Source organism: Diceros bicornis, chromosome 25, assembly GCF_020826845.1.
Source record: "Diceros bicornis minor isolate mBicDic1 chromosome 25, mDicBic1.mat.cur, whole genome shotgun sequence".
NCBI lineage: Eukaryota > Metazoa > Chordata > Mammalia > Perissodactyla > Rhinocerotidae > Diceros > Diceros bicornis.
In genome coordinates, this window is record NC_080764.1 from 13,321,562 (window position 1) to 13,393,650 (window position 72,089).

Below are 72,089 nucleotides of genomic sequence, written 5' to 3' on the forward strand. Positions count from 1 at the left end.
AGCGGATATTACAGACCCATGGAATCCAGCTCCCCTCCAAGGAATCTTGCTTCCTTGAGTGGAGAAAAGTCCATGGGTGCATATGTGAGTGGGCAAGGTGTTGTTAGAAAATATATCTGTTTAAGGTTAGAGTTCACTCTGATTATTCCAGTTTAACATATGTCATCATCCCTACTTTCCTTAGAGAACTTAGTGTCATCAACCACTGAGGTTTCTCCTACACTGACAGTTGTCGCCCCAGGAGTCAGGCTTATTTCTTACTGGCACTGGATCCAACTGCTTCCCTCATCTTTAAGTTGGTTGTGCCAGAAACCAATTCATTATTGGGTTTAGCAGTTACTAACTACTATAAAGTGACTTCTGCTTTCTTAAAATTAAAAACAATCAATGTAATAAGTACAGATGGTTAAAACAAATCAAGTAGTACAGAGAGCTCTGCTCACCCTCATCCCAATTAAAAGCAATTGCTTTTGATTTTTAGCTTCTTCTTTTGGTAGTTAATCAGTATCTTTAAATAATATTATTATATTGGGAGATGGAATAGTGTGAGAGTGTGTGCTCCGGAGACAAGATGACTGGGCTTGAATTCTGGCTCTGGCATTAGCTTGGTGCTTTCGGTAAACTACTTAACCTCTCTGAGCTTCAGTTTGCTTTCTTACAGAGTCGTTGTCAGAACTAAAAATGAGTTAAGGCAAACCAAGCATTCAGACGGGTGCCTGGTGCAAAGCATGGGGTTGTCAATCACAATGGCTAACAAATATTAGCTATTGCGTTTTTCTTCTTTTTTTTCAATTTTTAAAATTTGATATTGTTAATTTGCTTCCTACCAGGGTAGATAAGGATTACACTTATTTTTATGCTCTTTCTTCTACCTCCTCTCCACCCTCTCCTAATATCAGTTTATCACTAATTTTATATCCTCTATTAGAAACTCTTATAGTTGTAAGTAATTCACTTACACCTTTATTTCTCATGCCCTCAACTGCAACCGTATTTCTTGACTCCTCACTTTGTAAAATGAGGATATTAATCCTCCTTCTCCTCCCTCAGTGCTTCACCTCCCAACTTCTACCATTGTACTTGAATTTATATATTGATTGGCAACAAGTATATTTAATTCTCATATTTAAATGCTCTATTTTGTTCTAAAAGTTAAAAATCAAACAAGAGTGTTTACATTTTTGTGATATTTTAAATATTGTTTACTGTAGAGCTAACCTGAACAATACAGTTGCGATGTTTTCTTGCACAGCTTTAGTTTTTCCTGATGTTTCTAATTGCCTTTGTGTTTACTCCTGTCACTGTTTGCCTTCAACATTTTCTCAATTTCTTTCAAACTGTACAACTTGTGAGGTATTACATCAAGTCCCCTTTCCCTACAGAACTCTCCACTTATTCCATTTTGGACTGGTTGCTCGCTAGGCCTGCTGCATGCCTAGCTGTAATGCTCAGATTCCTTTCTTTTTGGGTTGATTTTCCTAATTCCTTGATCCTACATGTTTCTCTCTCTCAGTTAGCCTCCACCCTACCCTATAAACACACATATACACTTTTTTTTTTTTTTTGCTACAATTCATTCTAAAGTAACTTTCTAACTAATGATTGTGGTTGGTAACTTTTCTATTCCCCATTTAGCTCCATTTCTTCTGTCATCTTTTTGTTTCATGTTCTGGAAGCCTTCCTTGACTTTCTTTACCAACTTTTCTTTAGAGTTCTTTATTTTGTCATTTTGTCAACCACCTTTTAATTCCCAAGGTCTCTTTTTTCGTTCTATAATATTTCCCCCTTTCAGTGCATCTTGTTCTCATTTTATGAATAAAATACCTTTCTAATCTCCCTAAGGACATGGGTTCAAGTTTTAACTAATTATTTCCTATTTTGAAAATTATCCATTTCTTTTGGTGTCATTTTTTGTTTATCCTAGTCACTCTCTTCCACGTTGTTGTCTTTCTCGTATATCTGATCCTAGATTGCCCAATCACACTTAAGAGAGAGGAAGGTTGATGGCAGGTTTCCCTGTAGAGTGATTAGATGAGGACCCGTAAACCCTGAAATACAGACATGTTTTTTCTGGAGTCTCTCAATTCTGATTTTTTCTTCTCTGGTGTAGACCTAATGCTGCTGTAAATATACGATGGGATGTGAGGTGGGTGAACTTATCCTCTGCTTTCTCCCTCAGCCTCCCTCTCATCCTCAGTCTCCCTCTCTGAGGCTCTACCTGGCAGACCATTCTTCTTGCCTACATGCCCTCTCTCTGTTTCTCTGATAGCAGCTCCCTCCTCTCCTCTTTATTCAGCTATCACTCCTCCATCCAGTTTGTCTTCAAACATCTGTTGAGTCTCTTGTCTCCTGTTGACCCCTTTCCCATTTCTCATTGGCAGCAGAGTGAGGAGAGGCAGTGTCTGGGTTCTTGAGTCCTGGAGGTGGATTTGAACCTCGACTCCAGTCTACCACGAACAAGATTTCTGAACTTGGCCAAGTCACATAACATCTGTGCTTCAGTTTCCTTATCTGTTAATTGGGATACAAATTGTACACACCTCAACAGTTATTAGAAGAATACAAATTATTATTTGTAAAGTCTTAGAGCAATTCCTGGTGCAGAGCAAATACCACAATGTAAGCCATTCTTGTCATTAGCTATTATTACCTTTGCTATCATTTCAGTCTGGTCTTAGAGGGGCTAGTTGATAAATGCTCTTTTGCCTTCTTACAATAGTATCTAAACGTAATCAACATTTGCTTTCTTTCTTCATATCCCAAAGCAAGATAATCACAAGCAGAACTGAAAGAAATTCTCTCTATATAAATATCTATTTTTTTAAAAGACCACTAAGAACTGGTAAGACTGAAAGGATGGACAACCTCATATACTGTTAGTGTGCATTGGTATAATTTGTTTGCAAACAGTGGGGTTCCAGGTATGAAGAAATGTTTATATGTTGATGCCCTCTGACCCAGTCATTCTACTTCTAGAAATACCTTAAGGAAACAAACTCAAATGCAGGCAAAGTTTTATGAGAGGAGATCGTTCTTTGAACTATTATTTACACAGCGAATTAGAAGCAACCTAAGGTCTCCAACTAAGGAGGACAGCAGACAGGCCTGGGCACCATCAGGAGGGCTCACAGTCCACAGCAGGGCTGCAGGGACGGGGCCAGGGCCCAGGAGGACTCCAGGACCTTATGGGGTGAAGGATCTTGCAGAAGCAAGGAGGCTACAGGCTTTGGAAAGTTGCAGAACCAGGAAATTTATCAAGACAGAGACTGGTGCACAGGGTGCAAGCCTTCGTTTTGGAATGAGATGGGTTATTTACAATACCTATGAGTAAGTATTTTTGTCTATTAAATGGAATAGAGCATAGTTGTCATGAATGTGGGATTAAGATCAGAAAGACTTGGGTTCAGCCCTGGCTCTAGCACTACTGTGAAAACCTGGGCTAACCTGAGTTGAGGTGAAAACCTAAACTCTGTGATGGTTTCATCCACTTTAAAATGGGAGCCACAGTAGCACTCCCCTCATGGAGTGTGCACGAGTATTCAATGAGGGAATACATGAGGAGCACTGCACATCATGGGCACTCGATCAATATTAGCTATTATCAGTTAGTAAGCACAAATGTTCCCAAGCTCAAGTAATTTCGAGAACATTCCTTTCCATCTTTTCTTCTGTGTTTGGTTTATTGCTTCTATAACTTCTCAGACGGCTGTCTCCTTGTCTGATTATCTTCTCCTTGTGCCCCCAAAGGACAGCAGGACTCTGACTTGTCTCGGGAAAGGGCTGAAGTGAGGTGAGTAACTTTCCTTTAATAGCAGCCTGCAGAGCCAGGAGACAGAGAAACACATTGGGTTAAGTCCATTTTGGAATTTGTGGTCATCCCAGAAGGAACTGCTGGAGACCTGGCCCCTTGCAGCTCCATCTTGCCACAGTAGGCTCACATTGGACCCCACATTTTGTTTTCTCTCTCCCAAGGGTGAAGCAACACCTCCTCCCAGCCTGGATGCAGATGGGCGAGCCATCAGGGAAAATTCTAGGATCCTGCTGCTGACACCATAACCTCAGATATCCGCAGGGTCAGCCCAGGTACTCAACTTCCTCTTCTCTGCTGGTTTCTACTCATGACCTAGAATTGAGGTTGTCGCCTCCAGGTTGAGTTAACCCACAGGAGAATCAAGATGGGGATTCATGAGCGTCCTTGAGCCCCTCCAGGGGGACTTTCCCCTGGGGGTCGTGGAGGTCTCCTTCCAGGTCTTCTCCTCAGGGTGCATGACCCAGGTGCCCACTTTGTCCCTCCCATGCTGTCCATCAAATGACTCAGAGTGACACAAAGACAGCCCACAGGCTGTGGGGACAGCAGAGGGGGGAGGAGAGATGGGGTCCTGAGTGGGGACGGGGAGAGGAGGTGACCAGCAACCCTGGAGGCTTCTCCTGCCTTCCCGCCATGGCCAGCCTCTCGCCCCACTCCAGCCGACCTTGGGGTGCTACCAAGGGTGGCTGTTCCCTCTGGCTTACCCTGCTGACTCTCACCAACTGATTTGTGAGGGACAATGGACCACTGAACTGGACCCCAGTCTGGCCTTTGCCAACTCCCATCTGTGTGAGCTGGTGTGCCTTACCTAACCTCATCTGTTAAATGAAAATATTTCCTTGTGTTGTTATGAGGATTAAATATAATGTGTGTACGTGGCCTGGGCCAGTGCCTGACACACAGTCGGGCCTCACAAAGGGTTGTTGCTGTCCCGTGTTCCTGGAACCTCTTAGTTCAGGGTAGAAACCTACCCCCTCTGCCAGCAACACCTCCCCTTGTAGCGGTGTCAGGGCGCCTGCCCTTCGCTCCCAATTATAAGCACCTGCTTACCAGATGTGACTGCCTTGGGCAGGTACTGATTATATTGATCTCTAATACCCCTGCAGAGACCCAGCTCTCAGTTATTCCACACACGGCTTTTCCTCTGTGTGTGCAGAGAGAGAGAGAGAGAGATCTCTGGTGTCTCCTCCTCTTCTCATAGGGACACCTGTCTTATCAGATTAAAGCCCCACACCTATGACCTCGTTTCACCTTAATCACCTCCTTAAAGGCCCTATCTTCAAATACAGTTATGTTGCGGGGATCCAGGCTTCAACGCATGAATTTTGGGAGGACACAGTTCAGTCCATAAGACCAGGTGACTCCATCAAAAGTACCCCAAGTGACAGCTGCTCATGAGAATAGCATTAAGCCACCTTATGCACAATACCATTTATGCTCTACCACAATTTCTTCTAATCTTATTCTTTATTCCTTAGAAAAACGAAATCTAGAGAGCTCAAGCTTTATTGAGGATACAGTTTGGTATTTCTGGAACACAGTGAGCAATGAGGAACTTCAGCTCCTGCTGACTGATGATGAGGCCTGGGAGACATTTGTGGCTGAGGCTGATTTGTCCAGGTAACCTCCATGGGGTGCCCCAGGAATGTCACCCAGATCTCCCCCCAGGGCTAGTTTCCTTCTGGCAGGCACACCTCCTCCAGGCAGTCTCCTGTAGTTGAGGTTGAGTATGTCCCTTCTCCACAATCCATGGGGAATAGTTCTTCCATGTCATTTGCTGGCAGTGAATGCCCCCCCGGTTGAGAAGAGATAAAATCTGCAGGGGGCAGGTTATGTGATCTTGAGCAGGTTACTTAACTACTCTCTGCTTTAGTTTCTTCATCTGTTCAATTTGATTGTGAGGAAAATAAGATAATGCGTGTAAAGTGCTTAGCATAATGGCTGACACACAGTAGGTGCTCAATTAATGTTAACTTTTAAAAAGATTGCTGAGAAGAGACAGGGGCCAAGGGTCTTCTTCCTGGAGATGAGAGCCAAGCAGGGCTTCCTTTGCCTCAGAAAAATCCTGAGACAATGAGTTTGTGTCCCTGAGGATTCTGGCTCGAGCCCTTTCTCTCCCTATCTAAGGAACTGTACAAACACTTCAGGATCCTGCTGGCCCATAAGGCGGGGAGGCTGGAGTGGAGGTGGACTGAGCTGGATTGGATCCTGACTCTCTCTCTGCCCAGCTCTGGGGCTCTGGACTTACGTCTTGGTGTCTCAGATTTGTCGTCTGTTCAGTGGGAGCAACAATTCAATCTGATAGAATTGTGTTGAAGGCCTCAGAGTGAACTCCAGGGTCAAAGGTGGGGGACCAAGTGCAGTTATCCTGTCCAAAGGCCCAGGGTGGCCTGGACCAGGGTCAGAGCTGGGGGTCAGCGTGGAACCCAGGTGGGATCAGGTTGGAGAACTAGTAGGAAGGCTTAGGCAGCAAGGCGGGACTAGAGTGAGGTGATTGAGGTGCCTGGGGCACAAACTCAAGGAGGCCATGGACGTAGCAGGGGTCCCGTGAGTGGGAGAGGGGACATTTGTTCCCTCCTTGATGTGATCCCCTCACTGCTGGGCACAGAGGGCCATGGGTGATTGTTTCCTCCACACTCTACCTGGGAGCTGGGAGGTTCTCAGCTGCCACTTGGAACTCTCTTCTACTTCATATAGAGCAGCCCCTGACAGTGTGAAGGCAGTGTGGCTTAGTGACAACTCCCAACGTTGGAATGGGTGGCTGCCAATTTTTTGTAATTTGAGGGACTCTGAGGAGACTCACAAGTCCCCACCAAGGAGAAAAGGTTTTTCTCTGCTAGTTTGTCCAAATGCAGGTCTTTTCAGGTTTAATGAGTCACACAGATGGTTCTTAAAGTCTCTTGAGTCTTTAAGAGATTCCATGAAGTTGCACATGGCCTTGGTGTGCATGCACGTGAAGCTGTCACCAGCTAAGGTGTGAGCGAGGCTGGTGACACCTGAGAGGGTGGGGTCCTGGATGGTGGGTCAGGGAGGGGCCTGGAGAGTCTGAGGGAAACCAAGGTTTACAGCAGATCTCCTGCTTCCCACTCGATTGGGGCAGTGGCTGGACCCAGCGACCTTGGCTGAGAGGGTCAAAGGGCATCACGCTTGGAAAAGAGTAGATGCCAGGCAAAATTATCAGTAAGGCCCTTTCTAGCTCTGAGTTTTTAGAGTTTTCTTAATTCTAAGTAGGCAGAGTTAGCCAAACTGAAAGTTTGAAGGCACAGTCCCCAAGACGGCCCTTAGTTTTGAGACCTACTGCAAATTTCGGGGCTTCCAAAAACCACCCTCAGAATTGAAAATTCCCTAGAAGGACTCACAGAGCTCACTGAAAGCTCCTATACTCACATTACACTTTATTACAGGGGAGGGACACAGGTTACAGTCAGCCAAAGGGAGAGAGGCATAGAGCAGAGTCTGGGACAGTTTCACACTTGGAGCTCCATTGTCCTCAGGACACACGACTCTCCTGTATTCAGTATGTGACAGTGTGCATGGAGCATTGCCAGCCAGGGAAGCTCACTCTGTTAAAGAAAACATGTTATCCCGATGTTTGTTAAAATGGTAAGGAAGACTTTCCTCAGGACTGTTGCAGTAGATGTCAAGACTATTGCAATAAAGGAGAGAGAGAATGGGCTCAACTCTGAATTCAGCAGAGATGCTTGGAGATTTATAGCCAATGAGCAGAATGAGTGGGTTGATGGATGGGAAATTACTAAGAGGAGACATCAAGGGTAGGGGTATTCTTGGTAAAGGCAGGTCAAGGAGTTACACGTCAAAGGTAAGAGGTGAGGAATGTGATCAGATATCAAAGGTGATCACATGTCAAGACCTGGGAGATTCTTGCTAAACTGACTTAGCAGAACTCTTGCTAATCCTGGGTGACACAGCCTGGCAAGGACAGGATATGGATGGCCAAGGTGAGGCCTAGTTGAGAAAAGGGCTCAGAAGAGCCTGACTAAAATTTGGTCATGAAGAGGGTCTTTGTTGACCCGAGACTCAGTGTACAGAGTTTATATTGGGACTCAATCACATGCTACCTGCATGGCTGACCTCTAGCCTCCAGCCCATCTTGGAGGTCAAACTAATACCTTTAGTTTCCAGCTCCTCCAGAGGTCAGAACCACATGACCCAAAGCCCCCATCATACATCTTGTCAGAATGTCCAGTGGCCAAAGGCCCAGAGCATCTTAATATGACTTTTATTTATTTATTCCCTGACTAAATAAGTATTATGGAGCATCTACAATGTACAAAACATGTTTTTAATGTTGAAAGAAAAATTCTTTATATTTGTAAAATTCTTTTTCATTTGATTTATAGTAAAAGCTCTGTGATTTATGCAGGAGAGGTCTTATCAAGCCCATTTTACAGATAAGCCAACTGCCTTTCTTAATCACTTGACCTTCATTCTTACAGGGATGAGGCAGATACACTACATGAAGGTCTGAACACAGACCAACTGAATTGGAAGTTTTTGAAAGAGTTTCCTCAGGTGAAATGGGAGCTTGAGGAGAGCATAGGAAAGCTCCAAGTGCTTGCAGACAAGATTGACAAGGTACAGGGACTGCACCATCTCCAACGTGATGGCCAGCTCCACTGGTGCTGTGTCTGGCATCCTGAGCATCCTTGGCCTGGCTCTGGCACCCGTGACAGCAGGGGTCAGTCTGGCACTCTCAGCAACTGGGATAGGGCTGGGAGCAGAAGCTGCTGTGACCAGTGTGTCCACCAGCATCGTGGACTCCTCAAACGGGTTGTCAGCAAAAGTCAAAGCCAGTTGCCTGGTGTCAATTGATATTGACAAAAGGGAGATAGTCGAGGAAGCTCTACATCACATTACACCCTGTGTTGTTTCCTCAACAAAGAATTTCACTCCAGACCTGGAAATTATTGGGAAGGACATCTGTGCTATCAAGCTGAAGAAATGCAAACCTCTGTTAGCAGCCCCTGTCAAGTGCCCCATGACTGTTGGGACAATCTCAGTCTGAAGCAGCAAGCTTCTGAAGAAAGCTTTTGGAGGTACTACTCTGGCAATGACCAAAGGAGTCCAGATCACAGGTGGGGCCACTGCAGGTGTCTCCCTTCTGATGGATGTGGTTAGCCTTGTGAAGGAATCAAAGCATTTGCATGAGGGGCCTAAGACAGAGTTGGCTGAAAAGCTGAGGCAGCAGGCTCAGGAGCTGGAGAGGAAATTAGAGAAGCTCACCCAGACCTATGAGATGCTGCTGTGGGGCCTCACTCTGTGACCGCCCCAGAGCAGTGCAGGGAGGAGAGACATGTGTGGCACAAAAAACATTGAGGTATCTTATTAGAGAGAAAGAGAGGGTGAGATAAAGTTTATGGGACTGAGTATTAAGGAGTCTGGCATTTCTGTAGCTGAACACAGCGAGGGAGGGATTAATGCAGATGGCAGGGGCTCAAAGAGAAGGAAGAGATGTGGAACCTGGAATAAGGGAGGAGAGCGGATTGGGAGTGAGGGGATGGGGAGAAACGATTTATTTTGGACTAAAGAAGACATTGGGGGTGTGAATAAAGAGAGAGGCATGGAGGAACAAGCAATGAGAAGGCTAGGAATACTACAGAGTTGAAAACAGGAGATAGCTAAAAAGTTAGGATTGTTGGAATATGGAGAAGTAACACGGCTCCCATATTGACCCTCTCCATGCTTCAATGTCCCAGCAAGAATAGAGTCTTCCCCTGGTGTGATGTTTAGACCTACATTTTCATTATCAACTCACCTTGGTCCTCCAGCAGGTCCATCTTAGTTAGGCAGTGACTTCTTGATGATGACAATGATGATGTTGGTGGTGGTGGTGATGATGGCAGCTGTGGTGGTGATGAGAGCAGAGTAGGTGGAACATTTAGGAAGCCACTGGTGCTCTTTGGGCCAAGAGTGCACTGAGAGATCAAGAAAGTTCCAATGAAATTGTGAATGCTGTGTTTTAACAGTGGTTGATTTGAAAGAGAAAAGAAAAGTGAAATCAGATGCCAGCATCAGGTCAAGGAGCCTTGCAGTGTGTTGAGATCAACCAGCTTGGAGTCAAGAGACCCAGCCTCTCTGAGCCTGTGTTCTCATCAGTTGCAAGGGTTGCTGGACAAGATAATATTTCAGATCTGTCTGCTCTCCCTGTCTTATGTTCTATCAAGTGGTTCAATAAATATGGGCTGATACACTGAGCCTTTGTTGTGTTGATTGATGGGCTCACCCGGGCTCTGGATGCTTGACTCCTTTCCCCATGAGCCTGTCTTCCAGGATCTCAGGGAGCAAGTCCTCCATTGCTCCTCCTGCTCACTCACTGGACTCCGGCTCCCCCATCTCGTCATTTCCCTCAGACCTTAGTGCCCCATAGGCCCCACAATAACACCTGGAGGAAGCTTGTGCATGTTTGTCTTGGGCTGAGCACAGGCACATTCCTTATCCAGTGGCTGGGACCGAGGATTGACATGTGGCACATGAGGCTGATTAGGATCAGAAGGGCCTGTGTGCAGGTGTGAGAGAGGGTCAGTGATAAACGGAGGGACAGAGAGAGACAGCCAGACAGCAAACAGCCTCACCCAAGCTACCTTTACATTTCACCTAGACACCTGTAAGAGCTTCCAGAAAGGTCTTCTTGTGTTTACTCTTGTGGTTCTGCTCCTGCCTGTCCTTCCCACCCCACCCCCATTCTCCACAATGAGCCAGAATGACCCTTAAGGATATAGATCTTATCAAGCACTTGCTTCCAACTCTTCAATGGGTTGCCATTCCTCAATAGCCTAAAGGCCCCATGCAGCCTAAAGTAGACTTGGGTCCCCTGAAGGCAGAGCCAGAGGCAAGGCTCTCTCAAAGAGGGGTTATCCCCGGGAGCAGGACTGAGGGACCTGGAGAAGGGAAGCAGAGAAGGAGGGACAATCAATACAAAGACATGTTCTTGATATGGTCACCCATGTGGGCAGTTGAGTCTGCTAGGACATTCTGAGGAGCCTTCATGGAATGGCCTCAGAATCATCCTCTCTGAGGAGGAAAGAGAAAAGCATTTGACAATTGCTCCCATCCCTCGTGGGCTTGCTCCAGTGGGCATTAATTCTCTGTATTTCCATGTGTGGCACATGTAAGTTTCAAACAGGTTCCCATGACTGGAGCCCAGGGCAGGAAGCAAGAGACAAGGGACATGTGAAATTGTCCCAGAAAGTCTCCTAAATCACTTACAAGTGCATCCAGTGCCTTATATGTCCTTCTGTATACTCCACCCTGCAGAAGACTTTTTTCATCCCTCTAACTCTCTATCAACCAATGTTTCCCTGAGGCCTTCCATCGATTCTTCCATTTCTTCCTGAGGAAGTCAACAAAGTCATGGCCACCCACTTGCCTGGTCATCTGAACAATTTGTTTCTCTTCTTTGTCACTTCTTCCTCAGTTCTGGGATAATTCACTTTCTTGCATAGATTTCACTTAGGCACTGAGTGTTTCAGGCACTGAGTAATTGAGTTGTTCAGTAATCCACCAATCCTTTTCTCCCTGAACACTTATAGTGGAATTCCATTTTGCTAAATGTGCATTTGATACCACTCCACTGTAATACTTGTAGCAATTGAGATTCCTTTGATTATAAGCAACAGAAACTGAGTCTGGCTAACGTAGGAGGATCCATTGGAAGAGAGCTAGGGTGGTACAGATATTGGAAAGAAGCACAAAAACTACACACGTCAGAAAGGACAGGAACCAGGGAGGGTCCAACTTTAGAAACTTATAGTCTGCCCTTCGAGCCCTGCCATCAGATAGCTTAGGTCCAAACACCTGGAATCCTGGTGTCTCTGATTAAAGTTTCCAAATTCTAGGAGACAGAATAGCTTGGGTTGGGCGACTATATCCTTGGACCAATCAGTCAGTCCAAGAGATAAGGAAGAGGAATGGGTTATAGGGACACAAACCTTTGGGGGAGTCTCTCGTGAAGAACCCACCTAATTTTGTGCCTGCTATGTGCAATCAACTCCTTGGCTACCAGACACACACATGCAGTCTTCTTCTCAGACAAATAAACATGACTCTCCTTAACCTGTTATGGATCCAATGATCCTGTATACAGTAGCAAGTGCACTCACCCCTTGGTTGAGACAAACACAAATAATCTCTACCTACTGCATCTTGAAGTTATGTCATGGAGTGAGGGCCTCAGATGTCAATGTTTCTCTTGCTCCGTTGGGCTCCTCTCTCAATGTTTTGTATGTATATACTTGTATTTACATACATATGTAGATATTTGTAGAGAACAAAGAGGTACAATATAGACTACAACCACCGTTGACCATTGCTGTCACTAACACAAGCCTTTAAGTGGTTATTCCACTCAATGTTCCTCTTACCTATGGAAAATTCATTCTTGTGGAGCCTGAATCTCTTGGTGGTCCTGCCTGGGGAATGTTGTGAAATATTCTATTAACCTTTGCTACTTGTTTTGGTAGTACAAGAAGGAATCCTAGGGGATCGCTTGAGTTCTACTCATATTCCTCCTGCCCTGCTGTGTAGCGACAATATGAATTTCTCTTGATAATCAAGATCAACTACCACATCTAACCCAGTGACCTCATCGTTATCCACACATGGAGGAGTATGAGGAATCAGGTATGGCCACTCCAATGAAACCATTTGTGTCTGCTCTGAGGGAGATATTCCCCTCTTAGATACTGACGCCTCTAGACCAGAAGGTCCTAGGGTCATGGGTATTGAAAGGAAATTTTTGAAAGTGGTTTATTATGTGTATCAATGAGAGCTATCACCCTCGTCTTAACTTCTTAATTCCCAGATCCATAAATTATGGCTGTAGGAGAAAATGCACTAAATACTGGGTATGGATTTGAAGCATAAGATCCTATGAGGCAGCACCTAACCTCTCAAGTTATTTTCTCCATTTGGGCCATTTCAATGATATCTAAGGTCATCACTTCTCGAGGCTGAGATTCATTAGGCTCCAAGTCAACCTTGATGAGGGACAGTCCGTATTGTGTGGTTAGACATAGCCTCTCTATCAGCCACTTTGTCACAGAACCCTTTTTGAAAACACCAGGCTTACCGGGAAAGGCAGAAGACTTGCAGCGAAAGAGTGTCTTCATCGATTATTAAGTCTCTCTGCCAGTGGAGAACTTCCAGTGAGTATTCACACGAGACAGGAGGATTTTCCAGCTCTGGACTCACTCTGAGAGCTCCAGCCATATACCTTTTCCCTAAGTATCTTTGTCACCCAGCCTCCAGATTTATTCTTCCTAAAATTTTGATCTTCCAGACAAATATAATGGATATATTGCACGTATAACGTGCAAATACTATATATAGTGTATTTTCTAGAATTCTATGTAAACGGAATAATATAGTATATATAGTACATACTGTCCTTTTTCCCAGCGTAATGCTTTTGAGATTCATTCACATTGTTGTGTGGTGTATCAGTAGTCTAGTTTTTTAAATTGCTGAGAGATCTGTACGGATATGCCACATTTTAGATATTTGGGTTGTTGCTAATGTGAAGCAATTGTGAATAATCTGCTCTGTAGTAGTCTTGTATGGACATATGTTTTCATTTTTCTTAAATGCTGGGAGTGAAATGGCTGGCAAAGGATGATGGGTGAACACTCTTCTTTGAAGAAACTGCCTAATAGTTTTCAAAGTAGTTGTACATTTACATTCTCATCAGTAGTTTATGAGAGTTCTGGTTGTTCCATATCCTCAGGATTCTCGGAATTGTCAGTTTTTTTAATTTTAGCCTTTCCAATGGGAGTGTAGTTCTGTCTCATTGGTGTTTTAATTTGCATTTCTCTGATGATAATGATGTAGTCATCTTTACTGGCCATTCATATATCTTCTTTCGTGAAGTGTCTGTTTACATCTACTGCCCACTTAAAAAATTGAATTGTATTTTTTATTGAGTTGTCTGAATTAATATATTCTGGATATAAGTCCTTCATCAAATATATGTATTGCGAATATTTTCTCCAATCTGGGGTTTGTATTTTGCCTGTCTTAATAATGTTTTTTGACAAATGAAAGTTTTCAATTTTGGTAAAGTACAATTTATTGACTTTTTTCTCTTTTATGGTTCATGCTTTTTAAGTCTTATCTAAGAAATCACTGCCTAGCCCCAAAGTTACAATTATTTTCTCCCATGTTATCTTCTACAAGTTTTAAATTTAAGCTTTTGCATTTAGCTTTTTGATTTTCATTTCAAGATCATTTGCTTTTCTGTATAAAGTTTAGAGTCAGCTTTCCAATTTGTACAAACATGTCTACTGGAACTTTGATTGATATTGTACTGAACCTATAGATCAATTTAGGGAAAATGGACATTGTAGCAGTATTGAGTCTTGTAGTCCATGAACATGTTATATCTCTACATTTATTAGGGTCTTGTTTAAATTCTCTCAGCAATATTCTGTGGTTTTCAGTGAAGAGCTCTTGCATGACTGTTGTTAAGCTTATGTCTAAGTATTTTATGGGTTTTGGCATTATTACAAATGAAACTATTTCTTTAATTTCGCTTTCTAATTTCTTTGATGCTAGTATATAAAAATACAATTAATTTTTCTATATTAACCTTTTCAATCATCTAATATTGCTAAATTTACTTATTAGTTCTCGTAGTAGTTTTGTAAAGTCTCTAGGATTTTCTCTGTAGATAATAATGTCATCTGAAAATATAGACAGTGATTCTTTTTCCTTTCCAACTTTACGCCAGTTATTTCTTTGACTTGCATTGTCGCAAGGGCTAGGGGTTCCAGGATCATGCTGAATAGAAGGGACTGAATGGGCATCCTGGCCTTGTTCCCAATCCTAGGCGGAAACATTCAATATTTCACCCTCAGCTATGATATTGGCTGTAGGATTGTTGTAGATGTCCTTTATCAGATTGAGGAAGTTTCCTGCTATTCCTATGTTGCAGAGAATTTTTATAAGGAATTGACGGTTAATTTTGTCAAATTTGTTTTCTTCTACTATTGAAATGATCATAGGACTTTTACACCTTTGTTCTGTTGTTATGATCATTTAAACTGATTCAAAGCAATTACTTAAACTAAGCTTGCATTCCTGAGATAAACTCTCCTTCGTCATGGTGTATTCTTCTTTTTTTGTATGTATGCACATATGTATTTATGCATATACATATTTCTGCATTCAAATTGCTACTATTTTTTAAAGATTTTGTGTCTACGTTGATGAGAGATATTGTCTGAATTTTTTAAAAATGTCTATTCAGGTTTTGAAATTAGAGTTTTGCTGGCCTCATAAAATGAATTGAGAACTATTCTCTCCTCCTCTGTTTTCTCAGAGTTTGTGTGTGATTGTTGTTATTTCTTCTTTAAATGTTTGATAGAATTCCCCAGTGAAACCCTGTGGGCCTGGAGTTTTCTTGGTAGAAAGTTTTTGATAAATAATTCAATTCTTCTAGTAAATACAGAGCTGTTAATATTTTCTATTTCAAATTGTGTCCGTGTTGATAAGTTGTATTTCTCAGAGAATTTGTGCAGTGCATCTGCCAGATTTGTTGGCATAAAGTTGTTCACTATAGTCTCTTGTTATCCTTTTAATATCTGTAGGATCTGTAATGACAAACCTTCTCTCATTCTCGATGTTGGTAGTTTGTGTTTTCTTTCTCTTTTTTTCCTGATCAGTCTAGCTAGAAGGTCACTAAGTTTCATTATCTTTTCAAGGAACTAGCTTTTGGCTTTGTTAATTTTTTCTATGGTTGGTCTATTTTCTCTTCACTGATTTCTGCTCCCATATTCATCATTTCCTTCCTTCTGCTTCCTTTGAGTTTAATTTGCTCTCTTTTTCTCTAGCTCTTGACATAACTTTCTAGACTTTGATTTAGAATCTTATATCATTGATTTTCGACTTTTCTTATTCTCTAATATAAATACTTAAAGCTGTTATATTAGTTTCCTGTTGCCTCTGTAACAAATTACCACAAACTTAGTGGCTTAACACAACACATATTTATTCTCTTACTGTTCTGGAGGTCAGAAGTCGGAAATCAGTTTTGCTGGTTCAAGTCACGATGTCAGCAGGAGTGGTTCTTTCTGGAGGCTCTAGCCATGAATCTTTTTCTTGCCTTTTCTAGCTTCGCGAGGACTCCTGCCTTCTTTGGCTGGTGACCCCTTCCTTGCATCACTCCAATATCTGGCTTTCATATAATATCGCCTACTTTCTCTTCTGTAGTCAAATCTCTCTGCCCCCTTTTATAAGGACACTTGTGATTAGATTTAGAGCCCATTCAGATAATCCAAGATAATCTCCCATTCAGGATCCTTAACTTAATCACATCTGCAAAGTCCATTTTGTCATATAAGCTAATCGTCACAGGTTCTGGGGATTAGGACATGGACATATTTGGGGGGGCCATTACTCAGCCTATCACAGTCATAAATATTCCTCTAAGCAGGGAATCTGACCAATATTTATATATTGTGTTTTCATTTTTGTTCAGTTTGATGTATGTTATTTTAAATTTCCCTTGAGAATTCTTCTTTGACTTATGGATCATTTAGAAGTATATCTTTTCACTGCCAAAAATTTGGGATTCTCCTAGATATCTTATTTTGATTGATTTTGAATATAACTCAATTGTTGTCAGAGAGCATATTCTGCATGATTTCAATCCTTTAAATTTATTGAGACTTGTTTAATGGCCCAGCAAATGGTCTACTTTGGTGACCATACCATGTGCTCCTGAAAATAGTGTGTGTACAGATGTTGGTGTGTGTAGGGTTCTACAAATATCAGTTAGTTCAAGATAATTAGCAGTCTTGTTCAGATTCTCTATGACTTTACTGAGTTTTTATTAATGTATCAATTGTTAAGAAGAAATATGTTAAATTTTCCAACTATGAGTTTGGAATATTCTATTTGTATTTCTCCTTTTCTTTGTATCTATTTTTGCATCATGTATTTTGAGGTTCTTTTATAGATGCATACACATTTTTTATTATTATGTCTTCCTAATGAATTGACTCTTTCATCATTATGAAATTTTGCTTGTTATCTTTGGTATATACTTTGTCTTGAAGCATTTTTTCTGATGTTAAGATAGCCATCCCTGCTTCCTTATGCTGCTTGCATGGAGTATATTTTTCCATCCATTTACTTTCAATCTATCTGTGTCTTTATATTTAATGTTTACATATGTTTATACAATCTTTAAATGTCTCTAATAGACAGTATATAGTCACATGTGGTTTCTCATCTATTCTGATAATCTCTGCCTTTTAATTGGAGTGTTTAGTCCATTAACCTTTAGTGTAGTTATTGATATGGTTGGATTTAGTCTACCATTTTACTGTTTGTTTTCTGTTTTTCCACACATCTGTTCCGCTTTTCCTGCCTCCTTTAGGTTACTTGAATACTTTTTAGAATTTTATTTTAATTATCTATTGACTTTTTAGCCATATCTCTTTGCATTATTTTTTTAGTGGTGTTGTAGAGCTTACCATATACATCCTTAACTTTCTACAGTTTACTTAGAGTAACTATTTTACCACTTCATGTAAAACATGGAATCTTGCTGCTGAATAGCCCCATTTACCACCTCCTCTAGCCCTCATGTTATTATTGTCACATGTATGTACATTATAAACCCTCCAAGAAAGTACTTTAATTTTTGCTTTAAACAGTCACATGTATTTTAAAGAAATTAAGAAACAACAACCTTTCCAATATTTACCATTTCTGATGGTTTGCATTGGTCTCTGGATATTTGACTCTCTCTTGTTATCATTTCTCTTTTGCTGAGGAATTTGCTTTGCCGTTGCTTCTAGTATGTTTCTGCAGGCAATGAATTCTTTTAGCTTTCCTTTATCTAGAAATGTCTTCATTCTGCTTTCATTTTTGAAGGATATCTTTTCTGGATATAGAATTTTGGGTTGACAGTATTTTCTTTCAGCCCTTGAAAGATGTTTTTCCAGTGTCTTCTGGTCTCCACACTTTCTGAAAAGAAGTTCTCTGTTGCTTGTATCATTGTTCCTCATATGAAATACATTATTTTTCCTTAGCTACTTTCAAAACTTTTTCTTTGTCTTTGGTTTTCAGCAGTTTTCCTATCATGGGCCTAGGTGGGATTGTCTTATATTTACTGTGTTGAGGTTCACATTCTTTTTGAATGTGTAAATTTATCTCTTTCACCAAATTTGGCAAGTTTTCAGCCATTATTTCCTCAAATATTTTTTCCCTACTCCATTCTCTTTTTTCCTCCTGGGATTCCAATTCTCCAATTACCCATTACCTCTAGATCTTTTGATATTTTCCCACAGGTCCATGAGACTCTATTTATTTTTTAAAACTTTTTTCCGTTGTTTCCTTATACTGGATAATTTCTAAAAATCTGGGTTTAAGTTCACTTTTCCTCTGTCATCTCCATTCTGCTACTAAATACAAACATTCCTGTTTTTTAATTTCTGTTTTTCTGCATTTCAGTTCTAAAATTTTCTCTTGCTTCTTTTTTGTATTTTCTGTTTCTCTGCTGGAATTCCTACCTTTTCATACAAGGGCGTTTTCCCTTACCTCATCATGCGTAGGTATAATAACTACCTGTAAGTTTTCCTTTATTAATTCCAACATCTGCATCATTTTAGCGTTGGCCTCCGTAGATTGACTTTCCTTTGGAGAATGGGTTATCTTTTCCTTGATCTTTCTCTGTCAAGTAATTTTTTATTATATCCTGGACATTATAAATGTTACATTGAAGAGACTATGGATTCTGTTATATTCCTCCAAGGAAAGCTTGCTTTTCTTTTCATTAGCAGGCAATTAACTTAGTTAGACTTAAATTGCAAATCTGCCTTATCTGTGATGAGAAACAGCTAACATCTCATTTCAGACTGCTTTTGGTCTGCTTAATGCATGTAGGGAACAGGATCAGTCAGACACTGGAGTATATATTATGAACAGAATTTGGAGTTTCCCTTCTGTCGCTTTCTCCTTTAACACTTTGATTGGTGGCATTAGAGACCTCTTCATCCCTAATTCTGCCTAATTGCTTATTTTTCCAAATACTTCCAAATCTGGCATCCCTACTATGGTTGTGAACACCAAAGCCACAAATTTCTATCTTCATTTTCTGGCTGTGGTCCCCTTGGGGTGAGGGAGGACTTAGGTGAAATGCTCAAAGATGCCCCATCATGGGATTAAAAACATACATAAAAAGTGAGAGAGATCACATCTGGTGATATGTCACAGTATCACCCTTCTACGTGAGCATTTAGAGAGAAAGAAGATGAGGCAGGGGTCTGGTCAATGAACTTTGCTCCATGGTGATATGATAAAAAGGCTTCAGTCTCTTATTTAGTTTTTAAAATTACCACAGTGGAAATAGGTCTAGAAGGATGAACTCCAAAAAGTTACACTGATTCTATATTTTTTGAAAATAATTTTTCTAAAGTGACCAGGTAATATTTTATTTTACATTTTTTTCCAAAACATGCTGTCTCTTTTGTGGATTGCTAACTGTGCAGGAGACTATTAATTGTCCCCAGATTATCACTCTTTCCCCTTTTCTAAAAATTTTTTTTCTTACTGTGATAAAGTATACATAAGATAAAATGGATCATGTTAATCATTTTTATCATCCTTGTTTTTGATCATAGAGGCTGCCGAGTTTTCGCTGGGCACATGGCTGCCCAGCCTCCCTTGGAGCTCCACATGGCCTCATTACTAAATTCTGGCTAATGGAAGGGTGAGGGGAATGATGCGTGCAACTTCTAGGTCATGTCCTTAAAGAGAAAATTCTGGAGGTCCATGTCCTCTTTTGTCCTTCTTTTGGACTGGAATGTGTGGATGAGAGCCAGCTTCCACATGGAAAAAAACAACTCCCTGGGGATGGCAGAGCAATAACTGGACTTCTGGTCAACCTTTGGAAGCAAAGCCACCTAACTCCCAAACTGCCTGCCAACTTGGACTTAATGTCTGAAATAAATAAATCTGCTATATTGTTTGAGTCAATATTTAATATTTTGTTACTTTTTGTTATAGCAATGCAGCATCAATATCCTAACTAATGCAATGACTATCTCTAGGCTTCCTCTCCTTCCTTTGCTTCTAGCCTCCTCATTCTTTCACTCTGTCTCTCTGTTCAGCCCCTTTGGGTTGACTATTGCTTGGATGGTCTGTGGCTTTGACATTGACTTCACCCAGGATCCTACCTTGGAGCCCCCACCCCTCCAGGAGATCCCTACACCGTGGCCCATGATTGAGTGACCGCTACAGGTTTCTAAGACTCAGTTCTGAACAAGCCCAGTCCAGCTCTTGCACCAGACAACCTCAAGGACTGCCACCCCCCCAACCCTCTGCCTACCTATTAACACTCCCACTTCACAGGTGGAATAGATGGAAGGAAATGAGAGTAAAGAGGCCATAGGTCCAGGTCAAGGGGTGAGGAGGAATTGGGACTAACTGTTAATAGGTAAGGGTTTGTTTTGGGGGTTGATAGTAATGTTCTGGAGCTAGGTGGTGGTGATGCTTGCACGACACAGTGAATATACTAAATGCCACTTTAAAATGGTGAATTTTATGTTTTGTGATGTACATCTCATGTTTTTAAAATGTTATTGAAAAAAAATAAAGCCATGGCAGGAGACAAGGAAAGAGTTTCAGACAGTACAACCTGAAAAGGGACAGGCAGAGGGTGATGGGGAGCCAGACGGAGGAAGGACAGGGCAAAGGGGAGGAAGCCGTGCCCAAGTGTCTTCCTGCAGAAAGCAAAGTGACATGTAGCAGGTATCATGCCTGGAGCTGCTGGTTCCTGGAGGTGAACCACATTTGTGGGGTCTGGAGGTCATCTTGGTACAGTTGGGAGGTGCCTCCAAGATCCTTTCCTTCTTTATGAGTCTAGGATTACTCAGCCACAAAAGGGAACAGACTGTTGATACATGCAGCAACCTGGATGGATCTCACGGGCAATATGCTGAGAGAATTTTTAAAGAGGCCAGTCTTAAAGAGTTACATACTGTATGATCTCATTTATAAAATATTCTCAAAATGCCAAAATTATAGAGATGGGAACAGATCAGTGGTTGCTGGGGGTTAGGGAGGTCATGGGAAGGTGTGACCCTAAATGGTTAGCACTAGGGAATTCCTTTTCGGTGACAGGGCAGTCTGTATGTTGATTGTCGGGATGGTTCGATGAGTTTGTACATGTGATAAAATGTCATAAAACTGTCATAAAGACATAAAAATGAGTGCGTGCAAAAACTGGTGAAATCCGAGTAAAGTCTGTAGTGTAGTTAGTTGTGCCAATGTCAGTTTCCTGGTTTTGATAATGACTATAGTCATGTAAGATGTAACCATTGGGAGAATACCAGGTGAAGGGTACACAGGACTTTTCTGGAGTATTTTTTTGCAACTGTACTATTTGGTCTTGTGACTCTATAACACTTCTTTTAAAAAGTCTATGATTCAAGAGCTGAATGGTGGTGGTGAGGATGGGAGAGTAAAAGAAGCAAAGACATGGCTAGCTCTGTGATCCTGGGAGAATGTACATGAGGAATATAAGAACAGGAGCACACTAGATGGTGCATTAAGAAGATGGAAGGACATAACACAGACACTGAGATTGCTCAGCACCTGACATACACAGTGAGTGCTCAGAAAACACTGATTCTTATCTGTTGAGCACCTGCTCTTGGCCAAGCACAGTCCCTACCTTGTGTCCTCTCTGTAACACTGTCAGGTTTGTACTCTTTCTACAAGCAAGGAAACTGAGTCACACAGCAAAAGCTGGGGGAGGGGAATTCAAGCAGGGCTGCATGATGCCAAATATTCCCCAGGACATGGAAGAGAGGGAGGCCTGGATGAAGCAGTGTTTGGGTCTTCAGCACTCTGTGACAGAGGCATCTCAGGGCAGCTTTTTGGACCCCTGGAGGAGGGGAGCTGTTTCAGGACCCTACTGACATCTGGCACCCATTACAGGCGGTCATCGTGGGCCCAGCCAGACCCAGCCGCCTATGGCCACGAGGGACTCAGGCTGCGAGGCTCACGTCATGGGCCAGGTGAGATTTGGGTAACCAATTCTTGTCATGTTTGAAGTTTGGTGATTCGTGTCGAGCCAAAAGGGAGAATTTAGGGAAGAAAATTACATGTTTAGAATACTCGAGGGTTTTAATGATTTCTCTTCCTCCGGGGAAATGGCATGATCCAGAAAACAAAATGAAAGAAAATTCAGAGACACTGGCCCAGCTTCCCCACTTTTTGGGCAAGTCATTTCACCCCATCTGAACCCTAGTTTTCTGTTTGGTGAAACAAGGATAATGAATGTTTTCATCACGGGACTGTAGTTGTAACCTATGTGATTTATGTGTGTGAAGATACTTTGGAACACGTAAGGGGCTCAGGTGCTGTTATCTTTTTCACAAAGTTTGGCCTTTTTAAAGATTTCGTTTTTAAATTTTTATTGTGATAAAATGTACATAACATGAAATTTACCATCTTAACCATTTTTACATGTACAGTTCAGTGGTATTGAGTACATTCATAACATTGTGCAACCCTCACGACCATCCATCTCCGTGGCTCTTTTCATCTTGCAAAACTGAATTCTGCACCCAATTAAACACTAACTCTGCATTCCCCCTCCCCACAGCCCCTGGTAACTACCGTTCTACTTTCTGTCTCTATGATTCTGACTACTCTAAGCGCCTCATACATGTGGATCATACAGCTTTTGCCTTTTTTGTGATTGGTTTATTTCACTTAGCATTATGTCTTCAAGGCTCATCCATGTTGTACCTTATGTCAGAATTTCTTTCTTTTTTAATGCTGAATAATAGTCCGTTGTGTATATATATCACATTTTTCTTCTCCATTTATCCATTGGAGGGACACCTGGGTCGCTCCTACCTTTGGGCTGTTGTGAATAATCCTGCTATGAATATGGGTGTACAAGTGTTTCCTCTAGACACTGCTTTCAATTCTTTAGGGTATATACCCAGAGGTGGAATTGCTGAATCATATGGTAATTTTATATTTAATTTTTTGAGGAACTGTCATACTGTTTTCCATAGTGAATAGATGCTATTGTTTTTAAGGCCATACTTTTTAGCACAACAGTGACATCACACAAGAATCTCCTTGGTGTCCTGATGAGAGGAGGTTAGAGGTTGGTGGTGTCCCTGGCACATGCCCAAGAGACGTCCGGTGGTGTGGCTCTCACAGCCCCCTCTTCACCACCACCTGCCGCTCCTCACCCCTCCTGTTCTGGGATCTGCTGAATGTGAGGCGGCTTCCTCTCTCTGGGCTGAAGCTTATTTGCAACATCCTTAGTATTTAGCAGAGTGCCTTTCAACGTAAAATCAATAGTCTAAATCAAGTACTTAGTTGCCTGTTTTAAACTGGACTCCAAAATCTAACTCTGAGAATGTGTCCAATTCTCCCAAACATTATATGTACAGGTTTCCCCCACTATCTGAAAGTACACTGTTCCTATAAAATCTTTCATAAGCCAAAATGGCTTAGAGGGGAGTATTCCCTGCCTTCAGAAAGTTTGCATTATGCCACTTCACTGGATTTTCACTTTTAACAAAAAAAGCAGTTACCATATGTCATTTGTATGTCATTCATAACAGTGAAGTGGCATAACGCAGACTTTCCAAAGGTAGGGGACACCTGTACATCAAAATTAAACACATATTTGTCTTGACTTGGACATAAAATATTAAGATTATGAGGTTGATTTTGTCACCTTTATACTTAGTTCTAAACCTTCCTAAGTTGACAGTGGTTACTCTCTCAAAGCACAGTTTTACCACCTGAGGAAACACAAATAGAGTTGTCCACTGGATGATGCTAGCAGCCTGGCAATGAGTGGTTGAGACCAGTGGCTCTCATTTCCACGTCCCCTGAGGTCAGCAGGTGCTGTCTGCGTGGAGTGCAATTGCCCTGTGCTCTGCAGTCCTAGGACGTCTGTCTCCTCTAACCACTCTGATGACTTCAGAAGTCCCCATTGACACATGTTCAGTTTGAAGCTCTCTACCCACTCCCACTGTCCCTGTAAAAAGGGAAGACAACAAGCAGGTGGGGTCCCTATTCTTGAACTTATCATGTGCAGCATGTCTGAGCCAAGCACACCTCCCCATGGGATGGAAAGAGACTGGGTGGGGCATGGGCAGGTGGGGGGGGTGGCCCTGTGCCTCTGGCTGCTGACTCTTCCAGCCTGCACCAGGTGATGCTGGTGGCATCTGACAGACACCTTCCTGAGCAATTTTTGGGTTACTTTCCCATTGAGTGGGTGTTGCCTTCACAGTGGGCTGAAATTGCTTCTTGACTGAAGATTTTGGCCAAGACCCCAACTCTGGAGCTGTAGTCATCCTGAGTGACCTTTCTTGTGATATTGGGGGTCACCATTTTACACTCACTGGGTCTTTAGCATCTCCAAATGGGGGTCAGCTCCTGTCCCTGGAGCTGCCACCCTGGACGTTCCACCATGAGACTGTGCTCAACGAGTCCACGAATGTCCTTCTGGAGTCCATTCTGCATGCCTGACAGAGGATCCTTGTGAGAACAGGACCAGAGCTCGTGCGGATATTTGAGTTCTGCATCTCACTGTGGTTTTGTCTGTCTGTAGTGCAAAGTCATGTGAGCGAAAGGGAGAGGAATCAAGAGGAAGGGAGATTACTGAAAAATGAGACAAAATAGCATTAAACAAGGAGAAGTGGACAAAAAACAACTTTAAACAAGTGTTTGAGTCGTGGCTCCTCCCCTGAGTTGCTGAATGGAAGCCACTGCCTCTCCCCTCACCTCAGCTTCCCCATTGGCAAAATCAGATCATGTTCCTGGCCCACTTTACGGGCTTATTATAAGACCACACTCTAGTGTGTGATTTTTGTGTCACAATACCCAGCAGTCTTCTGTCCCTCCTCTAAAGCTGGCAGGAGGTGGCCATGATGCCCCATGGACATCTGTCTGGGAGGAAACAGGCCCCGATGGAAGGGTCAGGTTGGCCTCTGTGGTCCAGGCCCCTCCCAGCCCCTTCTGCCTGGGGCAAAGCAGGAAAGTCCAACAGCAGTGCAGCTGCATGACTTACAAGTGTTAGACCTTTTCCTCTCAGTTTCCTTATCTGTAAAATGGAGTTGATAGCTCCTAGAGCTGATGGGAGAATGAAATAAGCAACACATGGAAGCTGCCAGCACAGTGCTGGCTCACACTCAGCCCTCCATCGGTGGTGGCTGCTCTGCTCAGGAACCAAGCAGGAAACAGGACTCACTTTGTTTTCAGACTTTTCTGAGTTGTCATGACACTTGCCTCCCTATAAAAGTGTCCGTTCAGAGAGAAAAAGATCTATAACCGAGGAGAAATAAACCAGCAAACAAAACAGCAGCATTCTCCCATCTCCCTCCCATGAAGTTCTGCGTCCATCCAAATGGCATTGACCACCAAGGATGGGCCTCCTTAGGCGAGTCACCAGGAGCCAAAGGCACTGGTGCTGTCCCTGCCATCAGGGACAAGTCCAGAGAGAGACCTGATCAAAAGGGTGTTTGATCAGGTTCAGACCGAACACAGTAGCTGAGCAGTGGGCTTAGTCCCCTCTCCCAGTTTCCATGGGATCAGAGCAGGAGACAGTGGACTCTGCCAGGGAGGATGCTGGAAGGCTTGTCAGAGGAGGAAGCAGCCAGCCCTGGTGGTCTACTGGTTAAGATTCAGCACCTACTGCCGTGGCCCAGGTTCGTGTCCTGTCAGGGAACCACACTACCCATCTCTGGGTTTTCTTACTGTGGTAGTTGCTTGTTGCTGTGATGCTGAAAGCTATGGCACTGGAATTTCAATTAAGAGCAGGGTCATCCATGGTGGACAGGTTTCAGCAGGGCTTCCAGACTAGGCAAAGTAGGAGTAAGGACCTGACCATCCACTTCTGAACAAATTGGCCAAGACAACCCTATGAATAGCAGCAGAGCATCATCTGATGTAGGGCCGAAGGTAGGAGGATGGGGCAAAAAGACCGGCCAGGGTTCTGCTCTGCTACACACCGGGTCACTAGGAGTCGGGATCCAGTTGAAGCCAATAACGGCAACAAAAAATAAGCAGATCCTCCTGGCAGAAGGACCTATGTAAGCAAAAGTCTAGAAGCCGCACAACATGGCATTCAACAGCACCAATACCCCAAGTACGCAATGAGCATCTGGTGTGTGCCAATTGCTGGTGACACAAAGCTGCATAAAGCAGGCACTCTGGTGGAACAAAGGAGGAGGGCTGGGGACAAGCTCACCAGTGGGGGGAGTAATTTGCTGAGGGTCCCACAGTCTGCCATGGCAGGTCTTCCTTCCAGAAGCCCAAGACAGGAGGGCTGAGCCTAGAATGACCTGAAATGTCAGATCTGGGGTTACTCCTTTAAGGGAGTCAGCCAGGAGGGCAGGAATAGCAGGGTGGTGCCTAGCAATATGTTTCTTTGATCATGAGCTGCTCAGAGGAGTGACTTGCACTTTCCCTTTTGGGTCCCCAAGTATATCTGCACTTGGAGGATGTGTCTGGTTATTGCACAGACACACAGCTGACGACTGGATCTGCACAGCTGAGAACAACTGGATCTTGTTCACACTCAGCCAGAGAAGGATTCCTTGGTAAGCTGGGGAAGGTTGGACCCCGCTCCCCCCACCCCCTGCCCATCTCCCATCCACACAACAACTCTCTAAGAGAAGGGTTGTTGTCACCATTTTATAGATGAGGGAAAATCAAAGCACAGAAAGTTTGGGTCATGGGCCCAAGGTCAGAGGTTAAGCAGTGGCAGAGCCCGGATTTGAACCCAGGTTTGTCTGACTGCTTCCTCCATCCCCCTGTGCCCCTAAACAGTGGAGAGGGAGGAGAAACTGCTCAGATGAGTTCACACAGGTCCCCCGACTCAGCTCGGGTTCTGGACTCTCTGAGACATGAGCAGGTGACCCCAGAAAGAGGTGGATGTGGGGGTGCTCGTCCCTTTGGGAAATTTGGAGGAAGCAGAGGAGGTGGAGGAGGGCAGGTGAGTCGGAGCCTCTCGTGCTTGTGGCCTGGCCGCCCTGAGCTGCCCCCAGAGTGCTGCTGCTGAGGCTGAGGGGGCCGAGGATTATGAGATACGGGGGATCAGGGTTGTTTCACCCCCCGCCCCTGTTTCTGAGTGCCTGCTCAGTGCCAGGCCCTGTGGGGAAACTGAGGCCACACCAGATGTAGGGAGTGAGAGGGACACATTGCAGAATATGTCTAGTTGTGTAATCTTAAAATGAAAAACCAAACTGTAGGCGTGTGAGTGTAACTGTAGAGTGTGAGCCCTGATCACTGTGTCTGTACAGGCCGATTCAAACCTGGAAACTTATGAACTATTAACATCACATTTCACCCCTTAAATACCAGCATCAGAAGGCCTGGTGTTGACCTCCGCTCTGCCTACCAAGAGCTGGGCAAGTCACTTCCCCAGGAATGATTTGTTCATATCTCTTATCCATATTTTAAAAATTGGCTTCAGACTTTTCCTGTTGATTTGTGGGATCTCTTGTGTATTGTGCATCATCTCCTTTTGTCTGCCATAAGTATTGCAAATAGTGTCTCCTGGTCTCTCATTGTATTCTGACTTGGTTTATGGTGCTTTTTGCAATTTTAATTTTTTTTAAATTATTTTATTGAGGTCATATTGGCTTATAACATTGTGTAAATTTCAGGATACATTATTTTATGTCAGTTTCTGTATAGACTGCTCACGTTTACCACCAATAGTCTAGTTTTAATCCATCCCCATATATATGTGCCCCCTTATGCTCCCCCCACCCACTGCCTTCCCCTCTGGTAACCACTAATCTCTTCTCCTTATCCATTTGTTTGTTTATCTTCCACATATGAGTGAAATTATATGGTGTTTGTCTTCTCTTTTTTTCTTATTTCGCATAGCATAATACCCTCAAGGTCCATTTGTGTTGTCAGAAATGGCTTTTTTTAATGGCTGAGTAGTTTTTTAATGGCCGAGTGTGTAGTATATATACACACACCACATCTTCTTTACCCATTCGTGTATTGATGGGCACTTGTGTTGCTTCCACGTCATGGCGATCATGAATAATGCTGCAATGAACAGAGGGGTGCAGAAATCTCTTTGAATTGTTTATTTCATGTTCTTTGGACAAATACCCAGCAATGGGATAGGTGGATCATATGAAATTTCTATTTTTAATTTTTTTATAAATCTCCATACTGTTTTCCATAGTGGCTTCACAAGTTTGCATTCCTACCAGCAGTGTATGAGGGTTCCCTTCTCTCCACATCCTCTCAACATTTATTTATTGTGTTGGTAATTACAGCCATTCTAACTGGTGTTAGGGGATATTTCATTGTAGTTTTGATTTGTATTTCCCTAATAATTAGTGATGTTGAACATCTTTTCGTGTGCTTGTTGGCCATCTGTATTTCCTCTTTGGAAAGATGTCTATTCATATCCTCCGCCCTTTTTTGGATCTGGTCGTTTGTTTTTTTGTTGTTGAGTTGTATGAATTCTTTGTATATTTTGGAAATTAACCCCTTGTCTGATATACGATTTGCAAAATATTTTCTCCCAGTTGGTGGGTTGTCTTTTCATTTTGTTCCTGGTTTCCTTCGCCTTGCAGGAGCTTTACAGTCTGATGTAGTCCCATTTGTTTATTTTTTCTTTTGTTTCCCTTGCCTGAGTAGACATGGTATTCAAAATGATACTGCTAATTCTGACGTCAAAGTGTGTGCTGCCTGTATTTTATTTTAGGAGTTTTATGGTTTCAGGTCTTATATTCTAAGCCTTTAACCCATTTGAGTTAATTTTTGTGTATGGTGTAAGATAAGGGTCTACTTTCATTCTTTTGCATGTGGCTGGCCAGTTTTCCAACACCATTTATTGAAGAGACTTTCCTTTTTCCACTGTATATTCTTGGTTCCTTTGTTAGCTGTCCATAGATGTATGGTTTATTTCTGGGCTCTCAATTGTCTTTCAGTGATCTGTGTGTCTGTTTTTCTGCCAGTAGTGTGCTGTTTGGATTACCACAGCTTTGTAGTATATTTTGAAGTCAGAGATTGTGACACCTCCAGGTTTCTTCCTTTTCCTCAGGATTGCTTTGGTGCAATTTTTAATTTTTAAGAGGTCAAATAGACCAAACTTTCCCTTTATGGCTTCTAGGATTTTGTTTAGAAAGTATCTTGAGTAGAAAGGTTTCCTCAGCTCAACATTATTTTTAACATTTCTTCCAGTACATTTGTAGTTTTTCCCTTCTGGTTTACATTTAGATACTTTTGGGATTTATTTACTTATATTTTGGTAGAAGCTTTTTCTTTGTCCTCCTTCTTCTCCTCCTCCCCCTTGTCCTCCTCCTCCTCTTCCTCCTTTTCCTTTTAATACAGGACATATTTAATGGGTACCTACTGCACTGGGAAAGAAACCACACTTTTTTTTGTGCCTTCAAAGGAGCCTCCAGAGTGGTAGGGAAATGACTCTCCCTCATCCCCCCAAAGCTCCCGCAGCAGCTCTTGAACAGGATGGGAGGAGGCTGCAGGGAGCTGGGCGGGATGTCCAGACCTGGGCCCGGTCCCCTGGGGGAGGGGAGGCTTTGGACTGTCCTGCTCAAGGCTTGGGCATGATTCAGATTGTAGCTGGGACCCATGCTTTACTTCAGTTCTCTCTTCCTCTTTCTTCTCATGTAAAAATGTTATGACTGGAGTAGGAGCCATGAAGAAATAAATGGAAACTCAGAAATCTGATAGAACTGTCGAAAGTACATTAAATCAGGGAGGTAAATTGCATGAAAACTGAGTCTTGGTCTTATTTCTTCTCTGTCAGAAAGAGCTTCTCATCAAGATAAACAAGAAAAACAGATGGAAGTACTCAGCTGTGAGTGAAATTGGGGCTGTGCTGTGTCATGGAGAGGCTGGTTGTTTCATGTCTGAGTAATGGCGCCTACCTCAGATTTTAGCCAGGATGTGTCCAGGAGGTGGAGGGAACCCCTGGAGGCACTGGGACAGGAGGTGCAGCGAGAATAGACAGGGCTCCTGCTGGGGTGCTCAGAGTCCAATGGAGGAGACAGACAGCTGGAGAACCTTAACACAAATAGAACTACAACCAGGAAAGTGGAACATTCCAGGGAACCTGGAGAGTCACTGGGGGAGCCAACAGGAGGAGGTAGCTTTGGAGCTGGGCCTCTAAGGACAGGTCAACTTTCACCTGGTGCGGAAGGTGGGGAAGGCACGCCAGGGGGAGGGAGCAGCCTGAGCAGAGGCCTGGAGGCTGGGTGTAGTCAGAGACAAGGAAGCTGGGAGTCCTCGAGGTGCCTGGACCAAGGCGATGTGGAGGCAGGGAGAGGGGAGGAAGATAGGAGTTCAGGGCAGTCAGCCAGGCCCTCCTGACTGCTCTGGGCTAAGGAGTTTGAACTTGATCCTGTCTTAACTCCTCCTTTCCTGTCCCTGCAGCCACTTGGAGTAGATGCTTTGGTGAGAATCTCTGTCCTGCTGTGTCCTGAGCACTCAGCAGAGCTGATGGGGATGGAGGGCTCCCTGTGTGGGCCATGCATTTGGGCCGGGGCAGGCTGCCTCCAGGGTCCTCCCTTCCCCTACTAACAGCCTTTCCGGGAATTGAACCGTCAGCGACTAGCCAAGGAGGACACCTTGTGTACTAATCAAGCAGCCAGGAACAGTGTCAGCATCAACACCCAGCTGAGGCCCAAGACTAGGGTGAGGGCCAGGCAAGGACGGCGGAGAAGGATGGGAAGGATGAGATGGAGGGTGCAGACCCATTTACAAATGTTTGGTGTCCTCCAGGATCCAGCTCTTTCTGCCTGCACACTCCTCCTTTGGCTCTCTGTGTCAGCTCTTGGGCCTCGTGTTTCAGGATTTCCATAGGCTGCCCTGGGTCACAGGGTCATGCAGCATTTGAAGCAGGAGAAGGAGGAAGGGGCCAGCTAGCTCTCCTCTTACACTTTCCCTTATAGCTGGAAGCCCCCAAGACCCTCTCAGCTGACTTCCCCTTGTGTCTTGTTGGCCAGGACTGAGTCATACAGTCACCCCTCACGGCAGAGGTGCCCAGAAAACACATACCTGATGTTAGGCGAAATATGAGAGGCAGCCGGGTTGAGGCGGAGGCCAGTGGCTCTGGAGGAGGGTGGAATTGCAGTGGAGCTGGTGGGCAAAAAAGCATCAAAGGCCATGGGAACCACTGTGTTGTTAAGATCAAGTTTGAGAGCAAAGATCAGCAGCCAGAAATGGCTCAGTGCTGTGGAATGACTGAGCAACAGTGCGTGGAAAGAGAAAGGAACCTGCTTGGGGCCGTCCCCACCCTTCCTGAGCCTGCCTTCGTTACCTGCCAGCTGCCTCTGTTTATTCTTTCCTCCTTCCACAGTAGAAGCAGTATATACCCGCATCCATCCTGTCAGTGCCCTCCAGCCTTAGGCCACCAGGGACACTCCTATAGTGAATAAGTTGGGTTTTTTACTTAGTGAGGAAGACCCACGAGCATCTCAGTAGGAGGGTGTTAGGAAGAACCGATTCTAGGATTTGGGCTTTGGTTGGGTGATTTAGGGGAGGCTCTGAGGAAACGGGGCCCACTCTAGATTGGGTGCTGCAGAAAGTGGGGGCAAATATATCAATGGAAGTCTCAATCTAGTCTATGTAGAGGGGAGATCAGAATGAGCACAAAGCTATAATTGATAAAGAAACAGTCATCTTTTTCGGCCAAGGGAAGGAGGGTTTGGTGTTTTGTGGGTGGCACAGAGACGTTGTTTTTGTCTCTGCTTAGACAAAATTATGAAGTGCCCTTGCTCTGTCTCATGGTGTCATGGTGTCAGAGTGGCCCTGTCTGAGGCTGGTGTCTGTGAGATCATTTATGTCCAATAGGAGAAGAGCACTGCCTAGTGGTGAGTGCCAGGTCAGCTTCCAGATGTCAGGGGCTGTTGTTTTTTTCTCTCTCAGTCCCTTATAAACAGTCACATAAATACATAGAAAGAAAATGCCCATATATATTAAGACTCCCCTTCTTATTAAAATCAATTAACAATTAAACATTCCCCACTATACTAACTCCTCTTTGTATTACAATTTCCTTCTTTGTTTGTTGTCCACCAAAGCCCCAGTTAACACTTGTGTATAGTTGTGAGTTCTTCTGTCGGAGGAATGGTGTGGTTCCTTGCTCAGGAACTGAATCTGTGCCACCAAATTGAATGCGCAGAACTTTAACAGCTAGGCCATCAGGGCTGCCTCCACAACTTCCTTTTTTAACCCTTTATATTTACCATCTTTTGTACACTTTGTCTCAACTCTTCTCATTTGAACATTATTACGAACTCATAGCCTTTTGTAAACTCAACTTGGCCCAATTAAACATGATCATATAATCATTATCAATTATTATTATGATTCTATGTAATTTCTTAGGACTTACCAGTGGAAACTGCTCTGAACATCTTTGAAAGCATCCTTGTCTCTGGAATAGCAGATATTGCAGACCTGTGGAATTAAGCTCCCATCCAAACAGTCTTGCTTCCTTTGAGTGGAGAAAAGCTCATGGGTGCATATGTGAGTGGGCAAAGTGTTGCTGGAAAATAAATCTGATTAAGGTTAGAGTTCACTCAGATTATTCTAGTTCAACATGTGTCATCATCCCTACTTTCCTTAGAGAACTTAGTGTCATCAACCACTCAGGTTTCTCCTACACTGACAGTTGTCACCCCAGGAGTCAGGCTTATTTCTTACTGGCACTGGATCCAACTGCTTCTGTCATCTTTCAGGTGGTCGTGCCAGAAACCAACCCATTATTGTGTTTAGCAGTTACTAACTACTATAAAGGGACTTCTGCTTTCTTAAAATTAAAACAAAAATCAAAATATTAAGTGCATATCGTTAAAACAAATCAATTAGCACAGAGGACTCTGCTGACCCGCTTCCCAATTAAAAGCAATTGCTTTTAATTTTTGGTTTCTTCTTTAGGTGGTTAATCAGTCATCTTTAAATAATATTCTTACATTGGGAGATAGAATAGTGTGAGAGTGTGTACTCTGGAGAGAGGAAGCCTGGATTAGAATTCTGGCTCTGGCACTAGCTGACTGCTTTGGATAAATTACTTAACTTCTCTGAGCTTCCATTTCCATTCTTACAGAGTCATTGTGAGAACTAAAAATGAGTTAATATAACCAAGCACTTAGAACGGTGCCTGGTGCAAAGCAAGTGGTCATCAACCACAGCTAATAATTATTAGCTATCGCATTTTTCTTTTTCTTGATTTTTAAAATTGGATATTATTAATTTACTTCCTAGCAGGATAGAGAAGGATTACACTTAATTTTATACTTTTTCTTATATCCCCTCTCCACCTTCTCCTAATATCATTTTATCACTTATTTTTTATCCTCTATTAGAAACCTTTGTAGTTGTAAGTAATTCACTTACACCTTTATTTCTCATGCCCTCAACTGCAGCCAGTATTTCTTGACTCCTCACTTTGTAAAATGAGGATATTAATCCTCCTTCTCCTCCCTCAGTGCTTCACCTCCCAACTTCTTCCGTTGTACTTTAATTCATATATTGGTTGGCAACAGGTATATTTAGTTCTCATATTTAAATGCTCTGTTTTGTTCCAAAAGTTAAAAATCAAACAAGCATGTTTACATTTTTGTGATATTTTAAACATTCTTACTGTAGAGCTAACATGTAGAGTACAGCTGCTCATGGTTTCTTGATCAGCTTTAGTTTCTCCTGATGTTTCTAATTGTCTTTGTTTTTACCCCTCTCACTGTTTGTCTTCAACATTTCCTCAATTTCTTTCAAACTGTACATCGTGTGAGGTGCTATATCAAGTCCCCTTTCCCCACAGAACTCTCCACTTCTTAGTCCATTTTGGGCTGGTTGCTCGCTAGGGCTGCTGCCTGCCCAGCTGTAATCCGCGGATTCCCTTCTCTCGGGTTTGATTTTCCTGATTCCTGGAATCTCTCTCTCCGTTATCCTTCATCCTACCCCATAAACACACATACACCGCCCCCCCTTTTTTTTTTCCCTGCAGCTCATTATCAAGGAACTTTCTAAGAAATGATTGTGGATGGTAACTTTTCTATTCCCCATTTAGCTCTGTTTCTTCTATTATGTTTTTGTTTTATTTTCTGCAAGCCTTCCTTGACTTTTTTTCCAAACCTTTCTTTAGAGTTCTGTATTTTGTCATTTTGCCTACCACCTTTTAATTCCTAACATCTCTTTTATTTTTTCTATTATTTTACTCCCCTTGCAGTGCGTCTTGTTCTCGTTTTATGAATAAAATACCTTTCTAATCTCCCTAAGGACATGGGTTCAAGTTTTAAAAAATTATTTTCTATTTTCAAAATTATCCATTTCTTTTGGTGCCATTTTTTTTTTATGTCAGTCACCCTTTCCATGTTATTGTCTTGCTTATATATCTGATCCTAGAGTGTCCATTCGTATTTAAGAGGGAGGGAGGTTGTTGGCAGGTTTCCCGGTAGAATAATTGCAAGAGGATCCCTAAATGCTGAAATACAGAAATATTTTTTCCGGAGTCTTTCAGTTCTGATTTTTCCCCTCTAGTGTCGACCTAAGCCTGCTGTGAACATAGGATGGGATGTGGGGATGGTGAACTTATCCCCTGCTTTCCCTCTCTACCTCCCTCTCATCCTGAGTCGACCTCGCTGCGGCTCTGCCTGGCAGACCATTCTTCTTGACCACACGCCCTCTCTCTGTCTCTCTGATAGCAGCTCCCTCCTCTCCTCCTTATTCAGCTATCACTCCTCCATCCAATCAGTCTTCAAAAACTGTTGAATCTCCTGTCTCCTGTTGACCCCATTCCCATTTTTCATTGGCGGCAGTGTGAGGAGAGGCAATGTGTGGTTTCTTGTGTTCAGCTGGCAGATTTGAACCTTGACTCCAGTCTACCACGAACAAGATTTCTCAATTTGGGCAAGTCAAATAACATCAGTTTCATTATCTGTAAATGGGGATACAAATGGTACGCACCTCAATGGTTATGAGAAGAGTACGAGTTATTATTTGTAAAGTCTTAGAGCAATTCCTGGTGCAGAGCAAAGACCACAAATGTAAGCCACTCTTGTCATTAGCTATTATTATACCTACAAGTACCTTACTATTGTTTCAGTCTGGTCTCAGGGGGGCTAGTTGATAAATGCTCTTTTGGCTTCTTTTTTTTTTTTTTTTATGAGGAAGGTCAGCCCTGTGCTAACATCTGCCAATCCTCCTCATTTTTCGCTGAGGAAGACTGGCCCTGGGCTGACATCCGTGCCCATCTTCCTCCACTTTACACGGGCCGCCGCCACAGCATGGCTTGCCAAGCAGTGCGTCAGTGCGCACCCGGGATCCGAACCCGCGAAACCCGGGCCGCCGCAGCGGAGTGCGCGCACTTAACCACTTGCGCCTCTGGGCGGGCCCCTCTTTTGGCTTCTTAAAATAGTGCCTAAACATAATCAGCATTTGCTTTCTTTCTTCCTCCCCCAAAGTAAGGTAGTCACAAGCAGAACTTAAAGAAATTCTATATAAAGATCTGTTTTTTAAAAAAGACCACTGAGAAATGGTAAGACTGAAAGGATGGGCACCCTCATATACTGAGAGTGTGAATTGGTATAATTTGTTTGCAAACAGTGTGGTTCCAGGTATGAAAAAATGTTATATGTTGATGCCGTCTGATCTAGTCATTCTACTTCTAGAAATATGTGAAGGAAACAATCTCAAATGCAGGCAAAGTTTTGTGTGAGAAGATTGTTCTTTGCACTAGTATTTACACAAAGAATTAGAAACAACCTAAGGTCCAGGAATTAAGGAGGACAACAGACAGCCCTGGGCACCATGAGGAGGACTCAGCAGTCTACAGCAGAGCTGCAGAGACTGGGCCAGGGCCCGGCAGGACTCCAGGCCCTTATGGGATGAAGGATCTTGCAGAAGCAAGGAGGCTACAGGCTTTGGGAAGCTGCAGCACCAGGAAATTTATCAAGGCAGAGACTGGTGCACAGAGTGCAATACGTGGTTTCAGCATGAGAAGAGTTAATTACAAATAAACATATATAAATGAGTAAGTATTTTTGTCTATTAAAGGGAGTAGAGCATAGTTGTCATGAATGTGGGATTTGGGTCAGAAAGACTGGGGTTCAAGCCCTGGCTCTAGCACTATTGTGAAAACCTGGGCTAACCTGAATTGAGGTGAAAACCCAAACCTTGTGATGGTTTCCTCCACTTTAAAATTCAGCCAAAGTAGCACACCTCATGGAGTGTGTGCGAGTATTCAATGAGGGAACACCTGAGGAGCCCTGCATGTCATAGGCACTTGATCAATATTAGCTACTATCAATTAGTGAACACAAATGTTCCCAAGCTCAAGTAATTTCCAGAGCATTCCTTCCCATCTTTTCTTCTGTGTTTGGTTTTATTGTTCTATAACTTCTCAGATGGCTGTCTCCTTGTCTGATTATCTTCTCCTTGTGTCCCCAAAGGACGACAGGACTCTGACTCGTCTTGGGAGTGAGCTGAAGGGAGGTGAGTAACTCTCCTTAAATAGCAACCTGCAGAGCCAGGGGACAGAGAAACACATTGGGTTAAGTCCACTTGGCATTTGCAGTCATCCCAAAGAGAACTGCTGGAGGCCTGGCCCCTCACTGCTCCCTGTTGCCACAGCTGGCCAACATTGGACCCCACAATTTGTTTTCTCTCCACCTGGGGTGAAGTAACACCTCCTTCCAGCCTGGACGCAGACTCGTGAGCTCTCAGGGACTACTCTGAGATCCTGCTGCTGACACCATGACCTTAGAAGCCTGCGGGGTCAGCCCAGGTAGTCAGCTTCCTCTTCTCTGCTGGTTCCTACTCATGACCTAGAATTGAGGGTAGCGCCTCCCAGCTGAGTTAACCTACAGAGGAATCAAGAAGGGGATTGATGAGCATCCTCAAGCCCCTCCAAGGGGAGTCCCTCTGGGGGTTGTAGGGTTATCTCCTTCCAGGTCCTCTCCTCAGGGTGCCATGGCCCAGGTGCCCATTTCCTCCCTCCCCTGCAGTCCATCAAATGACTCAGAGTGAGGCAATGACATGCCCACGGGGAGGTGGGGGACAGCAGAGGTGGGAGGAGAGATGGGGTTCCGAGGTAGGACAGGAAGAAGAGGTGATCAGCAACCCTGGAGGCTTCTCCTGCCTTCCTGCCTTGTCCACTATCCCATACCACTCTGGCTGACCCTGGGGCATTACCAACAGAGGCTGTTCCCTCCAATTCTCACCCTGCTGTCAGCCCAACTGCTTTACGGGGGCAGCAGGCCACTGACCTGGACCCCAGTCTGGCCTTTGCCACCTCCCATCTGTGTGACCTGGAACCCCTTACCTAACCTCACCTGTAAAAGGAGAACATTTCCTTGCGTTGTTATAAGGATTAAATATAATGTGTGTATGTGGCCCGAGCCAGTGCCTGCCACATAGTAGGTCCTCCCAAAGGGTTGTTGCTGTCCCCTCTCCCTGGAAACTGTTAGTTCCAGGTGGGAAACTCCTCCCTCCCCCAGCATACTCTCCCCTCGTGGCTGTGTCGGGGCGCCTGCCCTGTGCTCCCAGTTATAAGCACCTGCTTACCAGGTGTGACTGCATCAGGCAGGTACTGAATCTACTGATCTCCAACACCCCTGCAGAGACCCAGATCTCAGTTATCCCCCCACCCCCACCCCAATTAATAAATCCACAGACTTAGTGCTGAGGGTTCCCTCCATCTCAGCCCTGCTTTCCTCTCTCCTTTTAGCGAAGCAGGAAAAAGAAAAAAACGAAACAACCCTCCTCCTACCCACAGCCACACTAGGACTCCTTAAGTCCAGTTTTCTCAGAACTGTTTTGTTTCCCATCACTGCATCACCCTGGCAACCAAATCAAACACTCCCAGGAGCTGCCCAGGACAGTGAATTGTGCTTCACTTAGTCACCTTGAAGGACAAGTGAGGGGAGGACAGATTAGAAGCCAGCAGCTCTACAGCAGGCCATAAGACCCTGGACGGAGGGCTCAGGCTGTTGGATCCCTGAGGAGGAACTCTCCCTAGGAAACAAGATGATCTCTTGTTTAACAAATGGGCCAGCCTGGGGTGAGAGTTGCCAGTGGGGAGCTGTGTCCCCTGAGCCCAGCCTGGAGGGAAGGAGGTGATACAGATTGATCACCAGGATGCGAGCTGGGTCCAGCCCGCATCCACCTGAAGAATCCCCCTCCATTGCTCATCTTGGAGCATCCGTGATTAGCAGGAGGAATCCTCTTTGCAGGGTAGTTTTACTCAACGGACAGTAGTCTGAAACATTATTTTTAAATTAAAAAAAAAAACCCATAGATGTACTCTAGGATAAAATGCTAAAATCACAGGAATTTTTAAAACATAAGAAGGCTTTGAAGTAACGTCAGACAAACGTCTGCGAGTTGGCCTGGATTCAGCTCCCGACCTTTCTGCTTGCTGGCCCCGGGCCATCACTCATTCTATCTGAGTTTCACTTTCTTCTTCTGTGAAATAAGAATAGTGCCCCTTGTGTATGTATATAGCGGGAAACACAATTTATATCATGTTCCACACACATATATATAACTAGTCCCAATCTCTTATCTGCAATTCCGTAGTCTCCAAATCCCTGAAAAGCACACATTTTTTGGTAACTCATTTGGGCAGTAATCTTGCCTTGTCCTGACCTGAGACTATTTACAGGCATGACATTATTTATCCAATTTAATGTGAATATTCATTTGTTTCCCTGTTGAAACACAAATGCATTCGTTTTTAGGGCACTGCCCAGAATCTGCTGGAAGTGTAAGTAATATATATCATATGTGCCCTGTATTCTCTTTCTAAAGGATTAAAAATTCTGAATTCCTACACACATCTAGATCCCAGGAATTAGATAATTAGTTCTGGAGGCTGGAAATCCAAGATCAAGGTGTTGGCAGGTTGGTTTCTGGTGAGGACTCTCTTCCTGGCTTGCAGATGGCCACCTTCTTGCTCTGTCCTCACATGGCTTTTCCTCTGAGTGTGCAGAGAGAGAGCGAGAGAGAGATCTGGTGTCTCCTCCTCTTCTTTTTCTTTTTTTTTTTTTCCTGTGAGAAAGATTATCCCTGAGCTAACATCCACGTCAATTCTCCTCTTTTTGCTGAGGAAGACTGACCCTGAGCTAACATCCATGCCCATCTTCTTCCACTTTATATGGGATGCTGCCACAGCATGGCCTGACAAGGGTGCGTTGGTGTGCGCCCAGGGTCCAAACCCGGACTGTGAGCAGTGGAGCTGGTGCACTTAACTGCCATGCCACAGGGCCGGCCCCTCCTCCTCTTCTTACAGAGACTTCAGTCTTATCGGATTAGGACCTCACACTTATGACCTCTTTTTACCTTAATTACTTCCTTCAAGGCTCTATCTTCAAATACTGTCACATTGGGGGCTCAAGACTTCAACATTAGGATTTTGGGAGGACACGGTTCAGTCCATAATGCCAGGTGACTCCATCAAAAGTACCACAGGTGACTGCTGCTCAGGAACCTCATTTCACCACCTTATAGGCAACACCATTATACTCTACCTCAATCTCTTCTAACATTATCCTTTTTTTCTTTCCATTTAGAGAGCAAAAGCTTTATTGAGGATGCCATTGAGTATTCTTGAACACAATGAGCAGTGAGGTATTGCAGTTCTTGCTGACAAATGACAAAGCCTGGGAGACCATTTGTGGCTTTGGATGATTTGTCCAGGTGACCTCCATGGGGTGCCCCAGGAATGTCACCCAGATCTCCCCCCAGGGCTAGTTTCCTCCTGGCAGGCACACCTCCTCCAGGCAGTCTCCTCTGTTGGGGTTGAGTATGTCCCTTCTCAACAATCCATGAGGGATAGTTCCTCGGTGTCATTTGCTGGCAGTGAATGGCCTTCGGGTGAAAAGAGATGAAACCTGCAGGGGCAGGCTATGTGACTTGGGGCAGGTGAGTTAACTACTCTCTGCCTTAGTTTCTTCATCTGTTCAATTTTATTGTGAGGAAAATAAGATAACGCATGTAAAGTATAATGGCTATAGCATGCATGAAGCAAATGCATGTAGCATAATGGCTGACACACAGTAGGTTCTAAATTAGTGTTAACTTTTAAAAAGATTTCTGAGAAGAGACAGGGGCCAAGGGTCTTCTTCCTGGAGATGAGAGCCAAGCAGGACTTCCCTTGGGACAAGTCAGAAAACGCATGACACAATCAGTTAGTGTCCCTGGGGATTCTGGCTAGAGCCCTTTCTCTCCCTACCTAAGGAATTGTACAAACACTTCAGGATCCTATGGGCCCATAAGGTGGGGAGGCTGGAGTGGAGTTGGACCAAGTTGGGTTGGATCCTGACTCTCTCTCTGCCCAGCTCTGGGGCTCTGAGCTTATGTCTTGGTGTCTCATATTTGTCATCTGTTCAATGGGACTAGCATTCAATCTGATATGATTGTGTTGAAGGCCTCAGAGTCAACTGCAGAGTTAAAGGTAGGGGCCCAAGTACAATTATCCTCTCCAAAGTCCTAGGGTGACCTGGACCAGAATCAGAGCTTGAGGTCAGCATGGAACTGGGTTGGGTCCAGGTTGGAGGACTAGTAGGAAGGCTTAGGCAGCGGGGCGGGACTAGAGTGAGGTGACTGAGGTGTCCAAGGTACCGACTTGAGGAAACAACGGATGTAGTGGAGTTCCCATGAGCAGCAGAAGGGACATTTGTTCCCTCCCTGCTTTGATCCCCTCACTGCTGGGCACAGAGGGCCATGGGTGATTGCTTCCTCTACACCCTACCTTGGAGCTGGGAGGTTCTCAACTGCCATTGAGGACCCTCTTCGATTTTACACAGAGTAGCCCCTGACCAGTGGGAAGACAGTGTGGCTTAGTGACAACTCCCCAAGTCAGAATGGGTAGCTACCAATTTTGTGTAATTTGAGGGACTCTGAGGAGACTCACAAGTCTCCACCAAAGAGAAAAGTATTTTCCACACAAAGTTGTCCAAATGCAGGTCTTTCAGGCTTAGTGAGTCACACAGATGGTTCTTAAAGTCTCTTGAGTCTTTAAGAGGCTCCATGAAGTTGCACATGGTCTTGGTGTGCATGCATGTGAAGCTATCACCAGCTAAGATGTGAGCTAGGCTGGTGACACCTGAGAGGTAGGGGTGCTGGATTGTGGATAAAGAGTCAGAGTGGGGGCTTCAGAGTCTGAGGGGAAGCAGGGTTAACAGCAGATCTCCAACTTCCACTCAATTGGGGCAGTGGTTGGACCCAGTGACCCTCAGCTGGAAGGTCACAGGGCATCAGGCTTGGAGGAGAGTAGATGCCAGGAAAGCTTATCAGTAAGGTCCCTTTTAGCTCTGGGTTTTTGGTGTTCTTTTAATTCTAAGTATGCAGAGTCAGCCAAACTACAAACTCTGAAGGCTGAGTCCCCATGATTGCCCTTACTTTTGACACCAACTTCAAGTTTAGGGAGTTCCCAAACCACACTCAGATTTGATAATTCCCCTGAAGGCCTCACAGAGCTCACTGAATACTGCTATACTGATGTTACGCTTTATTACCGGGAAAGGACACAGGTTACCTACAGCCATAGGGAGAGTCACATAGCGCAGAGTCTGGGAGGGTTTCAAACGTGAAATTCTGTTGTCCTCAGGACACATGACTCTCCTGTATTCAGCGTGTAACACTGGGCATGGAGCATTGCCAACCAGGGACGCTCACTCCGTTAAAGACAAAAATAATCCTAACACTTGTTAAAATGGTAAGGAATACTTTCCTCAGGACTATCGCAATAGATGATGTCAAGGTTATCTCGATAAAGGAGGAGACTGGGCTCAACTCTGAGTTCAGCAGAGACACTTGGGGATTTATAGCCAATGAGCAGAATCAGTGAGTTGATGGAAGGAAATTTACTAACAGGAGACCTCAATGGTAAGGGGATTCTTGCTAAAGGCAGGTCAAGGAGTTACACATCAAAGGTAGTGGGTAACGAACAGGATCGGATATCAAGAGTATGGGGATTCTCACTAAACTGACTTGGCAGGATTCTGGCTAAGCCTGGGTGACACAGCCTGGCAAGGACAGGACATGGGAGGCCAAGGCTGAGGCCTAGTTGAGAAAAGAGCTCAGAAGAGCCTGACTAAAGTTGAGTCACGAAGAGAGCCTTTGTCGACACAAGCTTCAGTGTACAGAGTTTTTATTGGGACTCAATCACATGCTGCCCACATGGCTGACCTGTAGTCTCCAGCCCCTCCTGGAGGCCAAACTAATGCTTTTAGTTTCCAGTTCCTCCAGAGGTCAGAACCACATGACCCAAAGCCTCCATCATACATCACCTTGTCAGACTGTCCAGTGGCTAAAGTCCCAGGCAAATGAAGATACTGCTATCAGTCAGAACATTCTAGGGGCCAGAGATGAATTCCTGGTAGCCAAGGGCAAAGGGCAGGCCTCTCTGTGGTTGAGGTTAATTCTTGACTACACACTAAGTCTCTGAATGAATGTTTTTCTGCTCCAATCTTCCTTCTCTTTGTTCATCTATGGTGTTCCCACTCTAGAAACACTTTGGTAGTGATTGTGTTGACCTATCCTTGAGTGAGAAGACATCTTTATCAAATACTTACTACTTAAGAGCATCTTAAGATGACTTTTATGTGTTTATTCCCTGATTGAATAAGTACTGTGGAGCATCTACAATGTACAAAACATGTGTTCAATGTTGAAAGAAAAATTCTTTATATTTGTAAAATTCTTTTCCATTTGATTTATAGTAAAAGCTCTGTGATTCATGCAGGAGGGATCTTATGAAGCCCATTTTACAGATAAGCAAGCTGCCTTACTTAATCATTTGACCTTCATTGTTACGGGGATGAGGCAGATGCACTACATGAAGGTCTGAAAAAGCTGAACACAGACATGGCCATGGAGGACAACAACATGATCCCAAATGACCAACCGACTAGAGGGAAGTTTTTGAGTGAGTTTCCTCGGATGAAACAGGAGTTTGAGGAGCACATAGGATAGCTCCACACACTTGCAGACAAGGTTGACAAGGTGCACAGGGACTGCACCATCTCCAACTTGGTGGCCACCTCCACTAGTGCTGTGTCTGGCATCCTGACCACCCTTGGCCTGGCTCTGGCACCCGTGACAGCAAGGGTCAGTCTGGCATTCTTAGCAACTGGGATAGGCCTGGGAGCAGCAGCCACTGTGACCAGTGTGTCCACCAGCATCGTGGACTACTCAAGCAAGTAGTCAGCAAAAATCAAAGCCAGTCGCCTGGTGTCAATTGACATCGACAAAGAAGAAATCATCAAGGAAACTCTACATCACATTGCACCCCATGTTGTTTCCTCAACAATGAATTTCACCCCAGTCCTGGATATTATTTTGGAGGATCTCTGTGATACCATGTTGGCCAAAGGCAAACCTCAGTTAGAAGCCCATGCCAAGCGCCTCATGACTATTGGGAGAATCTCGTTCCAAAGTGGCAGGGTGATGAAGAAAGCTTTTGCAGGTACCACCCGGGCAATGTCCAAAGGAGGCCGGATCATGGGTGGGGCCACCACAGGTGTCTTCCTTCTGATGGACATGGTCAGCCTTGTGAAAGAGTCAAAGCATTTGCATGCGGGGGCAAAGGCGGAGTTGGCTGAAGAGCTGAGGCAGCAGGCTCAGGAGCTGGAGAGAGTATTGGAGATCCTCACTCAGATCCACGAGAGTTTGCAGCAGGGCCTCACTCTGTGACCCCCCAGAGCAGTGCACGGAGCAGGGACATGTGCAGGACAAAGATGGGACAAAGGTGGAGGAAATTTGTTAGAGGGAAAAAGAGTGAAACCAAGAACAAAAACGTTAAAAAATCTTCCCTATAGCAAAAATCTTTGAGAGAATCTTTGCTGACTGCAGCTGTGCACACTCAGGATAATCAGCTGTTGTTCAAAACTAGCCAGGTCTTTCTGTTCCTCCTGAGCATGTGAGTCAGCTGTCTTTCCCAGGGAGTCAAGGTCCAGACATCTGGATTCAGCCTCACAAGGCCAAACATAGACTGAAGATGAAAACTAACCAGAAATGTCTAGATAGTCAAGAGAAAAGAAAGTCAATCTTCAAGGCCAAACACAGGCTGGTGGGAAGATGCCAACCATCAAGGCCACATGCTCCTCCTCCTCTACCTAAAACCACAGATAAAAACCCCTATCTTTTTCCATTCGAGAAGGTGGATCTAAGTTTTAACTCCCATCTCCTCCTCTGGCGCCTTTTGATAATAAACCCACTTTCCTTGCCATGAGCCTGGCATTCCAGTTTTTTTCTTTCAGTCCCTCTCATGTGACAGGTAAATGAACCTGCATTTGTGTTTGGTAACAAGAAGGTGAGATACAGTTCACGGGAATGGTTGTTAAAGAGTTTGGCAATTCTGTAGCTAAACATAACAAGATGAATGCAGATGGCAGGTGCGTCAAAGAGAAGGAAGGAATGTGGATCCTGGAATAAGGAAGGAGAGGGGATTGGGAGTGAGGTGAATGAGGAGAAACCTTTGATTTTGGACTAAAGAAAACAGTGGGGTCATAAATCAAGAGAGAGTCATGGTGGAAGAAGCAATGAGAAGGCTAGGAATACTATGGAGTTGAAAACAGGAGAAAACTGAAGAGTTAGAACTGTTGGAATATGAAGAAGTAACATGACTCCTCTATTGACCCTTCCCATGCTTTCACATCCCAGGAAGAATGGAGTCTTTCCCTGGTGGTGGTCTTTAACAGTATCTTTTCGTTTTCAACTCAGCTTTGTCTTCCAGCAGGTTCATCTTAGTTAGGCAGTGACTTCTTGATAATGATGGTGATGATGACTGTGGTGATGATGATGATGGCAGCCATGGCAGTGATGATGATGTCGGTGGTGGTAGCGATGATGGCAGCCATGGTGGTGATGAGAACAAGGTAGGTGAAACATTTGGTAAATCAGTAGTGCTCTTTGGGGCCAAAATGCACTGAGAGATCAATGAAGTTCCAATGAAATTGCCAATGCTTTGTCGAAACAGTGGTTGGTTTGAAAAAGAAAAGAAAAGTGAAACCAGATGCCAGCATCAGGTCAAGGAACCTTGCAGTGTGTCAAGGAGATCAACCAGCTTGGAGTCAAGAGCAGCAGCCTCCATGAGCCTCAGTTTCCCCATCCGTTGGGGGCTGTGCTGGACTAGATGATATTTCAGATCTGTCTGGCTCTCCCCATCTTGTGTTCTATAGACTGGTTCAATAACTATGGACTGATACACTGAGCCTTTGTTTTGTTGATTGATAGGCTCACCTGGGCTCCACATGCTTGACTTCTCTTCCCCATGAGCCTGTCTTCCAGGATCTCAGGGAGGAAGTCCTCCATTGATCCTCCTGCTTGCTCACTGGACTCCAGCTTTCTCATCTGGTCATTTCCCTCAGACCTCAGTGCCAAGCAGGCACCACTGGAACACATGTGGGGAGGTCATGCACATCTGCCTTAGGCTGAGCACAGGCATGTTGCATATCCAGTGGCCAGGATCCATGACTGACATGTGGCACATGACACTGATTAGGATCAGAAGGGTGTGTGTACAGGTGTGAGAGACGGTCAGCGATAAATAGAAGGACAGAGAGAGACAGCCAGACAGCAAACACCCTAGCCCAAGCTATCCTCACATTTCACCTAGACTCCTGCAAGAGCTTCCAGAAAGGTCTTCTTCTGTTTACTCTTAGGGCTCTGCCCCTGCCTCCGCTCCCACTCTAGCTCATTCTCCACACTTTGCCAGAATGACCCTTAAGATTATCTAGATCTTATCGAGCACCTACTTCCAACCCTTCAATGGCTTCCCATTACTCTTAGGACAAAAGCCTGAAGGCTACATGCAGCCTAAAGGAAACTTTGGTTCCCTGAAGGCAGAGCTGGAGACAAGGCTCTCTCACAGAGGGTTTATTTGGAAAGTGATCCCCAGGAGCAAGACAGAGGGCCTGGGGGAAGGGAAGCAGAGAAGCAGGGAAAATCAATACAGAGACATATTCTTGATATGGTCACCCATCTGGACAATTGAGTCTGCTAGGACCTTCTGAGGACCTTCATGAAATGGCCTCAGAATCATCCCCTCCAGAGAGGAAAGGGGAAAGCATTTGACTATTGCTCCCATTCCTCGTGGGCTTGCTCCTGTGGGCATTAATTGTCTGTATTTCCATGTATGAAGCATGTAAATGTCAAACAGATTCCCATGACTGGAGCTCAGGGCAGGAGGCAAGGGCCAAGGGACATGCAAAATTATCCCAGAAAGTCTCGTAAATAACTCACAAAGTGCAGCCAGTGCCTATGTGTCCTTTTGTATATACCACCTCACAGAAGACATTTCTCAGTCCCTCTAGCTCTCTATCTGCCCATGTTTCCCTTGCACCTTCCGTCAATTCTTCAATTTCTTCTGGAAGAAGTCACCAAAGTCATGGCCATCCACTTGCCTGATCACCTGAGCAATATGTTTCACTTTGTCACTTCTTCATCAGTTCTTGGATAATTCACTTTGTCAAGTGTTTCAGGCACTGAGTAATTGAGTCGTTCAGCAACCCACCAATCCTTTTTCTCCTGAACTCTTATAGTGGATTTCTGTGTTGCTAAATGTGCATTTGATGCAATTCCACTATAATACTGGTAGCAGTGGAGTTTCCTTTGGTTATAAGCAACAGAAACTGAGTCTGGCTAACATAAGTGGATCCATTGGAAGGGGGCTAGGGCAATTCAGAGATTGGAAAGAAACGCAAAATCTACACAGGACAGGAAAGGCAGGAATCTGGGAGGGGCCAAATTTTGAAAAGTATGGTCTGCCCCTCAAGGTCCCTGCCATCAAATAGCTTACGTCCAAACATGTGGAATCCTGGTATGTCTGATTAAAGTTTCCAATTCCCAGGAGGCAGAATAGCTTGGGTTGGGTGACTATATTCTTGGACCAATCAGGCCAAGGCATGAGGAAACGGATTATAGGGACTCCCCTTGGTGGGAGTCTCAGGTCAAGAAGCCACCTGATTTTGTGCTTACTAGACACAGTCAACCCCTTGGTTCTCAGACACCCACACGCACTCTTGTTCTCAGACAAATAAAAATGAGTCTCCTTAGCTTACTATGAATCCAATGATCCTGTATACAACAGCAAGTGCACTCACCATTTCCCCGGCTGGAGACAAATCAATAATCTTCACCTATTGCAAATTGAAGTTATGTCACGGAGTAGAGGGCCTCAGCATGATACCAATGTTTGTCTTGCTCCATTGGGCTCCTCTCAATATTTTGCATATGTGTGTATTCATATTTATGTACGTATATAGATATTCGTAGGAAACAAAGAAGTGCAATAGAGGCTACAACCGCTACTGACCATTGCCGCTGCAGAGAGAAGCCTTTAGGTGGTTATTCCACTTAATGTTCCTCTTCCCTATGGGAAATTCATTCTTGTGGTGCCTGAACTTCTTGGTAGTTCTGCCTCAGTAAGGTTGTGGAATTTTCTATTAACCTTTGCTACTTGTTTTGGTAGTACAAGAAGGAATCCTAGGGAACCCCTTGAGTTCTACTCATATTCCTCCTGCCCTACTGTGTGGCAACAATGTGAATTTCTCTTGAGAATCAAGATCAGCTACCACATCCACCCCAGTGACCTCATCATTATCCACACATGGAGAAGCATGAGGCATCAGATATGGCCAGTTCAGTGAAACCATCTTTGTCTTCCCTAAGAGAGGTATTCTCCTCTTAGGTACTAAAACCTCTAGACCAAAAGGTCCCAGAGTCATGGGCATTGAAAACAAAATTTCTGAAAGTGGCTTATTATGTGCAATCATGAGACCTATCGTCCTCATCTTCTTAATTCCTAGATCCATAAATTATGGCTTTGAGAGAAAATGTACTAAATACTGAGTATGGATTTAGAGCATAACACATCCTATGAGGCAGTATTCAACCTCTCAAGGTATTTTCTCCCAGTAGAGTGGCCTTCAGGCCATTTCAATGATATCTAAGACCTTCACTTCTGGGGGCTGAGATTCCTTAGGCTCCAAGTCAACCTTGGTGAGGAACAGTCCATATTGTGTAGTTAGACATGGCCTCTCTATCAGCCACTTTGTCACAGAGCCCATTTTGAAAGCACTAGGCTGCCTGGGGAAGAGGGAAGACTTGCCACCAGAAAGGGTGTCTTCATCGATTTTTAAGTCACTCCAACAGTGCAGACCTTCTAGTGAGCATTCACATGGGACAGGAGTCTTTTCCAGCTCTGGCCTCATTCTGAGAGCTCCATCTGCATATCTCCTCCATAAGTTTCATTGCCACCAAGCCTCCCAATTGATTCTTTCTAAAATTCTGACCTTCCAGCCAGATCCTTAGCTGTTACCCAAGAAACAATGTAGATTCTGGCCTGAGGACACTTCTCCTTCCAGGCAGAGTGGACTACGAGATGTTCTCTGTTGTTCTTCAGGAACACCCTTAAGAACTGTTCCACAGAAATGCAGTTCTGGCTGAAGCCACTGTGTCAGGCAGAAAGCCCATCAAATTTTGGGAGTGCATACTGATTACATGGCTGAAGCAGCTGAATTTGGCCTCTCTGGACCTTTCAGTGATGTCTCTATTTAGTTTTTGTAAATTGGAGTTAGGTTTCTGTCTCCTACAATCAAAGATGTCAGCTTTTGGGGCCCCTGGATGTAATGGACTTGTTTCACAGGGAACTTTTTTTTCTTCTTAGTTGAGGTGGTTTCCCACTATGTGTAGTCATGAGATTCTCTGTATGTGGAAGCCAGAGAGATCAGATTTTTCCTCCTCTGGCATCCACACCTTACCCAAGACTTAGCTTGATTTACTGGCTGCTTCCACATGGGATCCAGAATCCGAAGCAAGTGATGCAAAGACCAAGGGTGCTTAGAACCAACTCTCAGTGACTGCCCAAGAGGGGAATGGTGATGGATGAGACTGTCCTGCACCAGAAAGGATAATATCTCAGGGTAGCCGAGGCAGCACCCTGACTATATTGTTCCTGACAAAGATAATTCTTTTGCTCCCTTTGACACCATGGAGCTGCCTCGGTTTACACTTATTTCCCATGCCTGGTCTCCAGCCTCCCGCTGATTTGGGGGAACTCTGACATTATTCCAATAAATTTCCCTTTTTTTTATTCACTAAGAAACCAGAGTTGGTATCTTTGCTTGCAACCATGAAGACTGATTGATACATACCAAGAGCCAGAGTCTGCATTTATTTCCTACATTAACATGAATGTCTTAGGGATGGCAACTTCCAGTGGAGTTTCAATCCTGGGAGGTTTATGAGCTCCCAACCACTGTTTTCCAAGATATATCACTGGTTAGCACTGGCCAACTGGAGAGGTGAATAGGGTGTCATAGGAATCACTACTATTGCCTCCTTTGAGCCTTGATGATGGCGCCAAGCTCTGTAATTCCTCCAAGCATTTGGTGTCGATTTTGATTTAAATATTTTGGTAGAGATGTAAAATCCAACAGCTTAACTGGTTTATCTCACTGTAATAGCCCATATCCATGCGTCTGGATGAACAATCTGCAGCATCCAAGAGTACCTGTTCCAGGTATCCACTCAGAAACCTAGTAAATGGTGACCAGGTGAGGGTTGGGTCCCAAGGGACCTGTTGTGAGGTGAACTCAAATAAGACCTTCATTTATTACTTACCCCCATAAGCATCCCCTCTTGCCAGTAGACCATGGTTTGAGCCATTCTGGGCTCTTCTGGATCCCAGCAGTTAGTGTAACCTTGGAGCCAGTATCCAACAGTCCTGGGTATGTTGTGTTTCCTTTAACTAGTCCACTGTTACCTGAGGGGATGCTCAGGGTCTTAGGAGAACAGATAGGAGGAATGCTTGCAGGTGACAGGTATGGGGTATGACAGGCCCTTTCTTAAACTCCTGGCTACCTTTTCCTTCAAGGTTTCTGCTTATGTCCCACAACTCAGGTCTCAGAATTGGGTGACAAGCAGAGACTGTCCAACGTGTTGACCTGTCTGTTCTTTGCTCACCAGATTTTGAGTTTTGCAAAGTAACTGGACTGTCCATCAGTTCTACTGCTGGGAACCTCTGCACGTCAAACTTAGCCCCGATCTTTACCCTCCCTGCTGCCTGGCATGACACCCACACTGTCTTTTCTTCTGACCGTAAACTTCCTCCCCTAAGGTTGACCTCTTGGGATTTCTGCCTCCTAAAAAGACCAGGGTCCCACCCCACCTTTGAGTCTAGAGAATTCCTAGTCATCCATTTATTCTTCATGTCAAAGGAACAAGACTTGTTTGGGCTTTGGCAGGAAACACAGTGTAGGTGGGAAATCCATGAGAGATCTAATATAACCCTCCAGTTTCCTGCTCACTTTGATTTCTTCTCCTTCTTCTCCATGCCAAGTGCATTCTCTCCTTTCAGTACCATAAATTGGTGGCCAGCATTTAGTCAAGGTTGACCAACCTGGGCGTGGTTAGAATCACAGCTGTCTGCTGGACAAAATGGTGTCAGCTGAGTAGGATCACAGCAATGAATACAGAATTATGTTCTACCTTCCTTGGTGAACACCTTCGACTCCACCCCCACACGTTTTCTCCAGAAGTATGGAGCTTTCATAGTGAAGTCCCTCTCTTGCTTCACTGTCTAACTCTTTTCCATTCTACGTTTCACTCTTGCAGCCAGGCTGACTTCAAATGTTGGCTGCCAAACAATAAAGACTGTGGCCTGGGCAAAGTGTGCCCAAGTACCCTTAGATATGGTTTGTAATTGAGATCCTACATATCCCGTCAGATGTCCCTATTGTAATTTCTGGATGCAACTTGTGGTAGGCTGAATAGTGACCCCTCAAATATACCCATGTCCTAATTCCTGGAACCTGAGAATATGTTAATTTACATAATAAAGGGGACCTTGCAGATGTGATTCAACTAAGGACCTTAAGATGAGGAGATTTTCTGGGATTATCACGGTAGACCCAATGTAATCACTATTGTCTTTATAAGAAGGAGGCTAGCGGATCAGAGGGAAGAAAAGGAAATGTGACAATAGAAGCAGAGAGAGACTCCAAGATACCACACTGCTGGCTTTGAAGATGGAGGGAGGGGCCAGGAGCCAAGGAATGCAGGTGGCTTTGGAAGCTGGAAAAGGTAAGGAAGTGCATTCTCTCCCAGAGTCTCCAGAAGGAATGCAGCTCACTGACACTTTGATTTTAGAACTTCTGACAACCAGAACTGTGAGAGAATAAATTTGGGTTGTTTTAAGCTACTGAGTTTGTGGTCATTTGTTGCAGCAGCCGTAGGAAATTAGCATGCAATCTTTCCCCATCAGTGTCTTAATTCTCACTGAAAAGATTTAGTGAGGAATGAATTCATCACTTGAATCAGAAACCCACAGAATCCATCTCTGAATCTTGTTTTGATAGGACAGTTTTTCTGCTGAAAATACAAAAATCTGGAATTTATTTCATGCCTTGAGGAGAAATTTCAAGATTCCAGCCAGGCATTTGTCAGAAGCATCAGAAGTGACTGTCCTACTCCAGGTCCCAGCATTACTTGGCCCGTCTACACTGGCTGACAGCAGCCACCAACCTGAAATGCTGATGGGTGGGGCTTTACCATGGCTCTGTCCCCCACCCCCCAGCCAGAAAACCACTTCCAAATATGCCAACCCTCCTGAGGGTCTGTGGACTGTAGCAACTCTTGGGTACCAATTTCTGCATCAGTTAAGATTCTTTTGCTGCAAGCAAAACAGTAACAACAAAGCAAAATAAAAATAAAAGCAAAAGCAAGAACATAAACAAAAACTAATTGAAAAGAAAACCTTTTGGCCAACTCAAGAATTGAGGTATTTATTGGAATAATCCAGAATGTTCAAGGAATTAAAGAAACAGGCACACACACACAAGGCCTGGAAAGCCTCAGGGATCTCAGCAGGAGGAGCTGGGCTTCCTCCAGGCCTCAGCTCACAGCCTTCTGCCTCTGAGGGTTTTCCTTCTGGTTTTCTGATTTCCTAGGGAGAGATTCTGATTGGCCCAAGGGGGCCTTAGAGCCATCACCCCTGGCTAAAGGACAGGGTAAGTAAGGGACTGTAGCACCAGAGGACATCGCCCTGAGCAGGCAGGCTCCCTAAGTAGACCTTTGGAGGAGCTCCCTCCTCATCCCTATGGGGCAGTGGAGGAGCGGGAGTGTCCACCCTCTGCCCACCTCCCTCACAAGTACTATCTCCTTACAGGAGGGGACCCGCTATCTGCTGGGCCAGCCCCTGAGGTTATGGGTGGCGGTGCTTTACTAGTGGGCAGTGACACTGAGCCTTAACAGCCCCAGACTTCCTCCTCACTCCCTATCGCATGGAATGAGGAGCAGATGAAGGCCTTCCCCTACCTCAGCTAGGACTCCAGTGAGTCTCTTTTCCTTCCTTCTCTCTCAGGCCCCACCTGATTTCCCTTCTTCCCAGCTCCTCTCTGCTCCCATTCATCCTGTCCTGTTTCAGCTCTCTGCCAGCATCTGGCAGTGGGTGGGGAGAGGGCCTCACTGGCTATCCTTTTCACATGGTTTGTTGGAAGGAGGAAGAGAGAAAAGCTCCTGAGGAGCTTTTCTGAGGAAGGAGAGAAAAGCCTCACCTAGCTTCTAGGCCTGGTTTTCACTCCAGGATTAATTACCAGAGGATTTCTGCACTGAGGGTGAAAGAGAAGAATTCACTGTGCGTTTCTCCAACATTAGTAACCGGGCCTTTAATTTCTTTCTATGTGCCTATTGTTCTTGTGCCTGGTGAGGAAAGGAGGAGGGGTGCCTAGAAGAATTCAATGAAAAGCTGCACCCAGAACCCCCACATGTTGGAGCATGTCTTAGGCTGAGAAGATGCACACTCGTGGGCTAGGATTTGGGGATTGAGGGACAATGTGGGGATTCCAGGGCTCATAGGGAAGATTGAAAACTGGGGGATACTGGAACCACCCTCCCCCACCCAATGGTGAACATGGATCTGGATAGCTCCTGTGTTGACCTCAGCCACAGGGCGGTGACCTCAGAGACTGGTGGCTTGTATCAGTGAACAGACCAAGAGGATGGGGCCCTAATCATTCGGGCACTGTGCCATCCCTACCATCTTTCAGGTAGAGAAAAGTCTCAATGGGATTATTAAAAACCCAGCAGCTAAGAAGAAATGCAACGGCCCATATCTAGGAATCTGGTTGCTCAGAGGATCAGGAAGAAATACGATTGGTTTAAGAGGCAGAGTTTGGACTTGCTCTCAGAACAGGAACGTTGGAAATGTTTAATACTGGAACATCGAGGGCCACATGTTGATCGAGCTGAAAAAACAGGGATTTCCTGAGAAGAAAGGTCAAGGCTTCCAAGCCAGACTGGACAGATGGAACAGGCAAAAACAGAGCCATCCCCCTCCAGCCAATCTTGAGCTGGGATCAGGAAAGACAAGGGTGTTGAATCGCTGCTAGATCTTGGAAGGGACAGAGCCCAAAGAGGATGAAGGGGTCATCTACCTCCCACTAAGGGAGCAGGGATGGAGGAAATGCTCAAAAGGCACTTTGTAGAGGCTGTAGATAAGGGTTCAATAAGAACCACAGAGGGACAGCTAATCTGTGTGTAGATTTGAGTAAGGAGTAGAGTATTTCAGAAGTTAATTCATGAGTTTCCTGGTGACAAAGATGTATATGGGAAGTAAGACTGGCTGTACCTTGAGAAGCATATGCAAGAGGATGCTGGGATGAGACTCAGAGGGAAAGAGGTCAAAGAAGATGGGACACACTCATGGGGCCCCAGCAAGTGAGCTGTGGCTGGAGTTTGGGGCAAAGTTACATATTAGGCTGGGGGGATCAGAGCTCCCCGATGGAATCACCCCACTCCAGGAAGTGAGAGGGGCTGGATATGTTTCCACAATGGAAGCCTCTGGTAGATCCAGAACTTTTGGCTTCCTATCTCTCAATATGGTGGGCCCTGCAAGGTGGACTCTGGAGGCATGTATCCGGAAACCAACGCCTACACCTCAAAGAGAAAATAAAGGACAAGGAAGGAAGGTCTCTGACCCACAAAACATCATGAGCTCTATCCAAGCTTGGGAAGGAACATGTCCAACTTAAGAAACCAGGTAAGATGGTCTCTGGGCCTGCGTGAGACGAGATGAGGATCAACTGCGGCAAAAAGCTGTCAGAGGCTTATCTCCCCACTGTCTGGAAAGAGGTTGCAGGAAGGAATGGCCACAGAAGCCACTCAAGTAGCCCAAGGCCTGAAAGCTCAAAGGTCCAGGGAAACGTGGCTTTTGGAAGGAGCAGTTGATGGGGCACATTGGTCTCCTAATTGGAGTTGCACCCCACTTCCAGTTTGCTACACCTTGGGCTTGAGCTTGACGACTCTATTGCTCAAGTCTTTTCTGAATTCTCTTCGTGTTTGTCCAGCTTGCCATGGGCTCAGCTCTTATGAGTATTTAAATGATGTCCAGTTGGGAGCTGCATTTCTCCCGCAGACATGTCTGCCCCTAAGGTTATAGAGCTAAAGTCTAGCAAACGACAGAGAGAACTAGGAGAAAGTGTTGCCCCCAAAAGAACCTAAGGAGGGGTGAGCATTAAGGTCAATGTTGGACAGGGACCACAGAATGGGGGTGGAGTAATGGATCTGAAAGGTAGCCCCCCTCATTCATTCATTCCTTACATGATTCATTCATCAAACACTCATTGACACCCTCTCCCCTTCTGTAAGCCTTGCACGTGGGAGATTCTGGGGACATTAAGATCAGACAGGGTCCTGTCCTGCCTGGAGTTCAGAGTCCAGATGGAGTTCACACGTGGGATAGAGGCTTCTAGCCATGGTCTCTCCATGTTCATCCATCCCCGTGCCTCCCTCACCCCTTGTGCTCGAGCATCACTGAAATGCTCTTAGCTTCCCTGAACCCTCTAGGGTGTTCCTCCTCTGTTCCTCTACATGTGCCCTCCCCTCTGCCATTGTGCACACCTGGCCCTTCCTTCAGCTGGCCACTTCCTGCTTATCCTTCATGACTTGCTCTGCACAGAGTGACTTCCTCCCTGGACCCTCAGATGCTCCTCCTCTGGGCCCCGACAATCCCGTGGACTCCCTCTGGCGTAGCCTTGACACAGCTTATTCTCATCAGCTGTTTCATGGGCTCCCACTGCTGCTGTATGGACCAGGTCTCATTCTCTGCATCTCCTGCCTGCAGGGGATGTGGCTGTGAACGCTGTTGAACCAAACCAGAATATGCGGAACAGAAAGAAGATTGACTCTGTTTTTTCTTCTTTTTTATTGATGTCATAATAGTTTATAACATTGTGAAATTTCAGTTGTACATTTTTTTTGTGAGTCACCATATAAATGCGTCCCTTCACCCCTTGTGCCCACTCCCCAACCCCCGTTATCTGGTAACGACCAAACTGTTCTCTCTGCCCGCAAGTTAGTTTATATTCCACATATGAGTGAAGTCATGTGGTGTTGTCTTTCTCTGTCTGGCCTATTTCGCTAAAATAATACCCTCCAGGTCCATCCATGTTGTGGCAAATGGGACAATTTTGTCTTTTTTATGGCTGAGTAGTATTCCATTGTATATATATACCATATCTTCTTTATCCAATCATCAGTCGAGGGACACTTGGGTTGCTTCCACTTTTTGGAGATAGTGAATAACGCTGCAATGAACATAGGGGTGCATAAACCTCTTTGGATTGTTGATTTCAGGTTCTTTGGATAGATACCCTATAGTGGGATAGCTGGATCATAATGTATTTCTATTTTAATTTTTTGTGTGTGTGAGGAAGATTGGTCCTGAGCTAACATCTGTGCCCATCTTCCTCTACTTTATACGGGACACCGCCACAGCATGGCTCGACAAGCAGTGCATTGGTGTGCACCAGGATCCAAACCGGCAAACCCCGGGCCACTGCGGCGGAGCATGCACACTTAACCACTTGGGCCACTGGGCCACCGGACCACCTCTATTTTTAATTTTTTGAGGAATCGCCATACTGTTTTCCATAGAGGCTGCACCAGTTTGCACTCCCACCAGCTGTGAATGAGAGTTCCTTTTTCTCCACAACCTCTCGAACATATGTTATTTTTTGTCTTGCTGATTATAGCCATTCTAACAGGTGTAAAGTGATATCTTAGTGCGGTTTTGATTTGCATTTCCCTGATGATTACTGATGTTGAACATCTTTTCATGTGCCTATTGGCCATCTGTATATCTTCCTTGGGAAAATGTCTGTTCATATGTTCTGCCCATTTTTTGATTGGGTTGTTTGTTTTTTTGTTGTTCAGTTGTGTGAGTTCTTTATATATTATGGGGATTAACCCCTTGTCGGATATATGATTTGCAAATATTTTCTCCCAGCTGGTGTGTTGTCTTTTCATTTTGATCCTGGTTTCCTTTGCCTTGCAGAAGCTCTTCAGTCTGATGAAGTCCCACTTGTTTGTTTTTTCTTTTGTTTCCCTTGTCTGAGTAGACATGGAATTCGAAAAGATCCCTCTAAGATGGATGTCAAAGAGTGTACTGCCTATATTTTCTTCTAGGAGTTTTATAGTTTCAGGTCTTACTTTCAAGTCTTTGATCCATTTTGAGTTAATTTTTGTGTATGGCGAAAGAAAATGGCCTACTTTCATTCTTTTGCATGTGGCTGTCCAGTTTTCCCAGCACCATTTATTGAAGAGACTTTCCTTTCTCCATTGTATGTTCTTTGCTCCTTTGTCAAAGATTAGCTGTCTGTAGATGTGTGGTTTTCATCTGGGCTTTCAATGCTGTTCCATTGATCTGTGTGTCTATTTTTGTACCAGTACTGTGCTGTTTTAATTATTATAGCTTTGTAGTATATTTTGAAGTCAGCGATTGTGATGCCTCCAGCTTTGTTCTTTTGTGTGTGTGTGTGTGTATGTGTGAGGCAGATCAGCTCTGAGCTAACATCCATGCCAATCCTCCTCTTTTTGCTGAGTAAGACAGGCCCTGGGCTAACATCTGTGCCCATCTTCCTCCACATTATAAGGGATGCCAGCAGAGCATGGCCTGACAAGCGGTGCGTCGGTGTGCGCCTGGGATCGAACCCGGGCCGCCAGCAGTGGAGCATGTGCACTTAACTACTACACCATGAGGCTGGCCCCTCCAGCTTTGTTCTTTTTTCTCAGGATTGCTTTAACTATTAGGGGTCTTTTGTTGCCCCATGTGAATTTTAGTATTCTTTGTTCTATTTCTGTGAAGAATGTGATTGGCGTTCTGATTGGGATTGCACTGAATCTGTAGATTGTTTTAGCTGGCATGGACATTTTAACTGTTTATTCTTCCAACTCGCGTGCATGGGATATCTTTCCATTTCTTTATGTCATCATCGATTTCTTTCAATAATGTCTTATAGTTTTCATTGTATAGGTCTTTTACCTCCTTGGTTAAATTTATTCCTAGATATTTTATTCCATTTGTTGTGATTGTAAATGGGATTGTATTCTTGAGTTCTCTTTCTATTAGTTCATTATTAGAGTATAGAAATGCAACTGATTTTTTTAAGTTGGTTTTGTACCCTGCAACTTTGCTATCATTGTTGATTATTTCTAAGAGTTTTCCAATGGATTCTTTAGGGTTTTATATATGTAAAATTATGTCATCTGCAAACAGACAGAGTTTCACTTCTTCGTTACCTATTTAGACTCCTTTTATTTCTTTTTCTTGCCCAATTGCTCTGGCCAAAACCTCCAGTACTATGTTGGATAAGAGTGGTGAGAGTGGGCACATGTGTGTTGTTCCTGTTCTCAGAGGGATGACTTTCAGGTTTTCCCCTTTGAGTATGATATTGGCTGAGGGTTTGTCATATATGGCCTTTATTATGTTGAGACACCTTCCTTCTATACCCATTTTTTTGAGAGTTTTTATCATAAATGAATGTTAGATCTTGTCAAATGCTTTCTCTACATCTATTGAGATGATTATGTGGTTTTTATTCCTTGTTTTGTTAATGTGGTGTATCACATTGATTTGCAGATGTTGAACCATCCCTGTGTCCCTGGTATAAATCCCACTTGATCATGGCATATGATCTTTGTAATGTATTGCTGTATTCGGTTGCCAATATTTTGTTGAGGATTTTTGCATCTAGGTTCATTGGCAATATTGGCCTGTAATTTTCCTTCTTTGTATTGTCCTTGTCTGGCTTTGGTATCAAGGTGATGTTGGCCTTGTAGAATGTGTTGGGAAGTGTTCCATCTTCCTCTATTTTTTGGAATAGGTTGTGAAAGATAGATATTAAATCTTCTTTGAATGTTTGGTAAAATTCTCCAGAGAAGCCATCTGGTCCTGGACTTTCATTTTTGGGGAGGTTTTTGATTACTGTTTCAATCTCTTTACCTGGGATTGGTCTATTCAGATTCTCTATTTCTTCTTGAATCAGTTTTGGGAGGTTTTATGAGTCTAAGAATTTAGCCATTTCTTCTAGATTTTCCAATTTCTTGGCATACAGTTTTTCATAGTATTCTCTTATAATCTTTTTTATTTCTGTGGTATCCATTGTAATTTCTCCTCTTTCATTTCTAATTTTATTTATTTGATCCTTCTCTCTTTCTTCCTCCGTGAGTCTAAGGGTTTGTCAATTTTGTTTATCTTCTCAAAGAACCAGCTCTTTGTTTCATTGATCCTTTCTACTGTTTTTTTTATGTTTCAATTTCATTTATTTCTACTCTAATTTTTATTATTTCCCTCCTTTGGCTGACTTTGGGCTTTGTTTTTTCTTCTTTTTCTAATTCTGTTAGGTGTAGTTTAAGATTGCTTACTTGGGATTTTTCTTGTTTGTTAAGGTGGACCTGTATTGCTGTGAGTTTCCCTCTGAGGACCCACTTTTGCCGCATCCTATATGAGTTGGTATGGTGTATTTTCATTTTCATTTGTCTCCAGATATTTTTTGATTTCTCCTTTAATTTCTTCAATGATTCAGGGATCTATTGGTTGTTCAGTAGCATGTTGCTTAGTCTCCACATCTTTATTACTTTCCCAATTTTTTTCTTGTAGTTGATTTCTAGTTTCATAGCATTATAGTTGGAAAAGATGCTTGTTATGATTTCAATCTTCTTAAATTTGTAGAGGCTTGCCTTGTGTCCCAACATATGGCCTATCTTTGAGAATGTTCCATGTGCGCTTGGGAAGAATGTGTAATCTGCTGTGTTTTGATGGAGTGCTCTATACGTATCTATTAAGCCCATCTTGTCGAATTTTTTGTTTAAGTCCACTATTTCCTTATTGACTTTCTGTCTGGATGATCTATCCATTGATGTAAATGGGGTGTTAAGATCCCCTACTATTGTTGTGTTGTTGTTAATATCTCCTTTTAGGTTTGTAAATAGTTGCTTTATGTACTTTTGTGCTCCTGGGTTGGGTACATATATATTTATAAGTGATATGTCTTCTTGGTGGGGTGTCCCTTTTATCATTATATATTGCCCCTCTTTGTCTCTCATTACCTATTTTATCTTGAAGTCTACTTTGATATAAGTATGGCAACATCTACTTTCTTTTGTTTGCTATTAGCTTGGAGTATTGTCTTCCATCCTTTCACTCTGAGCCTATGTCTGTCTTTAGAGCTGAGATATATTTCCAGGAGGCAGCATATTGTTGGGTCTTCTTTTTTAATCCATCCCCCCCCCTGTGTCTTTTGATTCATGAATTCAATCCATTTACATTTAGAGTGATTATTGATATATGAGGGCTTAATTTTGCTATTTTATCACTAATTTTCTGGTTCTTCTGCATTTCCTGTGTTTCTTGTCCTGTTTGTTTCATACTACCAGTTCAGGTTGGTAGTTCTGTATGATGATTTTCTCAGTTTTATCTTTAATTATAATATGTGTCTCTGTTCTGATTATTTGTTTAGTGGTTACCATGAGGTTTATATAAAAAATCTCATAGATGAGATTGTCCATTTTCTGATAGCCTCTTATTTCCTTAGACTAAGTCAGTTCCATCCGTTTCCTCTTCTCTTTCTAAGTTATCATTGTCACAACTTATTCCATCTTGTGTTGTGAGTTTGTAGTTAAAGTGATGAGGTTATATTTATTTTTGGTGTTTTCCTTCCCTTTACATTTGATGTTATAATTAAGTGCTTGCTAACCTACTCTGATAGAGAGCTGCAATTTTTCTGATTTTGTCTACCTATTTTTCTCCTTGCTCAAGGCTTTATAGCCCCTTTCTCTCTCTTTTTTTTTTTTCAGACATGAGGGCCTTCTTGAACATTTCTTGTAGTGGGGGTCTTGTGGCAATGAACTCCCATAGCTTTTGTTTATCAGGGTTAGTTATTATTTCTCCATCACATATGAAGCATATTTTCCCTGGATAGAGTATTCTTGGCTGAAAGCTTTTGTCTTTCAGAATTTTGAATATATCATTCCACTCTCTCCTAGCCTGTAAAGTTTCTGCTGGAAAATCTGCTGAGATCCTGACTGGAATTCCTTTGTACATTATTTCTCTTTTGTCTTGCTGCCCTTAATATTTTTTCTTTGTCATTTACTTTTGCCAGCTTTACTACTATGTGCCTTGGAGAGGGTCTTTTTATGTTGATATATTTAGGAGATCTACTGATTCATTCACTTGTATTTCCAGCTCATTCCCCACATTGGGCAAGTTCTCATCTATTACTTCTTTGAACAAGCTCTCTGCTCCTTTTTCCCTCTCTTCTTCCTCTGGAATCCTATAATCCTTATATTGGATTTCCTAACTGATTTGGATATTTCTCAGAGAATTTTTTCATATTTTTTTAGCCTTAGTTGTCTCTCCTCCTCCATATGGAGCATTTCTGCACTCCTATCCTCAACAATGCTAATTCTTTCCTCCATATTGTCAGCTCTGTTCTTTAAAGATTCCAGATTTTTCTTTATCTCCTCCATTGTGTTTTTCATCTCCAATATTTCTGATTGTTTTTTCTTTATAGTTTCAATCTCTTTTGTGAAAAAGCTCCTGATTTCATTGAATTGTCTTCTTTATTTTCTTGTAAATCATTGACCTGTTTTATGATAGCTATTTTGAATTCTCTGTCATTTAGATTATAAATTTTGTGCCTTCAGTGTTGATTTTTGGGTGCTTCTCATTTTCCTTCTGGTCTGGAAATTTAATATATTTTTGCATAGTTCTTGAGGGTGTGGGCTTATTTTTCCTCAGGCTGAAACTATCTGGTTGCAGCTTCCACCTGCCGCCCTAGGTAGGGGTCAAGAGCTGTGTATTCTGAGCCTGCTGTGATCCGTGTGCACTCTGGCCATCCAGCTGAACTGAAGTGTGGCTAAACCTGAGGTGCGGCTGAGGCTGAGCTGCCACTGACCTGAAGCTGAAGCGCTGCTGAGCTGAAGCACTGGGTTGGGGGGAGGGTAGGCTTATATTTGCCTCCCCAGTCCCAGGGGCTTCTGGCTCTTCCCTCACTATCTGGTCTCCTGGGGTGCTAGCTTGATGAAGACACTCCCACAACAGTTCCATTCCCTCCATGAGGGAGTTCCCCACGGGCTGTTAGGGAACTTGCAGAGCAATGGTTTTCCTGTGAAGGGCCACAACTACCCCCTGAGATCCATGCAATCTCAGTCTCAGGGTCACTGTCATTGGGGAAGGAGGGGAATTCTTCTTAAATCCTTCCACTTATGCTTGGGTTCCAGCACCTCCACCTTCAGATGTAAAGCTGCATGGATCTCTCAGACATCTTTTGTGTTGTGTGAATGCCCTCTGTTGGTTTATGAATGTCCTCTGTGTTGTTTCTTAGGGGGGGAACTTTAAGGGGGAAAGCTCACTCCTCGGTGATGCTGACATCACTCCTCTCTACAGACTCTGCATTTTAACAAGACTCTCCAGGTGTTCTTGGAAGCATTTTACCAGAATCTCAGCCATCCTTGACCCAGAGAATGTTCTCCAGGGACCTGCCTGCTTTAGAGCCTGTTGGCCTCAGGACCACGAGTGGAACACAGGGAGGATGGCCACCCTAGCTTTCGGGGCACAGCCCTTTGCAGCCTCTGCAAGTCATCATCATTCCCAGGAGTGATTCACTCAGCCTGACTTTTCATCAGAGCTTAGATCCAGGGAGAGCAAGGCAGGGACACAGAACCTGGGTCAAACAGGTGGTGGTAGTGGTTGTAGTGCGAACTACACATGCACAGTGCCTGGTGTCTTGTGTGACCTACGTCTATGGCCCTTTAAGATACAGGTAAGGCTGAAACCGCATCCCTGCTCCTTAGATGTCTACTGCCCTCCTCAAGGTTTCTGAGCATCCATAGGCAGTCTTCTGGTCTGCCAGCACTGCCAGCTGGCTCCAAGCTCCTACTGCTGCTACGTTAGCACTGAGTTTGGATGCTCTTGCTTCCACATATGCTCTGTGCTCAGGTGTGCATTTCACCCCCTTCCCATCAATTCCACCCTAACAGACACAGGATTTCCCATGCATGGCAGATACCCAGAAGACTTGGGTGGAGGGGGGATTTTTCTCACCACACACCCACCACACGGATCTGGGTGTTAGATATGTCTGTAGCTCTTGGTCAGCCCTGATGGCCACAGGCAGGGGCCCTCTGCCCCTCCCCCTCCCATCTCCCTTCCTCGTTCATCTCTGATCTCCCAGAGGCTCCTGAGAACTCTAAATTCCCTTCACTCCACCCAGTAACCCACACTGCATGCTCTGCTCCAGGCTCACCACACATTCAAACCAAAGAAGAGCCTGGCAGCACAGAAAGATCCACCCTCCTGGGAAGGTGAGGGAGCTAGGAGAAACCTGTGATTTGGACACAAGCTTTGGCTGCAAAGAGCAGAAACCCAGGCAAGCCAGTGAAAGGAAAGGGGGTGTATTGTCAAGACATGGGGTCTCTCAGGGAGCCAGACAGAAGCCACAGTATTTGCTGTTGGTTCCCCTAAAACCAAGATTTAAAGGGTGGGCACCATGAGGAACAGCTGTTCTCAGATTAGTTCAAGTACTACATGCTCTGTCTCACTCTCATCCTGCATCTCTGCTTCTCTTCTTGTTACTGGACAAACGTGCGTCCTCTTCTTGGCAAGTTAATCAAACTACACCAGAACTAGTTGTCACACAAAGCATAAACTTTATTTGCAGCATGCAGCAAAGTAAATGGGGACTATAGGGAATAATTTCACAAAGCTAGGCCTCCCTGAGCATGAGGAGGTTGGTACTTTTATTTGGGGTAGGGAATGAATATTCAAAGAGGAAGTTTCATCATCGTATGTAAAGGTGGGCAAAAGCTCACACATATGTGGTTTGAAAACATGCTGTTCCATACATCGAATGATCTAAAAATGGCTACTTTTCCCCTCCCAGAGGAGGAGAATTGACGATGTTAATGAGAGCAGGTTACTTTAGTAAAACTTTCTGTCTGTCTGTACAGGTGTCATTCTTGTGGTTGCAGTCAGGACCAGTCTGGTCTAGTTCAGAGTAGTTGGGTCCAGGGCAGTTGTCACTTAGAGCTTCTTCCTGGAACATAGCTGAAACAGCATTAGCTCAAGATCCCAAAGTCATTAGGGAAAGGAACATCTGCACCTTTCAACAAGACGAGAGAATTAGGTCGAACAAGACAAGGAAAGAAAGGTTAGAGTTTAGTCAAGACAAGAGAAACAGGTTAGAGTCCATGGATGGTGACAAAATCTCACCTCTACTTTTATCCTGCTTCTCATTCTTCAGTAATGTAGGGGAAAGGTCCATCTGTAACTGCTTCCTGCTGAGCATGGGCATTAACATAGGGGCCAGTAGAGGAGTAGAACTTTTCCCCAGATAGTCTAAGGTAAGTCCATGGCTCACCAGGCACAGCTCCAAGTTGTTCACACTCTTGATTAATAGGCAGGTGGCAGCTACAGGTTTCAATCATGGGGGCCATCTTTTTGCCATGGTGTCTAGGTGCTTTGAGCAGTAGGCTACCACTTTTTGTGTGTGTGTGAGGAAGATTAGCCCTGAGCTAACATCTGATGCCAATACTCTTCTTTTTGCTGAGGAAGATTGGCCCTGGGCTAACATCCATGCCCATCTTCGTCTACTTTATATGGGATGCTGCCACAGCATGGCTTGGCAAGCAGTGCATCAGTGCACACCTGAGATCCGAACCCGTGAACCCCGGGCCACCGAAGCAGAGTGCATGCACTTAAGTGCCACACTGCCAGGCCAGCCTGCTACCACCTGTTTTTAAGGGTCCCAATATTTTGGTTAGTACTCCTAGAGCTATTCCTTATCTTTCATGGATGTATAGGTCCAATGGTTTGCTCAGGTTTGGTAAGGCCAGTGCAGGTGTTTCCACTGGTAAGTTTTAAGCTTATTGAAAGCTTGGTCACACAAGAATTGTGTACTATAGGATGTATGTCCTGGACTGTTTCATTGACAGCTCTAAGGTCTTGAAAAAATCTGTATTCCCCTGTTCCTGGCTTTTTAATGGATATAATGGGAGTGTTGGATGGGGATCCTTGTTTTAAAAGTATGTCAATTACAGGAAGGATTCGTCTTATGGCTTCTGGCTTTAGGGGGTATTGTTTTTACCCAAGGCCAGTGGTCTGTTTTAATTCCACTCTTACAGGTAGGGTACTGGCCACTCATCCCACCTGTCCTTGCATCCATACCTCTGAGTTAACTCTGTTTAAAATATTTTGGGGAATTTTTTTCCTTTTCAGGTGCTGGTATGTCTTGTTATAAGGCCATGAGCTTGACTCCCTGATCTCTGGGAACTTGGATTTCTATTTTACCTTGTTCCAAGTTTATTGAGGCCCCAAATTTTGATAGTATGTCCCTCCCAAGGAGGGAAACAGGGCACTCTGGCACATACAGAGAAGAATGTCTAAACTTTTTTTTTTTTTTTTTGTGGTGAGGAAGATTAGCCCGGAGCTAACATCTGTTGCCAATTCTCCTCCTTTTTGCTGAGGAAGATTGGTCCTTGGTTAACATCTGTGCCCATCTTCCTCTACTTTATATGTGGGACACCTGCCACAGCATGATTTGATAAGCAGTGTGTAGCTCTACGCCCAGTGAACCCCAGGCCACCAAAGTGGAGTGTGTTAACTTAACCACTATGCCACAAGGCCAGCCCCAAGAATGTCTTAACATTTTTGATCCTATTTCATAGGTTAAGGGCTCCAGAAACCTTTTGGTCTCTCCTCTTCCTGATACCCCTTTTATGTCAGATTTTCTTTTAGAAAGGTTTCCCTTTTGAGTATTTAACACTGAGAATGTGGCTCCAGTATCAAGAAAAAATTCAACATGCTCTCCTCCCACTGCTAGGTTTCCTCAGAAGAGATAAATATTTGGTTGCCTGGAGCCAACTGGGGAGCCCCACAGCCCCATCACATCTCATCTGTAGTCACGGGAAGTAGCCATGACATAGTCTTGTCTGATCCCTTCTGTCTCTAGGGTTGGTCTGGACGTCCTTCCCGTCTGCAGTATGTACATTGATTAGGCCCCAACTTCATTGGTGGCCTTCTGGTCCCACAGTGGGGGCCATGGTCACTCATCCGTGGCGTCTTCTTATTCTCCCTCGGGTTACCTTGAGCAGACTGGAGAGCCACGGGGAGCAGAGTAGCTTTCCTCTGCATCTTTTGATCATCTTTCATTTCTTCTGTCATATCTCAGTTGTTAAACGCCCTGACGGTTGCCTCCACTAACTGTGCAGAACTGGTATCAGGTCTTATTGTCCATTTTTGGTTAGTTACAGATATCTGCAGTACTTTGAAATATGAAACAGATATCAAGAACCACTTATACTAATAGCAATTACCCACATAATATAACCTAAGAAGGTTTACTATCATTTATTTGATAATTTTTAATGTAATTTAATACACCAAATAAGTCTAACTAATTTAATATCTCCCTCTTTATAGAAAAAGAGAAAAAATTCTTTGAGAATTTCCCAGGGCCCCACTGGAAACCCTGAAAAAGGTTTACTAAGGATTTGAATCTTGGGGAAATTTGTCAGAAAAAATGTCAACAGCATTTAAAACGCTTGGTCATGGGGATAGCCCAATAAAAACCAGTGTAGTGGTTAAATTCACGTGCTCTGCATCAGTGGCCCAGGGTTTGTGGGTTCATATCCTGGGTGCAGACCTACACGCTGCTCATCAAGCCATGCTGCATCCCACATGCAAAATAGAGGAAGATTGGCACAGATGTTGGCTCAGGGACAATCTTCCTCACCAAAAAAAAAAAAAAAAAAGCCCAGGAAATAAAACACTTGGTCAAATAGGAAATAATGTTTAGTTACCCATTTAATCGAGATGACAATGGAAAATCTCAAAGGAAAACAGAGAGAGTAAAATAATCTGAAAAAAGAAAACCCTAATAGAGAAACCTCAGCCTCTTTAAGTGTAGGAAATTATTTTAACAAAACATAGATTTTCTGTCTTTTAAATAGACTCACTCAAAGGTAAAGAAAAAAAGACTTTTGTAATCTCTTTGTCAAGAGTAGACCAAAAGTTTAAAATTATTATCCTTTTATGATAGAGAAAGCCAAGTTTTTAATTTTTTAACTTACTTTTGATATTGAAACTCCTTTCTTTAATTGAATTTATTTTAATCTTAGTCAACTTGACCACGTATAAAACTCTTTTTTGGGGGTTTTTACTTCCACAAACCTTCTGTCACTTGCTTTTTACATTTAGAATTTGTCCCATGCCTTCCTTTACTTTTTTCTTTCCTAGTACTTTAGGACAAATTTGACTTTTTAAATAAAACAAACAAAAATATCTGTAGTATTTATGCCTCCTTTACTGAAAACATACATCTTACTTTTCTTGAATACAAGGATATTTCCCTAAATAATTTTTAGTAGCTTTAATCACATATATAAATCAGAATTTTTAACCCCTATGGACTTTGATTTTGAGTGTGAAAACTATGAAGTAAGTAATTACAAACTGTCTTTTACAATAACATTCTGTGGCTTGGTGTATATTTTTTATAATTTTTAGAATTATGTTACTTTATAGTATAATTTTTAAAATAAAATATAGGACATCATTACTAATAGGCCTGAACATCTGTTAGTTTCTTGTAAAAAGAAGCCAAAAGTAGACAAACCTATGGGTGATATTTTATCTTATTTAGAAATGATTTAGATATTTTATGAAATTTTATCATTTAATATAATTGAGCAAAACTTCAAAGTTTTAAATTACCAAAAAGGGTTTGGAAGTTATTTTAAATATACATGTCATAAAATACAATTGTTGTTAAAAATTATCTATAAACTCTTATCTCACTTAGATTGAAACCATTTGTTTTCAACAATCATATCTGGATTACTCACAAAAACTTGATGTGACACCAAAGCAGTTAGCCATCATTTTAAGTTGTTTTAAGTGTATATATTATAGTACATAATTATTGTTAAAAAGTTTTCCCCAAAAGTTTTATCTTTTTAACATCTACCTTTTTTTAACATCTATTTGGTTTACCTGTTTTTAGTAATTATTTAGATTGCCTATAAAAACTTTATGAAATATCAGACAAAATTAGCTATTATTTTGTTATAATTTTTGTTGACAAATTCTGTAACAGAGACAACACAAGTTTGTTTTTCTCATAAAGGCTGTATGTTTACATTATATCCTATGTTGATAACTCTGAGACATGTCTATTTTAATTAAACCAACAAATTTGAACAAGTTTTTATTTACCAAAGGTAATTTTATATCATGTTAACTTGAAAGACATCTGGGCTAGTTTTTATCACATTTAGAAATAATTTATAAAAGCACTTATTTTAAGTCAATTAAATAGCATTCTTTTTAGAAATTATATCATCCGGACACACATACACAGACATGTAGACAGTCACAAACAGAGATCTTTAAAATTTTAGCCATGTTTCAGGCACAAAACTCAAAAGAATGCCGGAACCAAATTAGGACCTAGATGGCTAAAGATTTTTATTAAAAATTTTTTGTCTTCTTTTTGCTGTAAGGATCCTTTTTAGAGCTGTTTTAAAAGTCATTTTATCTTTTAGAAGCTTCTGTATATTAATCAAAGTATGCATTCCATCGTGAGAGGTTTAGAACTCTCTCTTTTTTTTTAAGGTGGACTTATCTGAAATAAACCTTCCCCAAAATGTTCATATTTTAAAAGTTTACTTATTTTTACTTGTTTAATTTTAGATCCAGAATTTTGGGGAAGTTGAAGTAGGGGAGCTCAGCAAGAGAGGAAGGAGGAGCAGCAGATTTGGTTTCATTTCCCCAGAATGGTCTCTGGTGCAGCTGTTTTTATCTGTTTATTTTTCCTTAAAGAGACTGTACAGGATTCCTGATCTTGTTTAGAAGCCTCAAAAATTAAAATAGTCTTCCTATTGGCTGTTTAATTTTTTATAGTCGCCTTTTTTCCAATTGTATATGTAAATACACCAGTCTGGGTAAACTGAAATGTCTCCATTTTGGCCAATTTAAAGTGAAATCTCTTTTAGCATGTTTAATTAACATCACCTGAAGGGTGGATTTATATGTTCTCACAATCCCTTCGATATAATTTAAAATAGAATTAGGCAAAAGAGATGCAATCGTTTTACGTAAAGTCCATCATTTCTGGCTGGTTCTGTTGAAAAAGGTTAGTGCAAAGAGAAAAGCAAAAAAACTGATAGAGCCAATGTGCAGCAAAAGAAAAATCAGACCAAGTGCTCAGAGGGCAAGTACCTTAGCATCATCGTGCATGAGTTCTGTTACTTACCGAAGATGTCTTTTCAAGTTTCCAGCCTAGTTTCTTCCACCAGCAAAAGCAAAGGTGACCTCTCGAAGGTGGATGATTAAGGAGACTAAATGACCCCTGGAAGATCTATTCTTGGAGAGGAGAGGTCAATGGAACTTCCGTAGCAGAAAGTATGAGGGAAAGAAGGATGGGGAGTGTTGTGTTTTCCCTCAAGGACCACTGGTAAAGAAACTGAGGAATAGAGAGATCTGTGAGGCCTAGAAGCCAGTTTGTTAAGGAAATGGAGAAAGATACCAAGATGAAGTTTGTGTCACTTTTAGGCAAAGCTTCTGTTGGGCGTCCCCAACCAGCACCCATCCAGATCATAGACATTCAAAACTCAGCCTGTAGGGACCTAACTTTGCTTTTTACCACAATCATAAGACAAGACTCAGAGACAGATTCTGTAACATCAGAGAGAATTAACCCCAACTACCGGGTATCAGCTTCTTCTGTCATAGACACTACACAGACATACAGACTCAGTGACTTGCAGGGGGGATTTGAGCACACCCCTTGTCACTTTCACAGCACAAACACAAAAGGGCCCTCAAAAGGGCTTCAAGAACCAGCAGTGACAAACTCAAAAGGGACCTCAAACCCTCATTGCCCAGTGACTAGTCAACAGGGATTGCTCCTGTTCACCAGAGCTGAGCATTGGTTCTTCCAGAGTGGCCGGGTCATGCAATCCTTCCAACCAAATGGGGCTTCTCACTACCCTGAGCCATTCTACCTCTGGATGGGGACTCAAACCACAAAATCAGGCTCCAACAAAAGAACCTTGGGACTCATACCCAAGGCTAGAGCAGCCTTAAACCCAAGGTTCAGGCAGCCTGACTTTGTGAGACAACTTAAAGAAACAACTCTTATAGTTGTGCTGTGGGGTTGGTTCTACTTACCTCCATTGAGAGATCCTCTGAGCAAAATGGCTCAGTGTGGCTGCTGGGTCTCCCAATGGGGAAGTAATGTCAAGATGGCAACAACAACACCAAGAAGGATGTCCTTCCCCATGAAGTCCACTCCTCAACCTCCAGTAGTGTGAATGGTCTAGCTTGGGACAAGCTGCCATTGCCCACCACTCTGTCTGTTAGAAACCAGATGGTTGAAAGAATAGAGCCTCAGAGGGACAGGTGTCCCATCTGGGTTACCAAAATGTTATGGGACCAATGTGAGTTCTCTTCTTGGTGAGTTAATCAAATTAAACCAGAAGTAGTTGTCACACAAAGCAGAAATTTTATTTGCAGCATGTAGCGAAGAAAATGGAGACCATAGGGAATTATTTCACAAAGCTATGGCTCCCTGAGCATGGGGAGGTGGGTACATTTATTAGGGGTAGGGAATGAATATTCAAAGAGGAAGTTTCATCATCTCATGTAGAGGTGGGCATAAGCTTGTACATGCATGGTTTGGAGGCATACTGTTCCATACATTGCATGATCTAAAAATGACCACTTAGACCCTCCCAGAGGAGGAGAATTGATGATGTTAATGAGGGCAGGTTACTTTAGTACAACCCTCTGTCTGTCTGTACAGGTGCCATTCTTGTGGTTGAGGTCTGGACTGGTCTGGTCTGGTTCAGAGCAGTTGGGTCCAGGGCAGCTGTTGCTTAGAACTTCTTCCTGGAACATAGCTGAAACAGCATAAGCTTAAGACCCCAAAGTCATCAGAGAAAGGAACATCTGCACCTTTCAACAAGACAAGAGAGTTAGGTCAAACAGGACAGGAAAAAAAGGTTAGAGTTCAGGCAAGACAAGAGAAGCGGATTAGAGTACATGACTGGTGACACTCTCTACCAGCTGTCTTCCCAGCTCCTTCATACTTTCTGCTCCCTCCTAACATTGGCTCATTCACGGTTCTCTATTCCCCTTGCCACGTGATCTGTTTACCTGCATTGGCCCTCACCAGTGACCTCTTCATGCTCCTGAAAGAAGGCATCTGATTGGCCCAGCCTCCCTTTTCACATAGGGCCATAAACCAATGGGTTGGCTGCCCCTGGGCCATGTGACACCAACTATCACATGATAGAGCACATGGCCTCTCAAGCAGCAGGGCCTCCAAGGGTCAAGTCTCTCAGAAGCGCTTACAGGTGGGACAGGCCTACAATTATATTTTCCAAACACCACTGTACCCATCATGTGTACATTCCGTTATACATGTACATGCAGGCACAGAGCCTGCACAAAGCAGGCACTGAGAGGATATTGGTAGAATGAGTAAAAATATCCAATAGCTCTAACTGGAGAGGGTCCAGCCTGAAAAGAGGCTTCGCCCCTCTCTGATAGTCAAGAATTGCTGGTAGAATCATACTTCAGCCCACTGCTGCTGACCGTAGCAGAGGGTCTTGAACCTTTCCATGGAGGTGTCTTTAGAATGGAAATTGACTAAAATTCCAAAAGACATTTCAACCCAATTCTTTTCAGCAATTAGAACTGTGGGGGCATCGAGAAATCCCTATGAACTCCTTCTGGGTTTGAAGCCCAAGAAGCAAGCCCTTTACAGTTCCCACCCCAGATGCTGGTGAGGGGATCGGTAGCCATGGAATTGGTTCATTTAGGTGTGCTGTCTCTTTTCCCCCATGTAGGGTCTTCTTTATCTTGCCTGGGAGGAAGGAGGACCAGCGTGTGTTGCTGGGTTGGGGTAGAGAGGTTCCTGGAGAAGCAGTGGCAAGGAAGGGAGACCAGAAAGAAGTAGGGCTGTGGGGAAGATCGAGATCTGCACACAACACCCTGTCCTGAACATCCAAACAGATGGATAGAGCCAAATGCATACAAAGTAGGGTAAAGAAAGAGTATTAATGAACTGAAAAATAAATCAGAAAAAAGCTATCTAGAATACTATGTAAAGATAAGAAGAGGGGCTGGCCCGGTGGTGCAAGAAGTTAAGTGCCCCCACTCCTCTTTGGCAGCCCAGGGTTCACGGGTTCGGGTCCTGGGCGCACACTGACACACTGCTTGTCAAGCTGTGCTGTGGTGGCATCCCATATAAAGTAGAGGAAGATGGGCATGGATGTTAGCTCAGGGCCAATCTTCCTCAGCAAAAAAAAAAAAAAGAGGAGGATTGGTATCAGATGTTAGCTCAGGGCTGAAATTTCTCACAAAATAAAAAAGAGAGAGAGACAAAGAGAGGTCAAAAGACCTGGAAGATAGATGGATAAGGACCAATACACACCTAATCAAAGTTCCCAATAGAGAGAAAAGAGGGAATGGGGCAGTGCTGGGGAGTGCCTGTCATCATATGTGAATTTTACACAAATATTGCACATGCTAGAGTCTGTTTTCAAGGGCATCTTTTCTATTTTATCAGTTATCTGCTCATTCCTCAGTGGACACTACCTGTTTTTCTTTATTTTAGTTTTAGCCTGTGTCTCAGCCTTTTGTTGGGGCAAGTCTCCACTCATTTGTTTTGTTTTGTTTTTTTTTTTTGAAATTTTATCTTCTTCTTCTCAGCTGTTCATCTTCTGAGTATGAAGAATACTATAAAGATAAGAGCTGGCCTACTATAGTCCAGTGGTTCTCAAAGTAGAGTCCCCAGCAGCAGCAGCATCACCTGAGAAGGTGTTAGAACTGCACACTCTCAGACCTCACCCCAGACCAAATGAATCACAAACTCTGGAGGCAGGACCCAAACATCTAGGCTGTAACCAGCCCACCAGGGATTCTGATGCACGC

The 72,089-nt window shown here is 43.6% G+C and overlaps 2 pseudogenes; both read left to right on the top strand.

Annotated features, from left to right (window-relative positions):
* Positions 1-4,441: 4,441 nt before the first annotated feature.
* Positions 4,442-9,092, top strand: LOC131421426 (apolipoprotein L3-like; annotated as a pseudogene).
* A 3,334-nt stretch (positions 9,093-12,426) lies between these two features.
* LOC131421427 (apolipoprotein L3-like) lies at positions 12,427-43,504 on the top strand (annotated as a pseudogene).
* The last annotated feature ends 28,585 nt before the right edge of the window (positions 43,505-72,089 follow it).